The sequence below is a fragment of the Solanum lycopersicum genome, chromosome 3 (assembly GCF_036512215.1).
Source record: "Solanum lycopersicum chromosome 3, SLM_r2.1".
Lineage (NCBI taxonomy): Eukaryota > Viridiplantae > Streptophyta > Magnoliopsida > Solanales > Solanaceae > Solanum > Solanum lycopersicum.
Window position 1 is genome coordinate 52,933,643 of NC_090802.1, and position 58,174 is coordinate 52,991,816.

General features: G+C 34.3%; 5 protein-coding genes across 6 annotated transcripts; 2 read left to right on the forward strand and 3 right to left on the reverse strand.

Annotated features, from left to right (window-relative positions):
• The first annotated feature begins 1,350 nt into the window (after positions 1-1,350).
• On the forward strand, positions 1,351-4,418 carry LOC101248277 (superoxide dismutase [Fe], chloroplastic). Its single transcript, XM_004235158.5, has 9 exons — positions 1,351-1,628; positions 1,706-1,749; positions 1,933-2,007; positions 2,610-2,798; positions 3,193-3,364; positions 3,448-3,566; positions 3,674-3,700; positions 3,829-3,852; positions 3,952-4,418. Exons 1-9 carry the CDS (start codon positions 1,574-1,576, stop codon positions 4,156-4,158), a joined length of 912 nt encoding a protein of 303 aa, XP_004235206.1. The 5' UTR covers positions 1,351-1,573; the 3' UTR covers positions 4,159-4,418.
• LOC101248556 (ATP synthase subunit delta', mitochondrial) lies at positions 4,410-8,174 on the reverse strand. The gene is made up of 2 exons (XM_004235159.5): positions 7,713-8,174; positions 4,410-5,038 (listed from the first exon to the last, which is right to left on the reverse strand). The coding sequence occupies exons 1-2, from the start codon at positions 7,968-7,970 to the stop codon at positions 4,694-4,696; spliced, it is 603 nt and encodes a 200-aa protein (XP_004235207.1). The 5' UTR covers positions 7,971-8,174; the 3' UTR covers positions 4,410-4,693.
• A 15,613-nt stretch (positions 8,175-23,787) lies between these two features.
• Positions 23,788-26,572, forward strand: LOC101250782 (pentatricopeptide repeat-containing protein At1g02060, chloroplastic). The gene has a single exon (XM_004235395.5). It carries the CDS (start codon positions 23,788-23,790, stop codon positions 25,918-25,920), a length of 2,133 nt encoding a protein of 710 aa, XP_004235443.1. The 3' UTR covers positions 25,921-26,572.
• Positions 26,573-26,699: 127 nt separating this feature from the next.
• Positions 26,700-28,890, reverse strand: LOC101251072 (cell division cycle 20.2, cofactor of APC complex-like). Its single transcript, XM_010319907.4, has 8 exons — positions 28,677-28,890; positions 28,467-28,568; positions 28,181-28,372; positions 27,833-28,102; positions 27,644-27,746; positions 27,247-27,563; positions 26,969-27,136; positions 26,700-26,898 (listed from the first exon to the last, which is right to left on the reverse strand). Exons 1-8 carry the CDS (start codon positions 28,761-28,763, stop codon positions 26,755-26,757), a joined length of 1,383 nt encoding a protein of 460 aa, XP_010318209.2. The 5' UTR covers positions 28,764-28,890; the 3' UTR covers positions 26,700-26,754.
• An 8,070-nt stretch (positions 28,891-36,960) lies between these two features.
• On the reverse strand, positions 36,961-41,855 carry LOC101248855 (translocase of chloroplast 34). Of its 2 annotated transcripts, XM_004235160.5 has the most exons (8): positions 41,464-41,855; positions 41,014-41,114; positions 40,016-40,123; positions 39,797-39,921; positions 39,005-39,269; positions 37,695-37,763; positions 37,436-37,597; positions 36,961-37,351 (listed from the first exon to the last, which is right to left on the reverse strand). In XM_004235160.5, the coding sequence occupies exons 2-8, from the start codon at positions 41,110-41,112 to the stop codon at positions 37,274-37,276; spliced, it is 906 nt and encodes a 301-aa protein (XP_004235208.1). In that variant the 5' UTR covers positions 41,113-41,114; positions 41,464-41,855; the 3' UTR covers positions 36,961-37,273. The 2 variants fall into 2 exon arrangements, with proteins under 2 accessions (XP_004235208.1, XP_025885764.1); XM_026029979.2 differs by lacking the exon at positions 41,014-41,114 and having other exon boundaries at positions 41,464-41,604.
• Between the last annotated feature and the right edge of the window lie 16,319 nt (positions 41,856-58,174).

Below are 58,174 nucleotides of genomic sequence, written 5' to 3' on the forward strand. Positions count from 1 at the left end.
CACGTAATTCTCATGAGATGAGACTGTCCGGCTTGCCGGGTATGGGTCTCCACACATCTCCTAGTCTTTGAACCTATATTGCCACTATAGGGATCTGGCGGGGTTAAATTCCCATATACGCTAGCATGTTATTTGAATCGCTTTGGCCGGTGATTCCACCTCTTTTCGGTGTGGGGAAGACACTGGATTTCATGATGCTCACATGATCTATGTCGGTTAAAGTTAAAGTTCCCAATGAATGAATGAGGCCAGCCTCAAATGAATCATATAAAGAAATGAATGATACCGAAGGTGTTAGGATAGGATAATCAAGAGGTGAGCTAGATTCAGGTAATGACATTAGGTCATTCCTGATCATTGCACAGCAAACACGATGAAAGTCTTAAACTACATCCTAGGTATAGCTGGTGTTCGCACTGGCCTATGAATGAATTGAAATGAAATACGAATGAATGAGTGAAGCAGACTCTGTGTTTGCTAAAGAAGGCTCCCTAGTTGAGGTCCCATATGTTGAGCCCTCATTTTGGAAAGTCTTAAAGTTAAGTCTATGATAATAAGGTCTCATAGTATACGAATGAATAATATGAAAGAAAGTATGTGTTATATGTTATGTGTTATATGAATATGTTATGTTTTGTGTGCTATACGATAATTATAATGATGCATGTCACTCTCATGGCATAACTTTCCCAATCTCAATTTGGCAAGTCCACTTACTTGACTTCCAAAAATCATGTTGTTAGGAAAGAGCTATTCTTCCTCATGCATGTCCCTGGTGTGTACTTGCATATACTCATACTTAGTACAAGTGTGTACTAATTCCATACGAACATCTATTTTTAGGTGCAGGCACAGGTGGACGCTAGAGCTACAGGTTCGTTGTTGCAGCTATCCGGACATCAGTATTCATCCGGAGTTTTGTAGGTCCTCATGCTTTCGAGGATGCTACCGTTTTACATTCTAGCGTAGTTTTAGAGTTGAGCTAGCGGAACATGTTCCACTAGCGTTTCTTTCCTGTTTTGGTTCAAACTTTGTATTGGTGCTATTTTGGCCGATATACAATTAATACTTAATGAATTATTTCTTTCAGTTGCTTATCTCTTAAATGTTAGATGGTTGATGATGAACGATTACGAAATGTTAAGAATGTTCAGCAAGTATGATTAAAGAATCAAAAATTTCAAATTTTCCGCTAAAATTAATCTATGTAAAGTAAGAATGACGTAAGCAGGCTTGTCTGCGACCTCTGAGAGGTCAACGACGCCGGTCTCGTCTGGGGTCTAGATTCCGATCGTGACAATATAAATTTTATTATAACGTACAAATATAAATTTTATATTTGATATATGTGAAAGTTGCGCTACTAAGTTTTGTTGTTCATTCTCTTTTTTATTTTCTTTCTAATTTCATTCTATTCCATAACACAATAGAATTTGAATTATTGGAGGGTTAATTATCCTTGCATCTCCAACTTCACCTTTTTGAAATTTTGGCGACTATCACAGATAGCTTTTACGGTTTTCCCTTAAGCAAAGCAACCAAATTCAGCACACTCACAATTCAAGAACTAGTGATGGCTGCCGCCACAGCTTCTGCTACACTATTCTCTCCATTTCTTCCTTCCCCAGGTTCGGCTTTTCCTACATTTCACTCCAAATCTTCCCTTTTTCTGTATTTTTATGCTTAATTTGTATTGGTAATGTAGGATTTCATGAGTCATGTCGAAGCCTAAATTGGAGAACCCACAAGGTATTTCTGCTTTCTTGACGTTTTTTTGGGTGATAGATTTTGATAAGATAGACAAAAAGGAGTTGATTATCTACTTGAGTTTATGTAGTACACATGGTGTTCGACGAAATGCTTCACTGAGAACGAAGGCTCTGTCTTTATTTTGTTTTTTTTTTTATTGCTGAAAAGACTTTTTGGTTGCAGAAACAGATAGCGAGTAAAGCTGGTACTGTTAAAGTTACAGCTAAATTTGAGCTGAATCCTCCACCTTATCCTATGGTATTTATTGTTCCAACTTTCAAACAACATCGAATTTTTTTGTCATCGTCTGTTTCTTGAATTTAAATTGATCACACTATTTTGTGTTCTTGTTCCTTTCTTGTAGGATTTGCATTGCTTCGCTTTCAGTTGTTCTGTTTTTTTTTTCTTTTTGTATTGGGATTTGCTACACTTGAGCTGGGGTCTTTCGGGATTTGGTGTAAAATTTGGTGTTGGGTTTGAGATGGTCTCAAGTGGGATTCCTTTGGGTATGTTGTTGTTGTTAACTACATCCTGACAGTGTTTTTATTATCGGAGTGTTTTGACGGTGAGCTTTGGTTAGTAATCTGATTCAGTTCCAAAATTGCTGAAGTTTATGGATTGGGAAAATCAAGTCTTGGAATGATAGACTCCAATCGTGAGACCACAAAATAGTGCCCCTTACTCCGGCTCTTCTCACCCTTCTCATTTCCCCATCTGAAGAATGATAATGCTTCCGCATGTGTTTTTCAAATGAATGATAGACATTTGTCCAAAGAAGAAGAAAACATGACCCTTTGCCTGTTAGCTTAGTTCTCTTTTAATATGCTTTAGACATTTTACATGTTTATATCATGATGTAGAATGCTCTGGAGCCTCATATGAGCCGGACTACATTTGAATATCACTGGGGGAAGCATCACAGAGCCTATGTTGACAACTTAAACAAGCAAATAGTCGGAACAGAACTGGATGAACTGACGCTAGAGGACATAATACTTGTTACATATAACCAAGGCAATCTCCTTCCACCATTCAACAATGCTGCACAGGTGAGAAACAGACAAGTAGATCCCCCATCCTCACCGTTTGTTACCTTCTTGATGGGAGTGCAATGTCTATTTTGGAGAACATAACTGGAATACCTCTAGTCTTTTTTTATCATTCAGCTTATCAATTTATTCTTCATCAAGACTACACATTTTTAATTTACAATTGATCCAAGTGCATTCCAATTAAACCTTATGGTTGTGAATTATAATGTTATTTATAATACATATTTTGGTTAAGATCACAGTTAGGTGTTGAGAATTGCATAAAAGTTCTACCAATAAGTGAAAAGATATCATAGAGAAGTTCAATGGATCGATAGTTTCATGTGTTTTGGATGATATTCTCCATCTAACTCCACGCCTTTTACATCCCCCTTGCCCTCTCTCTATACAGGCTTGGAACCATCAATTCTTCTGGGAGTCTATGAAACCTGGTGGAGGAGGACAGCCATCTGGTGAACTATTAAAATTAATCAACAGAGACTTCGGCTCCTTTGAAGCATTTGTTAAAGAATTTAAGGCAGCTGCTGCAACACAATTTGGTTCTGGGTGGGCTTGGCTTGCATGTGAGAAATTATTTACCTTTTATCTACATACTTGTCCTGTAATCCTGACTGTAATCTTAATACTTCTTCTACTCACTTTGCAGACAAAGCAAATAGACTTGATGTAGGAAACGCGTCAAATCCCCATCCTTCCGATGAGGACAAAAAGCTTGTGATTGTGAAAACACCTAATGCTATAAACCCCCTCGTTTGGGATTACTCGGTGAGTAGAACTGCATTCTTTTCTGTTGCCTTGGTGGAGGTTTCAAATTCTAGTATGGTAGTTAAAACCATTAGGTGAATCTCACAACTATGTCTTATTGGATGCAGCCACTCCTAACTATAGATGTTTGGGAGGTAAGCAGAACGTGCTCTTTTGTCAATATATTTGATTCATTTTGGTCCACATCTTTTTGCATTTTTGGTGATTGTAATGGTTATTGATACCAAATCTAATTTTCTTAATCTTTTATTTGAAATTGCAGCATGCTTACTATCTGGACTTCCGGGTAAGCCTAGCTGATAAAATTACTTAAATATGTCCTGGATTTTCCTATAGAAAAGATTGTGCTGGTCTAATGGTTGCACTTTCATCTCTTTTCCTCTAGAATCGGCGCCCCGACTACATATCAATCTTTATGGAGAAGCTTGTATCATGGGAGGCAGTGAGTTCTAGGCTTGAAGCAGCTCAAGCTCAAGCTGCTGAGCGGGAAAAAGAAGAAGAGAGGAAGAAGAGAGAGGAGGAAGAGGAGTATCAAGATGGTAATGAAGTTAGAGAGATGTATGTGGAAACTACAGATTCTGAGGCAGACTAAGTTGTGTTCTTCCTCAAGTTCAGTGTTGGAAATGGTATCAAGTCAATTTTGCAAAAGCAGAATAAAACGGAGTTAGGATGTTAGAAGTGTAACGAATGTAATAGCAAGATGAAGTTGGGTTTTGATGTTAGAAGTGGATGTACTATCTGAGAAGTACATGTATAGTGAAATTCATCTGACTTTGATTCTTTATAATTGCTCAGTACATCATACTAATTTCGAATGATACAGAAAGATTTAGATGTTGCAGGTGCTAGAAAGAGGTTCTTTTATTAGATAGCATTAAGGTTCAGCTACTACTGAAAAAATAGTCTTTGGAGCAATATAATTCTCATCACTGAAGTTTGGCGGTAACAGATGAAATGGCATGTATACATTGGGAGAGTTTGTTCCCTGCATTTATTCATGTGATGCAGGACTAGAAACAGGCAACACCATGCATGCACAGGGATAAATCTGTTGAAAATCAGGAAGAATTTGTGGTTTCCAACAGATACAGAAGAAAAAGAAGAGTGAACAGGTACAAAGACAATATTTAACCAGTCAGAGCAGCATTAAGGGCGCTGTGTACATCAACTCCAATCTGGGCCTCGGCTTTCTCTTCGTCAGTTGATGCAGTGTTTAGCTTCTGTGTGAACTCTGTGAGGCCTTTTTGAACCAAATTGGGATCGATTTGGTCAAGTGGCACAGCTTCAACAGCAACTATATCTGCGAAAGAATTTGCATGAACAAATGCAAACCCACCGCTCACAAAGTACTTGGTTACATCGTTGCCTTCGTGAACTGATAAGACGCCAGGCTTCAGCTCTGCAATTGTCGCAACATGCCCAGGCAAGACACCCATTTGTCCTGTAGTAGCGGGGATGATAACCATATCAACCTGCAATATGTTTGACGAGAAGGAATAAACATCTTGGGGTTCGATTTTCAGATGATGTAATCCATGCACATTCTTCATATCGACAAGTTCTCTCGTATCACACGATACCAAATATGACATCCAGCCACAGCATTAAAATTGAATAACAAAATTATAGATTGATTCAGGCAACATTTATAGTTGCTAATCCAAAACATAATAAACGTGACAGTCAGATACTGGAATGTGTATTTAAGATTTCTGAAAATAACTAACCATTCACAATTAAAAGTAAACTTAGAAACTTCCAGACAGCAATTAACACCCAAGCTGATAAACTGTTGAGAAGTCTTATACAGCTAAAAAAGGCTGTAAGAACAGCTACTGTCAAAAAGCTTTAGATTTATCTTTTCCCTTCACTTGTAAACAGCTGGAATTTTTTGTTTTTTTTTTGTGTGTGTGGGGTGGTGGGGAAGCAATACAAGGTACAGTTTCGACCGCACCCAGTAGCTTTGGCGCAGCCTAGTATATAAGTTAAGAAGTGTATGTGTGAAAGAAATCTACTAAATTTCAAATCCAGTGACTCAAATGGTCGTTGAGTTCAGCTGCATCTGGATTCATCAAGTTCGAATCCTGAACGCGTTTTTGACTTTTAAGTACCGAACAAACATCCCACAAAAAAAAAAAAAAAAACTGTTCACTATTTCTTTGCAGCATAAGCAAGTAAAAAGATATGTATCATTCATTCCTTTTGGAGGCCAATGTTGCAAGTACAGCTTCTTGACTAGAATGCCGAAGACTTCTCTTTAATAAGGTACCTAAGCCAGCTGCTCATGGAATCAACAGACTACCAAATTGTCTTGACCAAAAAAAAAATAATAGAAAAAGACTACCAAATTGTATTAAAATGAAAGTGCATATCATCAGTAATTTTTTTCTTGTCAATACACAATCACCAAATCTATTCATCCCTAGAAAGTGACAAAGGAGCAGAGCTGCTATTTTGAAAATTTCAGATATGAGAAAGCTACTATTATTTTTATCAGTATCATAAGAAATTTCCTTGATCCAATTGATCTCTCAAAAATATCAATTTATGTGACAGCTGCTACCTCCTCTTTGGTCATGACTCATGATTTGCTTGACCCCTTTTCCATTTTAGGATGTCCAAGTCACTTTAGCCATCTACTAGAATGACAAAAATTCCATCTTTCCAAAGCCAAAATAAAAAATGACTTGTGCTACTTATGGATTTGATATAGTGTTCACTCGATACTACCATACTTTCACATATTTCAACTACTATTATCTTAAACATGTCCCAAGAGAGTCCTTACATCAAAATTCTTAAACTCCAGATGCTCAAAAAATGGATCAGTTGGAAAGGAAATATACTAAGATAAAAAAATGAGGGTAGCTTGCCTAGCAGAAGAAATATATTACTTAAGCCTCATGATTCCAATTGATTGGTTGAGGTAATGCCTTTTCAAAAAATTAATTACCTGTACTTGACACGTTGAATGCACATAATATTGATGGTAGAGGACAAGCATCACTGGACATTTAAAAAACAGGAAAAGAAAAGATTGCAGAGCAGAAACCAAATTTTGTGCACTTAATAATTCTGTAGTCAATGCCCACAGAAAGTTATTGTCCAATAATGTATGGTTAAAGCAACGGGGAGGGCCATATTGCTTACAAATAAGCCATTTAGCAAGAGCAGGAAAAGAGCAAGACATAGTCTCTGCATCAAGCACTTGACTACCTGGTCTAAATATATCTCCCTTCAATAACAAGTCTTAGCACCAAAACAATTGTAAGCTACTTGACTGATACAATTCTCCAATTTAGTAATTTTCCAGCTTTCATTTCCATGTCATTGTCAGTTAACAAAATGTGAATTTGGTATCATCCAAGTTCAAGCAACAAAACTAGAGCTTATCTGATGCAAAATAAAATTTCTTTAAAATACTCTGCGGTTTATTGCAACTCAACCATTTCAAACTTTAAACACGAGAAAATTGACTAGCATGACATCTGCAAATCATGAGCTGATTGATCTTCAACATATCTCATGCGTTTTAAGAATTAAGCAGCAACAACAACAAAAGTAATGGCTGTTTACAGTTGGTTGTTAGACTTGAAACTAAGCAACTACCAAACTGAAATAGGAAAAACAACAGTAGTTTACAGTTGGTTGTGATACTTGAAACTAGCAACCACCATCAATTCAACCCAGTCATTAGCATGGTAAAATTGGAATTATATAAATTCGTCTATAACACGCACACAAAGATCATTACTAGTCCAACAAATTCTCATTTTTCTCTGCATCATTAGCTTGTTAATTGTCAACAATTAGTTTGAAAGAGAACATTTGAAAAACAAACAACTTCCCAAAACTTCTTCAAATGAAAATGACCCTTTATACCAAAAAAAGTCAAAATAGAGAAAGCAACCAGAAAGAAGATAAGAGATGATAGCATAAGGAAAAAATGAAAGATGTGAACTGCCAAGCAATCTAAAGTAACATGAAGAGTCATCCATATATCCCTAAGAAAAGGTACAAAATTAGAGAGTGGTGGAAAACCAAATCAAAATTCTCCTGATTTCACCAAATCATTTCCAGACTTCCATCACAGAAATAAGTAGGAAAATTTAGAAATGTAATAAAAAAAAAATGTTTGTACATTACCTCTTTACCGGAGAGTTCAGATGAATAAGGAAGGACAAAGTTGACACTGAGCTTAGAAGGGATAGATGACGGAGTTGCGGGCCTAGGTTTCATGAAGGCAGATGGAGTCATAGGAGGTTCCGTGTTGGGTATTACTTTCTTCCAAGCGTCCGAAAAAGTGGAATCAACGCTGTTCGCCGCTGGCAGGTCAGTTGAAAAAGGGCGGCGCCACTTCATCGTGGTGGCTCTAGTTAGAAGTCTAGAACTTTGTCGGAGCATGATTGTTGATGGTTCAGGGGGCGGAGGTCGGCGGCGATCGATCGGAAATGGTAGGGCAGGCGAGATAAGTGAAATTTGGGCTGTTGCAAAGAGGTTCAGGTTATTCCGGATCAAATTTACTGGCCCAAAGAAGGACCGCTAATACTCACGAATTTAGGGGGGGAGAGAGGGAAATTATCACTATTTAGAATTTAAATTTATATAATTAAATTTTGGACATGGTTATGGTTAAAAATTAAATTAAATCGTAATTCGAATCAAATCGATTGAGAAATTTGATATATGGTGTGATTTGATTAAGTTTGATTTTAAATTTTGTAAACCGATACTATTTGATTTAGTTTTAATTTTACTCAAATAATTACAAAAACAACCAAATCAGACTGAGAAATTATATGTATATATCTTATACAATTGTTTATATATTATTCATAAATAAAATAAAAATATTTTGTTAGATTTTAATTAACTGAAGTCTCAACTTTATCATTTATTTCAAGCTCAATATTTAAATTTTAGTCCAATTATTAAAACCTTAAGACCAAGTCCATCGAAAAATATTATTTCAATCTTACCCTACGTCATGCTAGATAGTCACACTTTCTCTTAATTGAGTCACTTTCTTCATGTAATAGTAATTCTATTATTGCTCAATGGAATCCACAATAACTTTGTTGTGGATTATTCCTGTATTAGGTGTTTGTCCAACAAATTTAATTTATTACTTTCAAATCAAAAACTTTGAATTTACCCGACAACATGGTTAATTTTTTTTTCTTTTGGTTTGATTTGATTTTATGAATTTAAAAGAATTAAATAATTGATTTGATTTTAATTTAACCAAATAATCAATTCAAATCTAATGATGAATCTCGTGTGTGTGTGTGTGTGTGTGTGTATATATATATATATATATATGTATATATATATTTATTTATTTATTTTTATTTTAACATCTAGGGTGTGTTTGGTATGAAGGAAAATGTTTTCCTGGAAAATAAGTAGATTTTGGACTTATTTTCTCATGTTTGGTTGGTGAAATAGAAAATATTTTTCAGAAATGATTTTGTGTTTGATTTATGAATGAAAAATATTTTTAAGAAACATCTTTTATTTTTACTAGAGTAGAAAATAATTTGTGAAATTGAAAATATTTTTTAAAAATATTTTTTTTGGGGGGGGGGGGGTTGGTATATGGGGTGGGGTGGGGTGGGGGCAGGGGGGAGGGGGGAGGAGCGAAAAAATAAAAATATGAAGTTTATAGTACTTTTAAAAAATATAATTAATTTTTTTGGAAGTTGAGGGTGGCCGGGAGTTGGCTGAGAGATGGGGGTAGGAGTTTAAAAATAAAACTTTGAAGTTGAAAATATTTTTAAAAAGCAAAATTAATTTTTTGGGGAGGGGTGCGGTTGGGGGGTGGCCGGTGGGGGTCAGTGATCAGGTAAAAAAGTTAAAATTGCTAAATTGGAAATATTTTTTTGAAATTGTTGTTTTTCCCAAAAAAAATGTAATTTGAAATTGGAGGAGAGAGTTTTGGAAAATGTTTTCCTTAATTTTTGAAGGGAAGTCATTTTCCTTATTTTGAGAAAAATGAGTTAATTTGAAAAATATTTTCCAAATCTTTTATCCCAACCAAACATAAAAAAATTGTCATACCAAACACACTCCTAAGCTCAAATTTGTGTCTATTGAGTTGCACATCAATTGAATATAAAATTTACTATTTCAAATGAATTAAAGAATGTGAATACTACTAACTAGCAATGTGACAAAAGTCAATAGAAGAATGTCACGATTTACCTGACAGTAGTATTAACAGATTTTGAAATAGAGTTTGTTAATTCATACGAGAGTGAAGACGGTGGAGAAATTTTATTTGAATGCTTATATTTATAGGTTAATATACATGAAAAATTAATGAATTTGTATAAAAAAAATTAAAAAATTGTAAATATGAAAATGAATGTAAAAAATAATTTGAGTATACGCATTTCTTACGCAACTCAATACAGAGGTCCTCGTGAAGTTTTTTAAAAAGAAAAATTGGGCGATGCTCAGAGCAAGTTATTCATGGAAAGTAGTGCTCATGTTAAGAAAGGCAGGAAAGAGTTGGCTAAGGAAGTTCACAGATTTGCCCATTTGGGAGTTCGTGTGTTCGATTCCCGTGAAAGTGGAGTTGCGGTGATGAATAAGGCTAAATCATCACTATCATCCAAAGTGAAGGAGAAAACAAGATAAAACCCGTCTTTTACTTGAGCTAAAGGGGAATGTTTCATAAGCAAAAGGTGATGACTTTTGAATAAGAAAGAGATAATGTGTTGAGGTATAAGGTAGATTGTATGTACCAAAAAGAATGAACTCTTAGAGAGGATCGCGATGAAGGCTCATAGTTTCATACTCAATCCATAATGCACACATTAATTTTGTATATTAATGGTGTTTTATTTACACTTTGTTTAGATCATTGTTACGCACTATTCATAATGTATTATATTGTATTGTACTATATTGTATGGAGATACAATGTTTGGTTAGATTGTATTGTTGTTGTTTGAAAACATTTTAACTATTTGGTTAAATTGTATCGTACTGTATTGTAATTTACAAATTTACTTAAATATCCTTAATTATTCTAGGGTAGGAGGTTTGACTAGATTTAAATATTTATGGTAAAGGGTAAAATAGTATTTTCAAATATTATGTAAAGATATAATTAAAAAAAGAAATTAAGTTTCAATGGGAACACACCAAATTAGTTGTTCCATAATATAGGGGTTTTCATTGTTACATAACAACGAAATTTAACTATACAGTGTTGACACCCAATTTTGACCGACCTTTAACCATTTTTAGGAATACTATTCGATTAAATACGTATTTAAAGTTTAAAATTTTAGTCGATTTTTTCTTGAAAATTATATATTTTAGTATCGTTCACTTTATAAAATTATCGTAAATATTATTATAATATTTTAAAATTATTAATGAATTTCAAATGTTTTAAAAATTTAAATGATTTTCAATTACATAAAAATATTTTAATATATGTAGTATTTTAATTAAATAATAATTCCTACACTTTCCTTAAAATTATTTAAATTCTAGCCTATTCTATTATAATTTCTTTCAATTTTAGCCACTTCAATTAAATTATATTCTAATCATAGCCACTCTTTCATTTCAATTTTAGTCAATTTAATTGCAATTGTAGACATTCCATATTCAATTCAACCCGATTTCAATACATCTCATCTTTTAATCTCATCCATCTATTTTATTAATCGAATTTTAACCCTTCATCTCTTATTAAATCAATGGTTGAAATCAAATCCTTCTTTTTCTCTATTTTGAACTATCAAAGATCTAAACCTAAGAAGATTTTCAATTTTCACTCTCTTCTCCCTCCCTCTCCTTGGCAGTATCACCCGCCTCCCTCTTCCCCTCTCCTCCCCTCTCACACCCTCTCTCTACTCACCATTTTTCGGCGAAGGCAGCCAAACGTCACGGTGCCTCGTCTTTCCCCGCTCTCTTCTCCTCTCTTCTCCCTCGCCCCATCTCCTCTGCCTCTCTTTTTTCTCTGATGGACCAGCAGTAGCTCAAGAAAATAGAAGCCGCCGGCGAAGGCAGCGACCAGCACCCCGGCGCCATCCTTTCCTCTCTTCTCTTCTCCGATAAACAGCAACGCGAGGACTGCCGAAGCAGCAGCAACGCGAGAAAACAACTCCAACCGGCGATGTCACGACTCGGATTCTGGGATCTGGATCGCAACCGGCGTCATTGACTTCTCAGAGGTCGTAGACAAGCCTCATCTTGCATTCATCACATTCATCTATTTAAATTTGCGGAAAATTTAAAACTTTTTATTTGTATGAAGTATACATAGACTTCATATAATTATTAACTAGATACATCATTTTCTAAAGTCAACATAAGAGAACAACCATCTAACACAAAAAAATCAATTCGAAACTGAAGATGAATATATCATAAATAGTTTGCCAAACACGGCCATATTACAAAGCTTCAAAATGAAAGTACAAAAGAAACGTTAGGGATAACATCCACTAGATTTGTCTAACACTAAGGCTAGACTAAAACAGTAGCATCCTCGAAATTAAGAGGGTCTACCAAATGGTCTGGAGAAATAGTGGTGTCCAAACTGGTTCAAGAGTCGTCAATATGTCCCTTAATCTGCATCTATAAAATAGTAAATAGTAGGGATTAGTACACCACTTGTACTAAGTATGGGTGTATGCACACATACACATAAGGCTATGCATGATCAAGAAAGCTCTTCCTAAACAACATGCTATTTCTTGAAAGCCTAGTGACTAGACTTTCCTAAATCGTTAGATGTGAATTGTGGTATGAATATGATGTATTTTAATGCATTCAAAGAACACAACTCATTTTCTGTATGATTACAAAATATTAGTATCATCCACATAATTTTAGAACAACTCAAGCGAAGATTTAAAAATTTGATAGTCCAAACCCGAGAGCCCTATTTTTGACACTTAGATTATTTTTCACTCTGTTTCTCCTTCTTGTTATGTAGTTCAATGATCTCCTTTAATCTTATGTTTCACTTACAAGTGCAATGGTTCATTATAGTCCCATACCTACAATGAATCGAGTAAGCAATTCACATGACGAAGGAAATGATTTGGCTACTCTACTTTAGATTCTTCATTCTTATTTCCTTTGGGTATGATTATATATATATGCCAATATTTATTGGCTATGCCCATTTTTTAGTTGATTTATAATCCATTCTCCATTATTGTCTACCTTACTTTCAAGCTAATTATTTCATTCTTAAATTGGGTATGAATATATTTATAAGCCAGTTTTTATTGGCTATGCCCATTGATTGGTTATTAACCCTGTTTATATACCTTGAGGCATCTATTCATACTCCAATATTGGTACAAGCCTTAGTTTATTTTTCAGTCTTTTTCTTCTTCTTGTTGAGTATTTCAATAATTCTTTTGATCCTATGTTTTACCTACAAGTGCAATGATTCATTATAGTCTCATACTCAAAATGAATCAATGTAAGTAATCCAAGGACTAAGGAATGATTTCCCTACCTTATAGTGAGTCATTCTTTACACTATATATTCATTATCTTTCATAAGCAATTCTCGATTGATCATGCCACTGATTTCATTACTTTCATGTTTTATATATTATACATTTCAAATAGATAAGACATCTCAAGTGAAGACCCAACATATGGGACCTCAACCCGAGGGTCTTCTTTAGCAAACACAGAGTCTGCTTCATTCATTCATTCGTACTTCACATTATTCATTTCATTCATTCGTAGGCTGATGTAAACACCAACTATACCTAGGATGAAGTTTAAAACTCTCATCGGGATCATGAAGTGTAATGACCAAGAATGACCTAATGTCATTACTTGAATCTGATTTCACCTCCTGATTGTCTTGCACAAACACCTTTGGTATCGTTCATTTCACTATCTTTCATACTTTGAGGAACTCCAACCTTAAACGACATAGATCATGTGAGCATCATCAAATCCAGTGTCTACCTCACACCGAAAAGAGGTGGAATCACCAGCCAAAGTGACCCAAAACATGCTAGCGTACATGGGAATTGAACCCCGCCAGATCCCTATATTGGCTGTATAGGTTCGAAGACTAGGAGATATAAGGAGACCCATACCCGGCATGCCGGACAGTCTCATCTCATGAGAGTTACGTGAACCTCTGCCCTTCCCGAAAGAAGGCATCGCCGCTCATAGCTAGCCTATCAGTGCTCAGTATAAAGTTCCATTACATTCAACTCATACGTCATGGAAGCTGGCTTCTAGTATGAGGACATCATAGCTGAATAGATAATTTCTCATCTCATCATTAGTATTAAGTATACATTAATCTCAATACTTTCGTTAGAATGTTCATAGAGACTAGTCTCTTCTTTAGCTTTACACTCTCATAGGTAAGTACGTTTTGGTAACATTTACTTAGGCTCATTTGAGATTGCTCTCATCTTTCACATTAGCCTCTTATCATATTGTCACCACAATCATTAACATTAGCATATTTGTATTTCATAGTTACTCACCCCTTTACGTGAATGTTCATTTCTCATTATCTTCTAGTATTGACTCAAGCATTATGGGGGTTTGCTTCTAGATTGAGATTTACTTACTCTATTGATGACGGTCATCCTTACTTTAAATTGATGAAATGTGAATTTCCCTTACATATCATCCTTTCTTGTCAATGAGATTGGTTCACACCTTCTAACACCTTCATAGGCGAGTTTTCTTTTAACATAGTAGCTTAGGTGTAAGTGAGGCTTGTCTCACTTCATTTAACACCCCATTCTGGTCACTTACATACTTTATACCCCTTTAATTATGTTATAACTCATGTTACTTTACTTAATTTAGTGTAGTAGATTAATATCATCGTTTATGGACGATGAACACTTCTTTCAATGAGTTTCATGAGTACATATGTCATTCTTTTAGAGCATGTTGGGAAATGTCCCAATGAGTGGCATGCCCTTGATTATGGGTCGATTGAATTAGTTTAGAAGTTCTTATATTATCATTTGATACTCTAACTACACAAGGTTGGCATATGATTAGCATTGGCCTCAACCTTTGAATATTTAAACTACATAACCATTTTTATTGGCATGTGTCAATCCTACGTATATTCATATTTAAATTCAATATGTATAAACCATTAGTCAATATTTTAATTATTTAACATAACATTATAGTCATTTACATATATCACTTTTTGACAATGTATTGTTAGCCATTTTATTGGCATACGATTAATATTGGCATAAACAACGGGGCATAGATTTCATAACCATATTTGTTGGCATAAGCCAATTTTCATGTGCAACATGCTTAAGTTTTTATATATTATACATTAGTCAATCTTTTGATTATTTAACATAATATTATAGTCATTTACATACATCACTTTTAGACAATATATTGTTAGCCATTTTATTGGCATACGATTAGTATTGGCATAAACAATTGGGCATAGATTTCATAACCATATTTGTTGGCATAAGCCAATTTCCATGTGTAACATGCTTAAGTTTTTATACGTTATACATTATTTCATCAAAAAACCATACACATAAAGATCATCCAGCACCACATACCAACAACATGATTGCTAACCTATTCAATATTGAAATGGTAACAAGGATACTAGGGAAAGGAGTTCGACAAGAACAACGGGAAACAACCCTAGTTTTCAAGATCTTTAAATCATTCGAAAGAAAGTTCTCTTGGAGAAAGAAGTCCAGGAGATAAACCCATACTTTATGTAGAACATGATAGACGAAGACCATCTTTAACAAAACCTTGAAGAAACCTTGAAATCGCCCTAGAGAAATCGATAAATTTTTCTGTTTTTCTTTCATTCGTTGCTTGTTGTTTTTGCATCGCCTTTTCTATGAGTTTGAACGTGATTTTTTGGTTTAAAAAATGATATTGAATAATAAAATTTAGGTTTAATAAGTTAATTTAATAAACTAATTAATCAATTATCAAAAATCCCCTCGTAAGTTGATTAAACATAGGAGAACATAATACTTAGTCAAATCTGGAAATTGGTGTTGACTACGGTTTTGGTCAACATTTTGACTTTATATTAAGTAATTAAATCCTTAATTTAATTAATTTAGGTACCTAGGGTAAGTACTAAAGTATCCCTAAGTCATTGGAACCAAAATTAAGCTTTTTGGACCATCCTAAGTTAAGTACTAGGATGTTTCTTGAGTTGTACTAGGTTAGTGTAAGAATTTCGTTGATCATTTAAACTAATTAATTAAATTGATAATTTAATTAACTAGGTGACCTAAGGTAATTACTAAAGTACCCTTAAGTCATTAGGACCATAGCCAATCCTTTGAACCATCCTAGGTTAGGTACTAGGTTGTCTTTTTCTTATTTTAACCGAAATCTGGATATTGCTTGGTGATTTCAGTTTTTCCCCTTTAAATTAATTAATTGAGTTGCTAAATTAATTAATTAATTATCCTAGGGTAATTACTAAAGTACCCTTAAGTCGTTAGGACCATAACTAACCTTTTGGACCATCCTATGTTAGGTACTAGGTTGTCTCTTTAACTAGTACTAGGTTAGTGTCAACCCGGTTTTGGTCCTAGGTTGTCGGGTGCACTAATGGGTCCAATTCGGTTAGTCCTAGGTTATTTAGTTATTTAGGGCAATAGGTTAGAGTCTAGAATTTTTAGGGAGGTTAGGCCCCACATGGAGTGGTCCCTTGTGCACGTTTTCCCTTTAACTACCCTAACCGAATTCGGTTAGGGTGGTCCCCTCTTCACATGTCTTGCACATGGGTTGGTTGCACTTTCCTAACTAACTATTATTTATGGATCATTTGGGAATGTTTACTTATTGTCCCAAGGATCCTCGCTATGTCCTTGGACACTACTTACTCTACATGATCATTTTAATTGATCATATGACATGGTATCTAGGCTTGACACTTGGATGCCTCATTCCTTTTTTGTGAGTTGAGGAAAAAGAATTTTAATTTAGGGGATTCTTTGCAGGTACATTTCTAAATAAGCTTGGACTATATTTTGCTTATTTGGGTATATATGGAAATTGGCTAACACCCCTTAGCCATTTTCTATACTATGCCCAATATTTCTCAATATTGGGAACTGGAATGCCTATGTATCCCCAATACGCATTCTAACGGACTTACTGGTTCTTCACTAGACATATGATTTTTCAAAATGTTACATGCGAGCTGCTTTCCTCTCCGAACAGCAGCTCCGGTCAACGAACCCCATCAAGCGCCTTTGAAGTTTTCTTCCAAGTTTTAAGACGGATCTATGACAGATCCGTCCGGGTTAGTTCTCTTGTTTGATTTGATTTATCTTCTTCATTTGTTTGTTAGTGATTAATTGATTCTTGAAATGTGCCCCCAAGCTTGTTGAAAAAAAAAACTTTATTTCATTTTGATTTCTACAAAAAATTTTGGTTCCACCACAAGTTAGAAATTGATTTTGCTGCCCTTGTATCTTGGTAAGCTTGATTTGAGAAACTAGTTGAAATAATTGGTTGATTATTTAAAATGGCTTAATTGTGGTTAAGTTTATTGATTATTGAATTTGTTTAATTAGTTGTTATAGTAATATAATTGGTTTTGATTCTCCTAGCTTACGATAAGGTTATTACTTCAGTTCTTAGGATGAATGCAAGGTTAATTTAAGGGAAGTGTTTACTTGTTTTAGTTGGTGAGTGATGATTCCCCTTTTCCATTAGAAATTTGTTATATCCTTGTGTTACTTTGTCATGCCAATTGCTTGAGAATTAGTATGTAAACCGTAAGTTTGACACTTGACTTTGGTAATATTCATGTGCTTCCTTCACATATTGTCTCTTTTGCTTGATTATTTTTATATTTTAATATATATATTCTATGTCTGATTTTTCATTTTATTTTGTCGGAAAAAATATATACATGTATTTACTCATTTAGAAAATAATTGTTTACCGATTTCATGCTCTCTTATTTAGGAAAACAGTATCCCCCTTCCCTTACTTGAAGATTGACTGATTCCCTTGTGTGTTTTTTATATATGGTAAAATAATAATCATAATTTTAAAAAAAATCAATTTTGGCTCTTCTCATTTAAGGAAAATAATATTACTCTTCCTAATCTGTTTCCTTACTTCTTTATATATATTAAAAGAATTTTGTTTGGCTCTTCATTATTTAAGGTAAAAGAATATTGTCTTTCTAACTTTATTATTACTTATTTATTTTTGGTAGTGAGCATTTTAAATATTTTTCTGATTTTGGCTCCTCTTTATTTAAAGAAATATATATTACTCTTCTTATTTTATTACTTGCTTATATTTGGTAAAAAAATATTTAACTAATTTGACTGATTTGACTTCCTTCAAAATAAGGAAATGGTATTATAGTTAATCCCTTAAAAATATTTATTTTCCTTATGTGTTCTCCCCCTCTTTACTATATAAATAAGACCCCTCCCTTCATTATATCATCAACTCATTCACTCTCTCTCAAAACAAGAGCTCTCATCCTCTTAGCACTCATACTATTACTACTTTTAAACAAATTAAGATTTCGGTGTTCTTCTTTGCTACTACTTGGCTACTTTGCTTTGTTGAAATAGAAGTTGGATCAACTCGTTCTCATTGCTACCATCCCTTTCTGCTCAACCGTTAGAATTCCTTTCGCATTCATACGTTTACGAAATTTTATTGTTCTATTCCCCTATATATATAACTTCTTGTTAAACAATTGCATATGTGTCTAATCTTGTCTAAATAAATGTGCTTACTTGTGTAGCCATTTGATTGCTTTGGCAGTTTTCAAACTTGAAGTTCAAGTTGAAGATTAGCTATGAAGAGAGATTAATTCATTTAATACATATATTTGAATCTATATTTTTTTTATTCAAATTTTTGTAATATTTATGTAACTCTAAAGCTCTCGCATATGAAATATTTAGGGACCGCTTAAAGGGAGGGGAAGTTGTATGTTAATCATTTTTTTTATTTGTAAAGTTATTTGTATTAGAAAGCATGCCTATAGGTTCGTAATTTATTTGACAATTTTTTTTTGATAAAGTAATTTCAGATCTAACCATAAAAATAAAATAAAATAAAATCATATGTTGCATTTAACAAATTACTTGACTTTTGAATATATTTCATAGTTTGCATTTAATAAATTTACTACATAAATGTTCTACTAGTTTTTCTTTTTTTTTTACAAAGTTTTGCAACATGTTTTTTTTTTTAAAAAAGTCATTGTTCAATCCTCCTTTAAAGCTTTGGATTGATTATGACATTTGTTTTTTTAAAAAAAAAATTATAAGCATTATCTCCTAATCTATCGTTAGTGGAAAAGTCAAAGAAATTACGAGATTTAGTTCCAATTTTTAAATTAAATCGACGCATCCCCGAAAGTACCACCTACCCATGATTTTCAAAAGGAATTATGTGCATTTATATGTAAATATTTATGTGCCTATATGCAAACTGAATCTCTTAAATCATTTTTCAAAAATATAAACTATTGTTATTTCTCTAAGACCGACCTCAAATCAAAATTGTTTATATGGTGGAGGAGCGCGATTAACAATATCGTGACATCACTCCTATAAAGAAACAAACATTTTTTATAAATAAAAATTTCTATTCAAAACTTGCACAATTTTTCAAAACTTTACTTTCGCACATATTATTCTTGTTTGGTGTAGCATAATAAATTAAATCGAGTTATTTTCTATATCTTTCGTGCATATTATGTCTTCTTGTTTATCTCTTTGTTAATTGCTTAATATTTGCAATATTTGTTTATCACATACATCGTATGCTCAAATAATAAATAATTGAAGTAATTTTAATTGTTTAGTAATTTATTTGGGATATAAAATAAAAATAATAAATTGTTTGCTTATTTATCTGCCTCTTTTCTATCCCCTCGCCTATCTTTTTATTTAATGTTTATTTATTGTTATCACTTAGTTTTGCATGCTTAAATAACTAATAAAATATAATTATAATTTTTTTCTCAATTCTTTGATATTTTATCACTTAGACTCGCATATTTAAATATTAATTATAATAATAATATGAGCTATTTGTTTGATTTTTGTAACACATAGTCTCGTATGTTTAAATAAATAAAAATAAACTTGATTGTTTATTTATTACTATCACCTAGCCTTGCATGTTTAAAATAATAAAAATAATTAAATAGTCTTAATTGTTTTATATTCTTTATCACTTAGCAAGCTCAAATAAAATAATAAATGAAGTGACCTTATTTGCTACTTGTAACCCCCACATAGATTGCATGAGATACGGTCGGGACCCACATTTGTGGACCTCGAGGGATGCCTAGTACCTTCCTCTCGAGGTAATTTGAACCCTTACCCTGATTTCTGGCTTGTTGACATTAGCTAGACTTAGTTAGGTTAGATAGGTGCCTTAACGCGCCTTAATTCGTTAGGTGGCGACTCCAAACTCAAAATCTCAAAAGAGTTGTTAGGTCGTGCACAAAGCCCGTTTTTACGTAAAATGGGGCGTGACATACAGTATAATACATTTTAAGTAACAATCAAAATAAACATTGTAGATATAGTAACGATAAAATACAATACAATGAATAACAATGATCCAAACATAGTGTTAGAATACTTTGCATGTTATGTATTGCTAATGCATTAGTTATATTTTTTATTGCATATTGAAGAGTGAATTACTAACATAATGGATTTCTAGGTATCAATAATGTAAATGGATTTAGTATATGTATACGGTTAAAGATCATATTACATTTCAAAACCACTTTCATCTTTCCATCATAATTATAAAAGAATATTTTTGTAAATAAATATTTTAATATAATGCATGTTTTTTTCAATATATCAAATCAATAATGTATGAGAAATAATCTATATATAATTAATGTAAGTATAACTAATAAAAACATCACTAGTAAATTATATTTAATTTTACACACTCTATCAAACGACTGAGTGATGAAGTGAATTATTAATATACGGAACCTATTAAGAAGTATAATCGAAATAAAAGTGTAAGCTATTTGTTATTATTATTAGGGATAATACTCAATTACCCCCCTAGCCTATACCCAAAATCCTTGAGACACACCTTATCTTTGATGAGGTCTTATTACACCCTCCAACTTTTTTTTAAGTAATTGTTTACCACTTTCGTATCCTACGTGTCGAAAGTTTGATCGGTTTGTTCAACGCGCGTCAGGCTCCACTTTTGCAGCTTTCTAAAAAGTGACTATTAACTACTTTTACACTTTCCAAATTCGAAAAAGCTGGCCATTTACGTTTTCAAAATTACTTTACCAAAAAGAAGATAAAGGAACAAGGAAAGAAAGATGGAAAGTTTAGCTTGGTTTCAAAAAATCAACAAAGGTTAGAAATTTGATTTCAAACTGATAGTTCATTTTTTATGTTGGATTTTGATAGTTAGCTTTTGTTTCAGTGCTGCATGTGTGGATCGATTTCAATCGTGAAAGTGTGGGTCGATTTCATTCAGAAAGAATCGTGATTAAGTTGAGTTCAAAGGTTAGTTTTTCTTCATTTATTTTGTTTTTTGTTATTGTTATGCTTAGATTTTGCAGGGGTTATAATATGTTGTTAAATATTGGTTTCGATTTTGAGTGAAATATAACTTTAAGCTTATTTTTAGGGTTTATGTTATGGTTCTTTTAGATATCAAATTTCGTATTTTTAGATAGATGTTATTAATATATTCATACTTTCACCTTTATTGTTATGGGGTATGTAACTTGTTATTCTTACATTTATATGAAACGTGTTTTGAGAGTGGGTTGATTGGGTGGTATTATAGTTGAGTGAGTTATGTTGTTATAATATGAACCATGCAAGAAGATAAAGACGAGTTGGGTGTTGTGTTGAGTTGTCTTATATTCTGGGTTACAATAAAGTAACTTCATGTTGGATGTTGTGTTGTGTCTGTGTGGGTGTGGGGTTAAAGTTAAATAACATTATCCTAAAAAGAAAATATATATTGGGTGTTGTGTTGTGTCTGTGTGGGGTTACATACCTAATTGTAAGAAGATAAAGATATGTCGTGTATTGTGTTGTTTTTGTGGGGTATTGTGTTCTGTATGTGTGGGATTGGGTATGTTTTTTCTTCAACTTGAATTGTTTTTATAACTATTTGGGTATGTGTTTCTTTAGTCATATTATTACATTCTATTAGCAACTTTTACTTAATTATTGTTATGTTTATGCATATAGGTATGAGTGGGTTTACATTCATCACTTTAAAGTTGTATCATGGTAGGGCCTTATTGTATGAAGGTGATAAAGCAAGATATGTGGGTGGGTTAGTGAGTGAATATTATGATATTGATGTGGATACAATATCATATTTTGAGATTAAAGACTACATTAAAGAACTAGGTTATAGCCCAAATTACAAATTTAGTGTCAATATCTCCTAAGATGCAACTATTAGGTGGCCGGACACTAAATTTGCAATTTGGGCTATACCCTAGTTTTTTAATGTAGTCTTTAATCTCAAAATATTTGTATCCACATCAATATCATAATATTCACTCACTAACTCACCCACATATCTTGCTTTATCACCTTCATACAATAAGGCCCCACCATGATACAACTTTAAAGTAATGAATGTAAACCCGCTCATACCTATATGCATAAACATAACAATAATTAAGTAAAAATTGCTAATAGATTATAATAATATGACTAAAGAAAACACATACCCAAATAGTTATAAAAACAATTCAAGTTGAAGAAAAAACATATCCAATCCCACACATACAGAACACAATACCCCACATAAACAACACAATACACGGCATATTTTTATCTTCTTACAATTAGGTACAACACAACACCAAACATATATTTTCTTCTTAGGATAATGTTATTTAACTTTAACCCCACACCTACACAGACACAGCACAACACCGAACATGAAGTTACTTTATTGTAACCCAGAATAAAGACAACTCAACACAACACCCAACTCGTCTTTATCTTCTTGCATGGTTCATATTATAACAACATAACTCACACAACTATAATACCACCCAACCAACCCACACTCAAAACACGTTTCATATAAATGTATAAATAACAAGTTACATACCCCATAACAACAAAGGTCACAGTATGAATATATGAATAACATCAATCCTAAAAATACGAAATTTGATATCTAACAGAACCATAACATAAACCCTACAAATAAGCTTAAAGTTATATTTCACTCAAAATCGAAACCAATATTTAACACATATTATAACCCCTACAAAATCTAAGCATAACAATAACAAAAAACAAAATAAATGAAGAAAAAAAACTAACATTTGAACTCAACTCAACCACGATTCTTGCTGAATGAAATCGACCCACACTTTCACGATTGAAATCGATGCACACATGCAGCACTAAAACAAAAACTAACTATCAAAATCCAACATCGAAAATGAACTATAAGTTTGAAATCAAATTTCTAACCTTTGTTGATTTTTTGAAACCAAGCTAAACTTTCCATCTTTCTTTCCTTGTTCCTTTATCTTCTTTTTGGTAAAGTAATTTTGAAAACGTAAATGGCCAGCTTTTTCGAATTTGGAATGTGTAAAAGTAGTTAATAGTCACTTTTTAGAAAGCTGCAAAAGTGGAGTCCGGCTCGTGTTGAACAAACCGATCAACCTTTCTGATTATTATTGTCACGTAGGTACGAAAGTGGTAAACAATTACTTAAAAAAAAGTTGGAGAGGGTAATAGGACCTCATCAAAAATAAGGTGTGTTTCAGGTATTTTGGGTATAGGCTAGGGGGTTAATTGAGTATTATCCCTTATTATTATTATTATTATTATTATTGTTATCAAATTATTTTTCAAAAAAAGGAAAAATACATAATAAAGAAAATCAATTATTCTCTTATTAAACTTTGAAAAAAAATAATTTATATTTTTTTTAAAAAAAAAAATCCCTCTTCCCCAAGCCCCAACTCCTTGTTTGTCCCCTACACACACACCCTACCTCTCTCCGGGAAAATCCCCGGTGTTCCCGCCGCATATCTTCTCCACAAGATCAAATAAACTTTCTCATGATTTTTTGCTTCACAATACACAAAAAGATTAACTTTTGGTCAGCATAATTTCAAATTGGAGAAGGTTGTAGCAAACATCAAAAGGGTAAAAATAATTTGTAGAATTCTTGTTTAACTGTCAAATGGATTAGCAAGATGGCGATTGTTCCTTTTTCTTCAGTAACAGCCATCTTAAGATACCGCTTTTTCTCTACTCTTGTTCAGATTTTCTCCGAACCCACCACCAAGACCAAAAATGGCAAAAATACCAAGCCGAAATCATCTTCTTCGAAATCCAAGAAAGCTAGAAAAATTGCCACTATCATCAATACAAACCCATGGTCATCTCATCTTGAATCTTCTCTTTCCTCTATCACTCAACCCTCCCTCTCTCACACCACTGTCCTTCACACACTCCGATTCATCAAAATACCTTCCAAAGCTCTGTACTTCTTCAACTGGACTCAAAAAATGGGTTTTCAACACACCCATCAGTCCTATTTGCTCATGTTGCAACTCCTCGGGAGTTCCCGCAGCTTAAATTCAGCAAGGAACTTTCTTTTATCTATACCCAGAAGGTCGAATGGTGCTGTACCGCTTCAAGATAGGTACTTTAACACTTTGATTCAAAGTTATGGTAAAGCTGGGCTTTTTCAAGAATCATTGAAGGTGTTTAAAGTGATGAAGTCACTTGGAATTTCACCCTCTGTTGTTACGTTCAATAGTTTGTTTACAATTTTGCTCAAGAGGGGTCGAACTGGTATGGTTTACGAACTGTTTGATGAAATGCTTAAGACATTTGGTGCCAAGCCTGATGTGTATACTTTTAACATTTTGATTAGAGGATTTTGTATAAACTCCATGGTTGATAAAGGATTTAGGTTTTTTAAGGAGATGGAAAGGCATGAATGTGAACCAAATGTCATTACATACAATACCATCGTTGATGGTTTGTGTAGGGCAGGGAAAGTGGAGATTGCACATAACGTGTTAAAGGGTATGGCCAAGAGGGGTCATCAATTGAGTCCTAATGTTGTAAGCTACACCACTTTGGTTAGAGGGTATTGTGAGAAGCAAGAGGTTGAACGGGCTCTTGATGTTTTTGAGGAAATGATAGATCGTGGTCTTAAACCGACCAGTATAACTTATAATACTCTTGTACAAGGTCTTTGTGAGGCTAAAAGATTTGACAGAATAAAGGAGATCTTGGAGGGTACTCTAGGAAGTGGAGGACTTATTCCAGATACATGTACTTTCAATACATTGATTACCTATCACTGTAATGTGGGAAATCTGGATGAAGCAGTGAAAGTTTTTGAGAATATGTTATACTTAAAGGTGAAACCTGATTCAGCAACATATAGCATCCTAATACGGAGCTTTTGTCAAAAGGGATACTTTGATAGGGCAGAGAAATTATTTGATGATCTAATGAAGAAGGAGGTATTGCTCCGTGATGATGGCTGTACACCTCTCATTGCAGCATACAATCCCATGTTTGAGTATTTCTGCAAGATTGGCAAGACAAAGAAGGCTGAGAAAGTATTTAGGCAACTAATGAGGAGAGGAACTCAGGATCCTTTTGCTTATGAACTCCTGATCAGGGGGCATTGTAAAGAAGGCACATTTAATGATGCACATGGACTCTTAGTTTTGATGTTGAGGAGAGATTATGTACCTAATATTGTGATTTATGAGTCCCTAATTGAAGGTTTGCTGCAAAAGAATGATCCTAAAGTTGCTTACGATACTCTAGAGAAGATGTTGAAAAGCTCCCATCTTCCAAGATCTTCGATTTATCATCAAATCCTTACAGAACTTATCAAGAAAAATTGTGCAAGTGAGTGTGCTTCCTTGGTGACACTAATGTTAGATAACAAAGTTAGACAAAACATCAATCTTTCAACTGATACTGTGAAGATACTCTTCCAAACAGGATTAAGGGAGAGAGCTTTTGAGATTGTAAGGTGCCTTTATGAAAATGAATACGTGGTAGATATGGAAGGTTTAGTTGCTTTCCTTTGCCAGCGTAGAAAGTTATTGGAGGCATGCAAATTATTGTTATTTAGCTTAAGTAAGGGTCATATTCTGAATGTAGATACATGCAGTACTCTTTTATCTGCTCTCTGCAAAGCACGTAGAGCTTCAGAAGCATTTGAGATTTACTATGAGTTGCTTGAGAAAGGAGTCCAACAACCTTTAGAATGCATAGAAGAGTTGGGGCTTGCTCTTGAAACTGAAGGAAGAATTAAGGAAGCTGAATTTGTTAAAAAGAGAATCCCAGGCTAATCTTAGTCAGATAGATTGGTTCAAGCTTGTGCGTCTGAACAGAGATATCTGTAGTCTGTAGCATGCAGGAGTGTTCTACTGATGTCAACCACATTTGTTCTGAGGTTTGCATATGGTGGTTGACTTACATGACGATGCTATCTGGGGCTGGATGCCTCTGAAATGTGATTATGAGTGATATCAGGTTCATGATTCCTGTTTCTCTTGACAATGGAGAAGTCTGATTTGGACAGACTTGAAAAACATTGAAGAGCAAAAACAACTTAATAGTCCCTGAGCTCTCTGGTTCACCGTCTGGAGCAAATCTGTTGCTTAGTAATGTTACCTTGCAGGTACGGTTATTTAAGAGAAATATGGTGCAAGTACATGCGCGCAGGGGACAGGTTCTACGCGTAATTACAAGAGCGTTGGACATGTTAAACAGTCAAAAACTCCATATTTTCTTTCTCCAATTTTAAGTCGTCATCTGATCTTCTTCCTACCAAGCATTATCAGTGATTACAATTTTATTAAAGCTCTTGCTATAAACACACGGCTTCAACCAAGGGCCTGATAGACTTGTACCGTGAAGTTTATACATTATTTATTAATTTTTGGCTTTTGTAAAAGAAACCTTCCAAAACCATTTTTATTTGAGCAACATTCTTCATAATATTCTTCTGAGTCTCATGGCAAATGCCTGTTTTTCTGGAATTGAACTGGATGTACTATAGCTTTCTTTACCACGAGATTAGAAATCTATGATATATATCACGCATGCTGAGAATTGACACAGAGGATGGTAGAATACATATTTCAAACAACATCTTCATTTCAAAGTTCAATATCATCTTACTATCTCACTGCTGATGCCTTAAAGGACAAGAGATTATCCAAATGTGTTACATTTTCACTGCTCTCCTGTGGGGGACCAAATATCTCCCAGAACCTAAGAGTCTCATCTGCTCCAGCCGATACCACAGTCAAACCATCAGGGCTCTGCATGAAGAGAAGAATCTCAATTTTGATAGAACTGTTACTCCTACTTTATTTGATGTCCGAGTCTCACCTGAGAGAGATGCAGAATTCTTGATGAAGAAGCATGACGCAATGGCTCTCCTATTCTAGCCATGGAAGGATAACTCCATAAACACAACTGACAATGAGATTCACCTCTTCCAAACCCATGGCCACTTAATATCTCTTTGTGATGCCTGTTCCATTGAAGTCCACAAATCTGCCAATTTCATTCACAACAATACAATGCATATGAGGAAAATTTGTGATTAATCTATAAACTGAAATGTCATTGCTCAGAAAGATTGCGAAAGTGATGTTAAAACGTACCTGAGCTCCAGTTTCATTGGTGCTGATGCATGTCCCCTTCTGTGTGTTCCAAATCTTAAGACATCCGTCATCTATGCCCCCTCCAGAGGCTAATACATCACTGCTATATGGACACCAAGCTAGGGCCTTGACTGCAGCTTGATGTTCATTGAACCTGTGCGTATAATGCCTTGAGCTCATCTTGAAACTATCCCATATGTACACCAGATTGTCATTTCCACCACTGGCAAGTGCATTCCCTGTACTAGACCACTTCACCCCACAAACTTCCCCTCTATGTGCTCTTGTTACAGAGACCAAATTGCTTCTTGCTCGCACTGCCAATGAGACTTAAGTAAGTAGGTTGCTGTTACAATAGAAATTAATCAAATACATCAATGGAATAGCTTAGTACTACCATCATGATTAATAATAGCTCTGTCTTTACTTCCTGAGGTTAAAACATGACCCTTCCATGCAACACAACCCACTCTGCTCTGATGGCCTTGCAGGTCTCTCACCTGTTTATGTGAACGAAAGAAATCGATCACTTAAATGTAAACAACACTATTTCTACTACAATGTAACCAACATTAACAAGTCTTACAAGCCTGGAAGTCTCAGCATCCCAGAGCTGGAGTTTAGAGGAATCACAACCAACTGCTACTATTTTCCCATCATCAGACCATGCTACACTAGTAGGACAATCGTCTTCACGCTTCACTTCCATCAGTACCGCAGCTTTTTGCACTTGAGCATTCCATATGTATAGAATTGACCCCAGAACAACAGCAAGTATGTTGGATTTTCCCCAATCCATAACATTCGAGTAATAGTCATCCGATAAAAGAGGAGCATCTAAAGCTCGAATTGCTTTCTGCATATAATATATCCCAACATATTACGTAACACAATCAATAGTGTCTCATAAACTTCATCTAAATTCAAATCTTACCAAAGGAAACTTTCGATATCTCCTATTCTCATTAATTTGCAGGGGAATTTCTTTGTCACTACGCCTCATTTCATCAATTAGACGCGTAGAGTTTCTACTCCATTTAGGACTTCCTCTAAAAACCAGCATTCTGAATGGTCTTCCTTCTACATCCAACTTTAGACTTTCCTCCATTTTCCTTCTATATTCATCCTATCAAAATCATACAAGAAAACAACTAAAATGGGTGTCCAGATACAGAATTTCTTTCCACAATCAGAAAACGTGAAACAAGAAAGAAACTAACATTGAAGTTGGGTTTTTGGAGTTTGTTATTCGTTCTGTTGGTGAGTAATGTATGTGCTTGATGAAGATCCATCAGGCTTCTATTGGGTATAAATCTATCACCCTGCATCACAAATACACTCAAAATCACACATCAAAATGCAGAAAAACAGAAATAAACAAAGGCGAAAAAAAGAAAGAAGAAAACGCATAGTATGGATTGATTAATTACAGGAAAATCATAGTCGAGCGGAGTATCGTGAAGTCGAGTTGGAGAATACCAATCTGGTTGAATTTTTGTTAATGAATTGTCATTCATTTTCGTACATTTCAAATCTTGTTTTGTTAAATTTCAGAGTTTCGATCTCGCTATTGAACAAAGCTTATTGATAATGGTAGTTAAACTTAATGGCTATTTCGCGCCAAATTAGTTTGTTCACTAAAGGAGACGTCGGTTTGTTTCCCCTCAACGGTAATTATTTCTTTTATTTATTTTAAATATAAAATAAAAGAGGAAATTGTAAAATAAACATATTTGTATTATAATGAATGTCTATTACGTAGAGTCCTTCAAGAAAAAAATTAAAAATTTTACTTAGAGACCAAGTCAGATTTCCTATAAATAAAGGGTTTCTTCCTTGTTAATCAGATCAAATTAGTTTGGATGTAATTTTTTTTTTTCAATTTTTTTTCTCAAAACAAGTCTATTCATCAAGATGATGACGAGCTAAGAATATCATAGCTTTAGCACAATCTTGCGTTGATGTTTTATTTACATCTTTTATGGTGTCTCCAAGACTCATGCATTCAAATCCCATGAAAGATAATTTTTCTCTGAGCTATAAAAGATAACGAACTCAAATTTTTTAAAATTAGTCATATTAAAAAGAATGAAAATAAATAATACCTTAGCCTTCAAATTATCTTCACTCTTGAAAGTCAAGGAAGGTACTACTCTTGAAGGTTCATACCTTGTTTGATATAGCTAAGGTATTATTTATTTTCCTTTCTTTTTAAGATGGCTAATGTTACGAAATTTGAGTTTATTGTCTTTCATAGTTCGGGCAAAAACTATTTTTTATGAATAGCTGAAATCTATTTGGATGTTATAGGTCTTGAAGATATTATTAACGATGAAAATAAAGCATAAAAGATTGTGATAAAACTATTATATTCTTGCGTCATCTATTTGGATGTTATAGGTCTTGAAGACACCATTAACAATGTAAATAAAGCATAAAAGTTTGTGTTAAAACTATTATATTCTTGCGTCATCATCTTATCTTTATGAAATTTTGAAAATTGAATATCTCATAGTCGAGAATCCACTTGTTTTGGGGAAATCCTGAAACAAAGATATGATCACTTGAAGATGGTCATATACATCCAAAAACACAATATGCATGATTGGATGCATATGAGGTTACAAGACTTTCAATCTATTCATGAGTGCATTCTTCTATATTCAGAATTACTTCTCAATTGAAACTATATGGAGAAACGATTAGTGATATTGATATGAGGAAAAAAACGTTTATCCACGTTCCATACCCGAATGTGTTCTTATAGCAGCAATATCGAGAAAAATTTTCAAGAAATATTCCAAACTAATTAATTTCTCATCTTCTCGTAGTTGAACAAAATATGATTTGTTTATAAAAAAAATTATGAGAACCGGCCTACTGGATCTACATAATTTTCTGGTATGAATAAGGTGTACGCCCACCATGTTCGGTTTGGAAAAGGTCATTATGATTGTAGCCAGAGCAAGATTCTTTTGATGTTGTACAAAAGGTCACCATGTACGTAATTGTTGTATTTCCGAGCACTCGATTGAGCTTTTTCAAGCATGATTAGGGCCCGTTTGGATGGGCTTAATAAAAGCAGCTTTAAAAAAGTACTTTTAAAAGTGCTGAAACTTATTTTTAAAATAAGCAGTTATGCGTTTGGATAAAAGTGCTGAAGTTGTTATGTCAAACGTGAAAAGGGATAAATGGAAGAAAGAAATGTTAGGGTTATATGGGTAATTTGGAGATTATATAAAAATATTAAGCACAAAAAGATAAAAATGTGGTCAACTTAAAACAGCTTATAAGCTAAAAATAAAAAAGCACCCCTACCCCAGCTTTTAACTTTTGGTTTAAAATAAGTTTTTTTTAACTTAAAATAAGTTGTTTTGAGTATTGCCAAACAGCTAAATAAGTCAAAAATCAGCTTTTAAGTCAGTTTGACCAGCTTTTAAGCTGAGCCAAACAGGCTCTAAAAAAGAAAGAGAAAAATCATAAAGCAAATCTAATCTCTGAAAAGTATGCTAAAATATTACTTGGACGTAACAAATTTCTTCTCACACCTTGAAGGAAGGAAAGATAGATTACTTGATTGGTGATGGTTCTAAAGCCATAGAAGAATAAACAATTTTACTATTTTTTAATTTTTTTTTTCTTATGGTAGTAATTATTGAATAAATCATGTAAAATTAGTTGTTTACATGAGTATTAATTTTTTTAATTAGTATTAATTTTTTAATTAGTTTAATTATATTATCATAATTCATTATTAAATTGAATTGAATTTGGTTTTGACTTAATTAAATGATTTTTTTTTTGTTTTATTTGCTTACAAGTTACAGCAAAGAAACAAACAAGAACAAGAAGAAAGCTCTGTTGATTTGTTTATTTAGGAACTTTCGACTGATGTAAACCTCTGTCATTTTTTGTCATTGTAACCTTATTCACCATCTTTTATCTCAAGATATTTGAGTTGATTTTTATATACATTTGAAAAAGTTTTGAATGAATTTTATATACATTTAAAATTTGAGAAGTTTAAATTTGTAATTTAAATATTTTAAAGTAATGTAAATTGTAAACTTTAAATTAAGTATTTTAAAGTTAGTTTAGTACTTTAGTATATATTAATTGTATATATTAAAATTAAAATGCAAAACAATAATTATATAAAAAAACTTGAACAAAAGTTAAAACCTTCAAATTTAATTATATATAAAGTGTAATATAAAAATAATAATAACACAAAAATAAAGACAAAAAATAAAATATAAATATTATGAAACGAATGTACCAAACGTCTGCGTTAACAGCAGACGTTAAACCGATTGTTGTTGTTGTAACTTATAATTTGAAACTCCAACCAATACTTGATAACAAATATGAGATAATATACTTATATATATTGATATAATATGAAAATTTCGAATTGAAAATTGAAATATGTGGATTATAATAATATGAGAATTAAAATGGAATAGAAATTAAGATTGACGCTTGAGAGTTGAAAGTTGAAAGGATATAGAAAAATATATGAGAGAAATGAGAATAGCTGATTTTGTAAGAAATAGTATGGATAGGTGTACTTATAATATTAAAAATGGATTAAAGTGTAATTATTATAACTTGAGGGTTTAAAAAAGTTTGAAAAGTAGAGGGGTGGTAGGGGGTGTTTGGGAACACAAAAAGTGGCAAAAATCATTGGGGGGGGGGGGGGGGGGCCTACTAGCCGTTTTCCCAACGGATTAAAACGGTAACTTTTTTAAAAAAAAAGAGGGGATCCCGCGAACCGGCAGGTTCAACCGGGTCGGGTTGACCAGGACGCAGGGGTGTACCGGCCTCTTACCGGTTCCCTCATCCCCCACCCCTTAAACCCCTAAACATAAGGGAATGGGCCGGGCGGGACGTGGGCTGGGGCAGGATAGCCCGGTCCCCCTGCCACCCCTACTTGAATGTAACAAATTTCTTCTCACACCTTGAAGGAACGATAGACATCCAAATTTCTTCTCACACCTTGAAGAAAAAATAGATTACTTGATTGGTGATGGTTCTAAAGCCATGGAAGAATATACATTTTTACTATTTTTTAATTTTTTTTTCTAATGGTAGTAATTATTGAATAAATCATGTAAAATTAGTTGTTTACATGAGTATTAATTTTTAATTAGTATTAATTAGTATAGTCATATTATCATAATTCATTATTGAATTGAATTGAATTTGGTTTTGACTTAATTAAATGATTATTTTTTTGTTTTATTTGCTTAAGACTGGTCAACGGACCGAAATCGGGTCACCGGACCGGAATGAACCGGTACCGTACCGTACCGGAATCCGTTGACCGGAATGTTGACCGGTACCGGGATGAACCGGACCGGAATTATCAGGATGGTTCATCGGTTCCGTTCCGTTCCACTACATACCGGGATGGAATCGGAATGAACCGGAACGGACCGGGATGGAACGGGACGGGATTAACGGGACGATATTTTTTGAAATTACGAAAATATAATTATTTTTTTTATTTTTTAAGTATAACTTAATAGTTTGTAAATTTATACTATAATTTTTAACTTAAGTTTATTTTAAAGATATTTTATTAATTTTTTTGTTATTGTTAAGTTTGCAAGTAATCTAATAAAGTTTTCAAAATTTAAATCTTTTGAAGTTTATACTTTATAAGTTATTAGTTATATTCATTAATATTTATTTTATAAGTTATATTTATAACTTGTATCTTGTAAATATTAAATAAATAAATTTGTAATTTTAAAAAAATTAAATTAAAATAAGGATAAAACAATTACAAAAATTAAAAAATATCAATTTAATTTATTTAAATTTGTAACAAATTACAATTTCAATTTACAACTATTAGTAGAGTACATAGCTTACGCAGCCACCTTCTAGGAAGGGTTCTGTTTCAACTATGTCTCGAATGTAATACTAATAGTTGTATAGTCCCGTAAATCCTCTTTCTAACTCAGCTATGGATTGATTGTGATCAACTTCTGGTCTTGGTAAAGCTCGTTGACGATCTTGAATTTCGACGCCATCATCACTACCACATCCAATAGCTGAATCTATGAAAAGTTCAAATTGACTATCTAACTTTGGAAGTCCTTGATTTCTACGCTCAGCATTTATCTAGTCTCTAAATAACACTGATATCTCCAGGCTGTCTTCTGCTAACGAATATCTGTGGTCTCCAATTTGAAATCTTGCCGCGCTGAAAGCTGCCTCCGAAGCTACTGATGATCCTTGAATTGCAAGCACATCCTTCACCATCCTACTAAGTTTTGGATATTGAGCTCCACGATTCCTCCACCAGTTCAATAGTTTCGGTATACCATTATCGTTTGTAATATCATTTGTACCCTGTTCAAGATATTTAACAAATTCACATTTATTAGAAGAGTCAAGACCAAGTTTATGTTTCACTCGTCCATGAGCACCTACTTGATTCATAGACGTTTGAGGATTTTCAACATTATCTAAGAATGAATATTTATCATACATTTCTTTTGCAAAGTATTTTATACTATTTTGACATGTTACCAAATCAGGTTCTTCTTCAGGTTGAATATCTAAATTCTGATAAATGCATTCAACTAAAGCTTCTGCACCATATTCTTTATATTCGGGGTTGAAAAGAAGTGCAGTTAAATAAATTTGAGGAATAGGAAAAAAATATTTTTTAAATTTTGTATCATAACTTCAATAGCAGAGGTGAATAAAGTATTTGTTTTATATTCAGAAAAAAATAGATGAAATCTCACATATGTGTATTAAAATTTCAGAAATAGTAGGATAATATATTCCAGAAAAAATTTTAGTAGCATCATAAAATGATTTCAAAAATATTCTAAGTTCATTTACTTCATCCCAATCACTATCATTAATTTTAAATTCAGGATAAGCATTATGATTATTAAATAGCATAGTAATAGATTGTCTATATGCATAAGCAACTTCAAGCATATCATAAAAGGAATTCCATCTAGTTTTTACATGCTTCGGAACTTTTCTAAACGGAAGTTTAAATGCATTACAAAGTTCTTTAAATTGATTAATTCTACTACTACTATTCATATGAAAAATGTAAAAACAAGCATTATCGATTTTATCACAACTATTTTCAAATAATTTCACACCGTCACTAACAACCAAATTTAATATATGCGCGGCACATCTAACATGAAAAGCATATTTACTAATAGGACAAAGTCTAGGTTCTAGCATATTAATAGCATTTAAATTAGCAGAGGCATTATCTAAAGTAATACTAACGACTTTATCACAAAGACCAAAAAAATCTAAAATTTCCAACACAGTAGTAGCAATATAAATTTCGATTTTTTTCTTTTGACAAATTTTATAACCAATAATTCTTTTTTGTAAATTCCAATTATAATCGATCCAATGCGCAGTAACAGTTAAATAATCAAAACCATTAGGACTACGACCCATATCAGTAGTAATAGCAACTCTACAATCCATTAGTTCAAAATAGGCACGTAAATATTGACAATGTTTTTTTTGAAATTCGAAAATATCTTTACCATGCTTCTTGATAAACCTTTAAAACTAGGATTATATGTTTCACGAATATAAGCAATAAAACCCGGATGTTCTCCAAAAATAAAAGGTAAACCACAAACAACAACCATTTTAGAAAAGTTTTCACGATCACGATCATTGTTATAGGTTTGATGTGTAAGAGGACCACTTGGGTTTGAAGTATTTAACTCACTTTGAACCATATTTAATCCTCTAACCGATTCTTCAACATTACAATTTCCAACAACTTCAAGAGAAGACATATATGCAAACCACTCTTTACTATGCTTATTAATCAAATATTTTTTTAATCCCCCCGTTGAACCTCTCGTCCCACCAGATGTATATTTAAAATGTTGTTTACAAAGATTACATATACTAAAAGTTTTTTCTTCATTCAAATAACAAAATTTCCACACATGTGATTTTAAAGAACGTTGTACCTTGGTCTTACCTCTAGTTGGAATAATAGGGGGACAAGTAGTTCCAACCGGAGGTGGAGCTTCAATACCTATACTATTGACTGTATTGAGGTCAGCGGCGGGGCTAGTCGGTGTATCATCTAAATCTACTTCTTCATCTAAATTTAATTGTTCATCTGTTTCCACTTCTTCATTTTCTTGATTAATACCATAATGTCTTTCATAGAGTTCATGGGGAATCATAGGACTATCTGAATTAATATTATAGGACCGGGACGGGAAAAACTAATTTCATTCACATGCGTAAATTCATCTGTATTTATTCTAACAAGAGGAATTTTAGATTTAGACGAACTAGCACCTTTATTAGTTTTTTTAACTAATTTTTTTACTAATTCTACTAGACCTTTTTTACTTCCACTTTTTTTAGAAGACTCCATGATATAAAATTATAAATTATAAAATACGAAACTTAACAAGAACAATAATATAACAAGAACAACTTACAAGTTAAATAATGAAAATAAATATAAGATTAGAGAGTGGAACGAAGTTACCAAACGTTTGTGTAAGAACAAACGATTATAATGAAAATTAAAATATTGATGTCGAAACTTGAAATTTGAAGAAGATTCCTCCTCCGAAATACACCAAATGACCAAATGATATAAGTTATAAATATGAATGTAATTTGGAAATATATATTCTCTCAAATACTCAGACTTATATTTGTAAGTTGTAATTTGTATATAAAATTTTTACACACAACTCTAATTTATAAAACAAAAAAATCTAGCCGTTTTAAATTTTTCCGTTTAAAGCCGTTGGTCCGGGTGGTCTCGGGAAAAGGGTAGGGGGCGGGGGGGCTGGGCCTGCAGCTTTATGCAGAGCAGACTGCAGACTGCAGGGGCGGGCAGGGCGGTTAATTTGAAAATTTTGAATTATAAAATATAATTTATAAAAAATATAAATATAAATTATATAAAATATAAAATATAAAAAAAAGTAATATATATTAAATAAACCGGATCGGAACCGAAACCGGAATGAACCGATATCAGTACACCGGTACGAAATTACGGTTCCATCCCGTTCCGTGTATCGATTTAGACTATCCCGACCCGTCCCGTAGGCAACCGAAACGGGACAAATCGGAACGAACCGGAACGGTACCGGTACGTCCCGTTCCGTTGTCCAGTCTTATTTGCTTACAAGTTACAGCAAAGAAACAAACAAGAACAAGAAGAAAGCTCTGTTGATTTGTTTATTTAGGAACTTTCGACTAATATAAACCTCAGTGTCATTTTTTGTCGTTGTAACCTTATTCACCATCGTTTATCTCAAGATATTTGAGTTGATTTTTATATACATTTAAAAAAAATTGAATGAATTTTATATACATTTAAAAAATAGAAAAGTATCTATTCAAATTTAAAATATTTACTGCAAGACCAATGATCAAAGATAACTTGTTTTCGTAGTCAAACGTCCAATACGAGTTATATTGTCATTTTTTAATTGAGTAAACAATCTCTGACGGATCATAAATTTATCCCACCAATGACTAAAAATATAAGAATAAAAAGTGAGTTTGAAAAACATATAACACAAATACACAACATGAAATTGCTCGTTTCTTTTTCTTGGATTTAGATCTACCTTGTTTCTCTATTTAAAACTCTATAATTTTTGTTTTTCCTAGCTTTTCTAAAGCCCCCTTCATGTACGCGTAGTTGCCCTCGTATAATTACGAAAAAGTTCTCAATGCTTAAAAAATTATTTCGTCATATGGAAAAATACAAGTGCAAATAACAACAGTTACATAACTCAGTTACTAATCAAGCATTCAACCACAATAAATCCAAGGCGCTACACCAAGTTCAGCAGAACAAAGTTGAAATCCTACTGCCGCGTATGACTGGTTTCTCTGGCTACTAATAAATATAACTACTTAACCAAGAAAAGTATAAACTGATAAGCTGATGGCAAGGAAATCCAAAATCCTTCAAGGAACCAAAAGGGGAATTAAGTTGACAAACAAGAGCCATTCCAATGAATGTTTATGCCCATGAAGGCCTGGTCTCCCGTGCAATATCATTCTTAATGGACCTCTGGATCCTTTTCACTACAAAGAAATACTGCCAAAGGCATAACAGAAGGGGCTTAGTGAGCCATACGATAAATACTTAATGCACAAAGTGTACGTTAGATTGAGAGTTCACCTGGAATGCTAGTATAAAAGGAATTAGCACTTTGCCCCTATTGTTTGGATTAGGACCTTCAATCAGTTTTTGATCAACCAAAATACCCTTGCTTCCACTTAAAACAGCATCTGTAATAGTTTGGACTAAATTGGGTATCCACGCAATTCCACTTGGAAGAATCTGTAAACAATACAGACCAGTTTAAGCAGTTGGTACACGAAATTTTTTTGTGAAAGGATGACATACTAATAGAAACAAATTGAAGAACCACCCAAACCTTTTCGTCACTTTCATTCTTGTTACATCTGCCACTATTCTCAACCAAGACAACAGGAATTGAAGCAGCCTAACAGCAAAGACAGCAATATAGTTAAGAGAAAATTATCAAACAACGGTATTGCAAAATGCATCACAGTAGCAAACTTGTTATCGCTGGTCCAAGACTCCACATAAACTTGCAATCAAAATGGCAGGTTTGCTAGAAATCTGCTCTACCACAATACTAATTCCATTCTCTTGCTTCACAAAGAAGAAGAAAACAGAAGCAAAAGATTACCTTTCACTATCAAAAAAGACTCAAAAAAATGAAGGGAAAGGCAGCATTTAACTTTCTTGAACTGAAGTTCAAGTAACTTTCGCAAAAGTATAACATATACGATATATGGATATCAGAGAACCCATCCCCACCCCTCTCTTTTTTTTTAAGTATCAGAGACCATTGAAAGTAGATTTCAATATGATCTTTCTATACCTTCCAGTATCTGCAGATGAACAGACTGTCTAACAAAGACGAGTCCTGGAACAAATTAACTTTTGCTTGGAAAGGCTCTTCATTAGCTGATGCTTGATAAAGTACCAGCCATGACCTCGCTCCCCATGCATGTCACGCACATAAATAATGACGTGTGCTAAGTATGTTAAGAGTCAAAGAAAAAGGAGCCATAAATACCGCCTGTCAACCGTGCGGGAAGAACAAAACCATGAACTAGAGCAAAAGATGCCATGTTGTAAGAATGTAAACTAAGACGTTAAGGGATTTCCGGGAGATGATCATGAAGTAGACCAGAAGATGCCATGTTGTAGAATGTAAAATAAGCACGGTAACAGAATTTCAAGGAAAAGAGAGGCTAATTGACCCCTGTTTTACAATCATCATAAACAGGAAGACACTAGACATGGAAAGGAAGCAAAATAAGCACGGTAACAGAATTTCAAGGAAAAGAGAGGCTAATTGACCCCTGTTTTACAATCATCATAAACAGGAAGACACTAGACATGGAAAGGAAGCAAGTGTGGAGGCCATGTGACTTCTTCCTAATAATGGTGATTGGTAACGGAAACAGTTCAACATTAAGTGAAGGACCTCTGGGAGGCACTGCCATGTATGTCCAAGTGTCAAACTCAAGCATCGTTTAAAAAAATAGAATCTCCAACATTGAAAACATGATTCAGGAGAGTACAGCAAAAAAAAGATCCATATCAACATTTGCATAAGAATTTGATTCACGAGAAAGTGAATTCTACAAGATTGTGATCATCCTGAAATATAACTTCAGCAACACAAGGAAGTACAATATTGAGACCAACCTGAATGTCTTGTTTCCTGATTCGAGCACCCATCCGGACGATTTTCAAAAGTGCCTCTGATCTTCGGGACGTGAATTCTTCATAAGTCAATCCATCAGGAGGGGAAAGCTGAGCATGAGTGAGAACCACAATTCCTCGGCACCACATTTCCTTGCCAAAAATATCAGTAATAGCCTTCACAATCTGCTTATCCAAGTTATCCACTCTATATGCATCCAGACGATCCACATATAGCAAAACATCAATTGTCTTGTTCAAGAGGAACCTGTTTGAAGTCAATTACCAGAAGATCATTTATATATGGAAAAAATAAAGGGAAATAGAACACCAGATAGAAAAAACATTAAGGGGTCGTCTGATTTGTGGTATAAAGGATAATAATCCTGGGATAAAATGCAGAATTACTTCATCCTGCATTTGGTTGAATTTTATATGCTGCGATTAGTTTGTATTTGTATACCACCTTCAAAGCGGGATAACAATCCCGGAAACACCAGAATGACCAAGATGGCCTTTTCTAAGACTCTCTCCCGAAGTCCTTTACAAACTCTTAAGGTTAAAATAGGAAAAAAAGGTAACACCTTATACCAACTTATCTAGAGCAAAACCAAACACTGTGTTATATTATACCCCACATATCCCATTTTTAGTCCAATGAACCAAGCATCTAACAAAAAAAGTATATCCACTAAATAATCCGTCATTCTCGTATTATAATCCCGGGATATTTCACCAACCAAACGACCACTAACAGGATTAAACAAAAGTTTATATTATCAGAATAGGCCTTACTTCTTTATGAGATCAAGAGCCTGGTCATTGACGTATCCTCCTTCAACTAGCCCTGGGGTGTCAATTATGTTTAGTGTAAAACCTGCTCGTGAACGCGAAACCATCACCGGTCTGGGAGTTTCTGACTGAACAATCAATAATTTTATTTTAGTATCTATAACAAGAACAAAGGCAATAGACCTTTCACTTCCTCAATTTAATGCTGCAGGCAATACATACCTGAAATGCACTAACAGCAACTGCTCTTTCCCCAATAATTGAGTTCACCGTTGATGATTTTCCAACACCGCCTTTCCCCATTACTAGAATTGTGAGAGTACTGACATTCTACGACAAGTTAAATAAAGAGAGTTGCATTACATCAGACAATACATTATAGCAATAAAAGCAACCATTTTACACAAATGCAGCACAAAGCAAATGAATATCAGCAGCAACGTTCAAAGCACTTACTACTTTGGGGAAACAAATACTAAAGCACTAACTACTCCACTCTTTACAGTTCAACTGAACTACAAACAAGAACAACTTTTCATATTAAGACGTTCCAAAATGTTTGACATAGTTATGTAAATAACATTATTCTGTGACTACCACAACTTTCAAAAAATGTAATTCCTTACTTCCAATAGCAAATTTCAATGCAACAATTCTTATCAAACTAAACTTTTGTCTTATAACCGTGGTGTCCGAGATTCGAAACAGAGACCTCAAAGTTCCCACTTCATTGACCATTAGGCCACACCTTTCGGTGCACTAAACCTTTTTAACAACTACTTTAATTTTAAATCTCCGCCATTAGCACAATATACAAGCTAAACAACAATTTCATAAACAGCTTTCGAAGAAACAACAAACAGATAAGCAAGCCTTATGTTTGGATGTCACTTTGAAAGATCGTCCAATATCTTCCAATGACGGCCCAGTCAAAGGAGTACACTATACGGTTCCAAAAGATTACTTTGCACTGTAAGCCTGGTTAACAGGGGCAATTAGTAGTTAGACAAGTATCTAAAGACTGTATGCCATATGGACTCTGGATACGCTCTACATATAAACAAGCACTAGTGACTGGTCTGAAATGCCTACGCTTGCAATTCCAATTTGAATGTAGAACATATAAGGAACACCATTATATAAAACGAACCAAAAGCCAGTGACAAACAATTCTAATCAGCACGCCATGTAAGGAGAATTGGTCAAAAAGAGATGCACACCTCCTGCTTCAGTTTCCCCAATAATTCAAGCAACTTTGATTGAGTGGCAGCTGGAAACTGCTGTATTCCAGCCCATTCTCTAATTATTTGAGATGCCATAGCTAAGAGGTAAAACAACTCCAGGTTAGAACTAAAACCACAGAGCAATTAGAGTCCAAAAACATAATAATATACTACAAAACCTCAGTACTGATCTAACCCTGAACCAATATAGTAAAAACTCGAGATGAAGTAACGAGAAACATTAGGGTTTTGGTTCAGTAAATAACCCAATCTCAAAACTACATATAAATCAGAGAAATTACGACGATAATCAAACATAAACCATATATCTTGGTGTCAAAGAGAAGAATTTTCGTGGATAGCGTGTACACAGTACACCGACCAGTAAAGCGTAAAAGTGTGATGAAGAAGAAGAAGAATAAAGCATAGAATGGGGAGAAAACTCACCAATTGGACAGAGAAATGCAGTAGAATGGAGGAGCTATTAGCTGAGGAGTAAGAGAAAAGGGTTTAAGAAGGAAAATCCTGGACGGCCTTATCGCCTTCTGTATTTTGGTCCCTTTTCACTCTCTCCTCCCCTTATTTGGTAGTTGGGGACACTATGGTTTTATACAACTTCAATTTCAATCTTCATTTTTATTTTTATGTTTATATTAGTTTCATACTATTATTTATTTTTTATGTTACGAGTTTAAATACAAAGATTGATTAAGCTAGATTGATGTGATTCATAATAATAACTAAAGAACATACGTTGATTATTTAATAGTACATACTAAAGGAAAACTTAGTTTATAAAAATAGTTTTGTGAGACTTATTTATTAGATAAAATTTATGTGCACTGAATGTAAAAATTTGATGTATCTTTATGTTTGAGATCCTTAAATATAAAATTGAGATGTATTGCATAAAGAAGGTTGAGACTAAATTGAATCACAATCACTTAAAATGATTAATAATCAAAATGAATAGAATTATGGTCATTTTCAATCTTAATCTCACCTTCTTTATTACATGTAAGAGATCTCAGTCTTATGGTTAAATATCTCAACCTCAACCTCGATATAAATCAAATTTTATTGTTTTTCTATTATTGGCATCAATTTATCTTACATCATTCACGTTGGGACTAGCTTAATAATATTTAGAGATGCATAGCTAACTGAAATGTAAGTTAACAAAATTTCAACAAATATTAGATAGACAAACTAAACTAAATTAAGTTTAGTAAGTTGGATCTATTTATAAACTAAAACTTGACTTGAACAAAACAAAAAAATATGCCTGAGAAGGCAACAACAACAAAATCTCAATCCAAACTAGTGAAATCATATATGGCCGATAAGTGTTCCAGCATTAATTCCTTCCCTTTCCTATTATCCTGAGGGAAAATTGTTATTTCTTTTTTATTTGTTGGTAAAGTATATTGATAGGAGGAATAAATTTTTGAACTATCTAATCTTTTCACCTCAAATTTGTAGATTCAATAAAGACTTCATTTTTATAGTCCATAAAAAAACCCTATAAATCTAGTAAATTAACTTTTTATACCTAGAAACAGAAGAATTGAACTAGGTATTCGTCTTTCATTAAAAATTATGGAGGATGAATATAAATCTCATAGCAAAAATTGAAAAAATAATGAAAAAGTAAATAAAAATAACAAGAAATTAAAGATAATAACATGTGTACTCATTTACTTGATACAACAACACAACACACGAGGAGGTAGAAAAATTACATTAGCGTTGAGTATTTAGAGAAGAAGAGATCTCATCTCTTCTTGTTCAACATTAAAGAGCAAAATGCTAAAATATAGAGAAATATATATCGATATCTTTGCTACGTGTCTATTTCCAAGCGATATTAAAGACGTACATATACATAGCCCCTAATACTGTAACGACCTGTTTAGTCGTTTTGAGCAGCAGATTTTATTTCTGGAAAAACTGGCTGAGACGACGGATCCCACGACGGACCGTCATGGGCACGACGGACCGTCGAGGGGGTCTCGTTCCAAAACACTTAGAATTCTGAAATTTGGGTACTAAAATCGACTCTCTGAACTTCGCGATGAAATGACAGGACGGACCGTCACAAGCATGACGGGCCGTCACAGACTCTTTAATAAAACGAGTCTCTGAACTCTGTGACGGAAGCAGCAGGACGGAGCGTCGCAGTCACGACGGCCCGTCACAGACTGCATAATCACAGGCTGGGTCGGATTTCTGTTAAATGTTTTAAGGGCGTTTTGGACTATTCCTACTATAATTATAAATTTAGTGGGTTAATGTTAATAATTTAACTACTTGAGAGTTAAAGGAGATAACCTTGAATTAATTAATGGCTTAATTCATCATCTTTTATACTTAATTATATGCTAATTAGGGTAAAAGAAAGAGGGTTTGAATAAGAAAAAAAATAGAAAGAACAGAGGAGAAAGAGAAGAACGATCGAGAGAGAGGAGAAACGAAGAGGAAAACAAAGCCTTGGGGAATTCGCTTGCTTGATCACTAATCTTCGGTGGAGGTAGGTTCTGGTTTTTATGCTATTCGTAGTAAACTCTTAATAGTGAATGATATGTATGGGGTAGTGTTGTAAACCCTTCTATATGTTTAATTGTATGCTTGCATGAATGTGATTATATAATTGTGATAAAGTAAGCATGATGAAGCTATTGAATCCTAAATTTTGAAAAACCCTAATCTAATTTGTTAATGATGATGCCTTGGTATAAAAGAAGGCTTGATGAACGAAAGTAGTGAGATTAGGGGATCGGGTGCCACGTTCCGGTACCAGGATAATATATGAGGATCGGAGTGTCACGTTCCGACACCATGATAGTATATGGATCGGGTGCCACGTTCCGGTACCAGGATAGTATATGAGGATCGGAGTGTCACGTTCCGACACCAGGATAGTATATGGATCGGGTGCCACGTTCCGGTACCAGGATAGTATATGAGGATCGGAGTGTCACGTTCCGACACCAGGATAGAATATGGATCGGGTGTCACGTTCCCGCACCAGGATTAGTAAAGAGAATGAATCTTGAAATATGATAATATACTCAATTTAATGAACCTAATTCCCAAATGAGTTTGATGGGGAGGCGTGAGTCCTCATTGATGTGCTTGGTGTTGTGACCAAGGGTTATGGTAATTGTAAATGCCGCATGTTGAGTATTGTAGTTGATTTTATGATATTATCTGATATATACTGTTTTCTATTTTAAGTTGGCCGATGATATCTACTCAGTACTTGTGTTTTGTACTGACCCCTACTTGTATGTTTCTTTCTTTGTTATTTGTGGAGTACAACAAATGTACCGTCGCCTTCAACTCAACCGCAACTCTAGCCAGTCTTCATTACACCGGATTTCAGGGTGAGCTAATGCTTCTAGCTTGGACTGGATCTTCTTCTTCATGTCTTGATGCCTTGAAGTTCCGGTATGGACTAGCTTTTTATTTATGTTTAGTTTCTTAGATACTCCTAGCTTTAGTAATTTGAGGATAGATGTTCTTGTGATGATGACTTCCAGATTTTGGGAATAATAAGTAATGAGTTTTTAGAAGTTATTTAATCGATTTTCATTAATGAGTTTAAGTCTTCCGCATTATATTATGTTAATTATGGTTGAAAGTTGGGGTTTAGATTGGTTGGTTCGCTCACATAGTAGGATAAATGTGGGTGCCACTCGCGACCCGTTTTGGGTCGTGACAAACTTGATATCAGAGCATTAGGTTCATTGGTCTCATCACACAAGAACGAGTCTAGTAGAGTCTTAAGGAACGGTAGGGGGACGCCTTTACTTTTCTTTGAGAGGCTATAAGACTTTAGGAGAATTCCATTCTTTCTTTCTTTCTTTTGTGCTATTACTTGGGTCCAATTGGTATCTAGGTGATACAAATTGGTATCTGACCATCTTCACTCTATTTCGCAGATGGTTAGAACTAGAGCAACGACTGCGCCAACACCAACACCGGCAAGACAAGAAGCGTCTGAGCCAGCCACTGGGGCTGTAGCTCGAAGAGGAGTAGCGGCAAGAGGCAGTGGAAGAGGTCGTGGGAAGACGTCCTCTAGCGGAAAAGGACAATCACCTAGCCCATCTGATACCAGGGCGGTGACTTCTCCACCGACTGAGGAAGTGGTAAGAGAGGGTGAGGAAGGGGAGAATGAACAAGTACAGAATGAGGGATTGCCACCCCAACCTACCCCAGAGATGATCAATCAGGTTCTTGCTTATCTTAGCGGGTTATCTGATCAGGGCTAGACACCTCCAGTGTTTTCTACACCAGCACCTCAGGTTCTGGAGGTACAACATGCAACTATTGTGGCTCCCCGCATGGATACCTCATTGGAAATAGGCACGTTTCCTCGTCTGACTACAGGGCCTATAATGACAAATGATCAGCATGAACTTTTCAGTAAGTTCTTGAAATTGAAACCTCCAGTCTTCAAGGGTGCTGAATCTGAGGATGCCTACGATTTTCTGGTTGACTGTCATGAGCTATTGCACAAGATGGGCATAGTCGAACGGTTTGGTGTTGAGTTTGTGACTTATCAGTTTCAAGGGAACGCTAAAATGTGGTGGCGGTCACATGTTGAGTGTCAACCAACAGAGGCACCACCTATGACCTGGGCATCATTCTCTAGCTTGTTTATGGAGAAGTATATCCCCGGACTTTGAGGGATAGGAAAAGAGATGAGTTCTTGAGCCTAGAGCAAGGTAGGATGTCGATTACTGCATATGAGGCTAAGTTTTGTGCATTATCCAGGTATGCCACCCAACTTTGTTTCAGTCCACAAGAGCGGATTCGCCGCTTTGTGAAGGGGTTGAGGTCAGAATTGCGTATTTCAGCCTTACAGGTAGCGGCTACGGCAAAATCCTTTTAAGAAGTGGTAGACTTCGTGATACAGGTGGAAGGAGTGAAGCCAGATGACTTCACCATGGCATCGACATCAAAAAGGTTTCGAAAGGGAGGTGAGTTTAATGGTTCTTACTCTAGACGACAGGGTTCAGGAGGTTACTCAGTCCGACCAATTCAGTCTTCACTACAGACTGTAGTTGGGGGTCCACCTCAGGCCGGTCAACACTTCTCTGAGAGACCTATGCTTGAATCCAGAGAATGTTATGGATGTGGGGAGACTGGACACATTAAGAGGTATTGTCCAAAACAGAGTTATAGACCTCCAATAGCTAGAGGTAGAGGTGGTCATGGTAGAGGCCGTTATTCTGGAGGACGTGGTGGCCGAGGTAATGGTGGTCACCAAAACGGCCGGGGTGATGGACAAATGGGAACTACTGCAGCGCAACATGGTAGGGGCAACGGGCAAACAGGTGATAGGGCCCATTGTTACGCTTTTCTTGGGCGGTCGGAAGCAGAGACGTCAGATGCTGTTATCACAGGTAATCTTTTGGTTTGTAATTGTATGGCTTCTGTATTATTTGACCCTGGCTCCATATTTTCATATGTATCTTCTTCATTTGCTACTGGTCTTAATTTACATTGTGAATTGCTAGACATGTCTATTCGTGTTTCTACTCCGGTGGGTGAGTCTATGATAGTTGAAAAGGTGTATAGGTCTTGTCTTGTGACTTTTGTGGGAAGCAATACTTATGTGGACTTGGTTATCTTAGAAATGGTTGACTTTGATGTAATTCTGGGTATGACTTGGCTTTCCCCAAATTTTACAATCTTGGATTGTAATGCTAAAACTGTGACGTTAGCCAAGCCTGCGACAGATCCGTTAGTGTGGGAGGGTGACTACACTTCCAATCCGGTTCGTATCATCTCCTTTCTTTGTGCTAAGAGAATGGTTAGTAAAGGGTGTTTAGCTTTCTTGGCACACCTCAGGGATGACACTACTCAAGTACCTTCAATTGAGTCGGTTTCGGTAGTCCATGAGTTTCTGGATGTGTTCCCTGCAGATCTTCCTGGTATGCCACCAGATAAGGATATTGACTTCTGCATTGATGTTGAACTGGGTACTCGCCCCATTTCTATACCCCCTTATAGAATGGCTCCCGCGGAGTTAAGAGAGTTAAAGGCCCAACTGCAAGAGTTGTTGAACAAAGGCTTCATTAGACCAAGTGCATCCCCTTGGGGTGCTCCGATTTTGTTTGTGAAGAAGAAGGATGGAAGTTTTAGGATGTGCATAGATTACAGACAACTAAATAAGGTAACGGTTAAGAACAAGTATCCTCTCCCTTGCATTGATGATTTGTTCGATTAGTTACAAGGTGCTTGTACCTTCTGAAAAATCGACTTGAGATTTGGTTATCATCAATTGAAAATATGGGCAGCAGATATGCCCAAGACTGCTTTTCGGACCAGGTATGGGCATTATGAGTTCTTAGTAATGTCTTTTGGGCTTACGAATGCCCCTGCTGCTTTCATGAGCTTGATGAACGGGATTTTTAAGCCATATCTGGATCTCTTTGTGATCGTATTTATTGATGATATACTGATATACTCCAAGAGTAAGAAGGAACATGAGGAGCATTTGAGAATTGTATTGGAAATGTTGAGGGAGAAAAAGCTTTATGCCAAATTCTCCAAGTGTGAGTTTTGGCTAGATGCAGTGTCCTTCTTGGGGCATGTGGTTTCTAAGGATGGGCTGATGGTGGATCCTTCTAAGATTGAGACAGTGAAGAATTGGGTAAGACCTACTAATGTGTCAGAAATAAGGAGCTTTGTTGGTTTAGCTAGCTATTACCGTCGATTTGTCAAGGGATTCTCTTCCATTGCTTCCCAATTAACGAACTTGACTAAGCAGAATGTTCCATTTGTATGGTCGGATGAATGTGAAGAAAGCTTTCAGAAGCTCAAGACCTTGTTAACTACTGCACCAATCCTTACCCTGCCAGTGGAAGGTAAGAATTTTATTGTCTATTATGATGCATCCTATTCGGGTTTGGGTGCAGTACTAATGCAAGAGAAGAATGTAATTGCTTATGCTTCGAGGCAATTAAAGGTGCACGAACGTAATTATCCGACCCATGATTTGGAGTTGGCTGCGGTAGAGTTTGCATTAAAGCAATGGAGGCACTATCTATATGGAGTCAAGTGTGAAGTCTATACAGATCATCGTAGTCTACAGTATGTCTTTACTCAGAAAGATTTGAACTTGAGACAGAGGAGATGGATGGAACTACTGAAGGATTATGATGTTACCATCTTGTATCACCCAGGAAAGGCTAATGTTAAGGCAGACGCCTTAAGTAGAAAAGCAGGGAGCATGGGTAGTTTAGCCCACTTACAAGTTTCTAGACGTCCATTGGCTAGAAAGGTTCAGACTCTGGCTAACGACTTTATGAGGTTAGAAGTAAATGAGAAGGGAGGATTTTTGGCCAGTGTGGAGGCGAGATCTTCTTTTCTTGAGAAGATCAAGGGGAAACAGTTTGATGATGAGAAACTAAGCAGAATCCAATATAAGGTATTGCGAGGAGAGGCTAAGGAAGCACAAATCGATGAGGAAGGTGTTTTGAGAATCAAGGGAAGGGTATGTGTACCCCGAGTTGATGATTTGATCAACAGTATTCTGACAGAGGCTCATAGTTCAAGGTATTCTATACATCCTGGCGCAACCAAGATGTATCGTGACCTAAAGCAACACTTTTGGTGGAGTATAATGAAGCGTGATATTGTTGATTTTATTGCCAAATGTCCAAACTGTCAACAAGTAAAGTATGAACGCCAGAGGCCCGGAGGAACACTTCAGAGAATGCCCAATCCTGAATAGAAGTGGGAGAGAATTGCAATGGATTTCGTGGTTGGTCTTCCAAAGACAATGGGTAAGTATGACTCTATTTGGGTGATTGTTGATAGGTTAACTAAGTCTGCTCACTTCATTCCTGTCAAGGTGACTTATAATGCAGAGAAGTTAGCCAAAATTTACATCTCAGAAATTGTTCGATTGCATGGAGTTCCACTTTCCATCATATCAGATAGAGATACGCAGTTTACTTCTAAGTTTTGGAGAACATTGCATGCTGAATTAGGTACTAGGTTGGACCTTAGTACTGCATTTCACCCTCAGACCGATGGTTAGTCTGAGCGAACAATTCAGGTGTTGGAAGATATGCTTCGTGCATGTGTGATAGAATTTGGGGGTCATTGAGATAACTTCTTACCCTTAGCGGAGTTTTCATACAATAATAGCTATCACTCAAGTATAGATATGGCTCCTTTCGAAGCATTGTATGGGAGGAGATGTAGGTCTCCCATTGGTTGGTTTGATGCATTTGAGGTTAGACCTTGGGGTACTGATCTTTTGAGGGATTCATTAGAGAAGGTGAAATCTATTCAAGAAAAGCTCTTAACGGCTCAAAGTAGGCAAAAGGAATATGCAGATCGAAAGGTTAGAGACTTGGAGTTTATGGAGGGTGAGCAAGTCTTGCTGAAGGTTTCGCCCATGAAAGGGGTGATGCAGTTTGGTAAAAGAGGTAAGCTAAGCCCAAGGTATATTGGACCGTTTGAAGTACTTAAGCGAGTAGGGGAGGTGGCTTATGAATTAGCCTTTCCCCCAGTACTGTCAGGAGTGCATCCGGTATTTCATGTGTCTATGTTGAAAAGGTACCATGGGGATGGAAACTACATCATTCGTTGGGATTCAGTTCTTCTTGATGAGAATTTGTCTTATGAGGAGGAGCCTGTTGCTATTTTAGATAGAGAAGTTCGCAAGTTGAGGTCAAGGGAGATTGCATCCATCAAAGTTCAATGGAAGAATCGGCCGATTGAAGAATCCACTTGGGAGAAATAGGCTGATATGCAAGAAAGATACCCACGCCTGTTCACAGATTCAGGTACTCCTTTTCGCCCTTGTTTTTCTTCTCGTGGTCGTTCGGAGACGAACGATGGGTAAATTGGTATCTATTGTAACGACCTGTTAGTCGTTTTGAGCGGCAGATTTTATTTCTGGAAAAATTGGCTGAGACGACGGATCCCACGATAGACCGTCATGGGCACGACGGACCGTCGAGGGGGTCTCGTTCCAAAACACTTAGAATTCTGAAATTTGGGTACTGAAATAGACTCTCTGAACTTCGTGACGAAATGACAGGACGGACCGTCACAAGCATGACGGGTCGTCACAGACTCTTTAATAAAACGAGTCTCTGAACTCTGTGACGGAAGCAGCAGGACGGACCGTCGCAGTCACGACGGCCCTTCACAGACTGCATAATCACAGGCTGGGTCGGATTTCTGTTAAATGTTTTAAGGGGCGTTTTGGACTATTCCTACTATAATTATAAATTTAGTGGGTTAATGTTAATAATTTAACTACTTGAGAGTTAAAGGAGATAACCTTGAATTAATTAATGGCTTAATTCATCATCTTTTATACTTAATTATATGCTAATTAGGGTAAAAGAAAGAGGGTTTGAATAAGAAAAAAATAGAAAGAACAGAGGAGAAAGAGAAGAACGATCGAGAGAGAGGAGAAACGAAGAGGAAAACAAAGCCTTGGGGAATTTGCTTGCTTGATCACTAATCTTCGGTGGAGGTAGGTTATGGTTTTTATGCTATTCGTAGTAAACTCTTAATAGCGAATGATATGTATGGGGTAGTGTTGTAAACCCTTCTATATGCTTAATTGTATGCTTGCATGAATGTGATTATATAATTGTGATAAAGTAAGCATTATGAAGCTATTGAATCCTAAATTTTGAAAAACCCTAATCTACTTTGTTAATGATGATGCCTTGGTATAAAAGAAGGCTTGATGAACGAAAGTAGTGAGATTAGGGGATCGGGTGCCACGTTCCGGTACCAGGATAGTATATGAGGATCGGAGTGTCACGTTTCGACACCAGGATAGTATATGGATCAGGTGCCACGTTCCGATACCAGGATAGTATATGAGGATCGGAGTGTCACGTTCCGACACCATGATAGTATATGGATCGGGTGCCACGTTCCAGTACCAGGATAGTATATGAGGATCGGAGTGTCACGTTCCGACACCAGGATAGTATATGGATCGGGTGCCACGTTCCGGTACCAGGATAGTATATGAGGATCGGAGTGTCACGTTCCGACACCAGGATAGAATATGGATCGGGTGTCACGTTCCCGCACCAGGATTAGTAAAGAGAATGAATCTTGAAATATGATAATATACTCAATTTAATGAACCTAATTCCCAAATGAGTTTGATGGGGAGGCGTGAGTCCTCATTGATGTGCTTGGTGTTGTGACCAAGGGTTATGGTAATTGTAAATGCCGCATGTTGAGTATTGTAGTTGATTTTATGATATTATCTGATATATACTGTTTTCTATTTTGAGTTGGCCGATGATATCTACTCAGTACTTGTGTTTTGTACTGACCCCTACTTGTATGTTTCTTTCTTTGTTATTTGTGGAGTACAGCAAACGTACCGTCGCCTTCAACTCAACCGCAACTCTAGCCAGTCTTCATTACACCGGATTTCAGGGTGAGCTAATGCTTCTAGCTTGGACTGGATCTTCTTCTTCATGTCTTGATGCCTTGAAGTTCCGGCATGGACTAGCTTTTTATTTATGTTTAGTTTCTTAGATACTCCTAGCTTTAGTAATTTGAGGATAGATGTTCTTGTGATGATGACTTCCAGATTTTGGGAATAATAAGTAATGAGTTTTTAGAAGTTATTTAATCTATTTTCATTAATGAGTTTAAGTCTTCCGCATTATATTATGTTAATTATGGTTGAAACTTGGGGTTTGGATTGGTTGGTTCGCTCACATAGTAGGATAAATGTGGGTTCCACTTGCGACCCGTTTTGGGTCGTGACAAATACATATCAATTTGATCGAGAAATGACCAAAATATCCTGACTTTAAAATTATTCGGTAACTAAACTACCATGTCGAGAAAAAGAAATATATTGTAAAACTCTTTTTTTTTTAAAATCATTTTGTCAAATTAATTAGTATTTGATTATTTTATTAATATTTAAAATTTTAAAATTAAATAGCTTTTTTATTGTTTTGGACTATATAAACTGCACAAATTGGACTTATTAAGTAAATCTATTTATATTAGACCTAATCTAATATAAGTATTTAAATTGGACCTACAATTCAAACTACTTATCTGATTGACTCTTCTTGTTCTATTTATCGAATTCCTAATAAGATCGGTATATATTTATACATACATACACTATATCTATTAGAGGTGGCAAAATCAAGCTCAACCCGAACCAATTCATTTTGATTTTAGTTGGTTATTGATCCACTCATTTGTTAGCTCAATCCAACTCATTAAAATTTGGGTTGGTATGTAACTCAAATTGATTTTTTTGAGAAATCTTGTCAAAATATTATTAAATACTTTTTATTTTATTTTGTATGTTATACATAGTTATAATATAGAGAGAAAAAAATTATTAGGTAGTAAAACTTATAAGTAACAAATAAAATCATTAAAACTTAGTAAAAATTTGAACATGTTAAGTTATGACTCGTTACTAGCTCATTACCTAATAGTTTGATCCAAACAAATTTGGATCGGATGAAATCTAGATATATTTATTTCTTGACCATTTTGACATGCCCATATTTATTCCTAACCCGCCAACTGTCACCCGTAGTATCTATTTACTTTGATTTTATCAAATAGTATTTCCACTGAAACACTATCTCTTCTTCTTTGATGTCAAAGTATACTATAACATTGTCAAAGACTAATTAAATAGTGTTTTATGTTTCTTCCTGTTTTATATTATCAGAGTATATATAAAGATATCAAACAGTATATACAAATTAATAGTTAAAAACAGAGAATATGAAAATAAAAAATAATCACTTGTATATAATTTTTCTTTTTAAGTACACCTGTTCTTTGGGTTAAGATTTTAACACGTATAATTTATTTTTCATAATATTTGAGATGACTAATGTATAAAGTACACTGAAATAATAATTCCAGACATCCAATATATTTAGTGTGCATAGCTTCCCAACTCTTAATTCATTTTTTTGATGAAGAAGGACACAATTAGATTTACATTAATTGAACTCCAATTCTAACATAAAAAAAATATATGTATATTGATTATACGGTAACAGTTATATAGCTGTAAAAATTATAATCATATATTTATATAAAAGAGAATAATAGGTCGTCTACGTGGCGTCATCACTAGCTAGAATTTCCTTTTAAATTTATTTATTTTTAAAAATAGTCTTTCTTTTCAAAAACCGAACTACGTATTCGTCTTCCATTAAAAATTATGAAGGATATATATATATATATATATATCAAAGCAAAAATTGAAAAAATAATCAAAAAGTAAATAAAAATAATCAAAAACTAAAGATAATAACATGTACACTCATTTACTTGATACAACAACACAACACACGGGGAGGTAGAAAAATTACAATTTAGTGTTGAATATTTAAAGAAGAAGAAATCTCATCTTGTTAATGATTAAAGAGCAAAATGCTAAAATAGAGAGAAAGAGATATCAAATACATATACATAGCCCCTAATACATATCAATTTGATCGAGAAATGACCAAAATACTTCGATTCTAAAATTATATGATAACTATACTATCATGTCTAAAAAAGAAATATGTTGTAAAACTCTTTTTTTAAAATCATTTTGTCAAAATTATTAGTAATTTTTAATTTATAAATATTTAAAATTTTAATATCAAATAACTTTTTTATTGTTTTGAACTATATAAACTACACAAATTGGGACTTACTAAGTAAATTATTTGTATTAGACTAATTCTAATATAACTATTTTAGCTGAACATATAATTCTAACTATTTATTTTATCGAATTTCTAATAAGACATATATATATATATATATATATATATATATATATATATATATATATATATATATATATATGGGGTATGTATTAGGGGTGACAAAATTAAGCCCAACCAGAACCAATTCATTTTGATTTGGGTTGATTATTGATCCCCCATTTGTTAGCTTAAACCAACTCATTTCAACTCTTTAAAAATTGAGTTGATATGTAAGACGAATTGATTTTTTGAGAATTTTTTTAAAATTATTATTAAATATTTTTTATTTTATTTTGTATGTTATACATAGTTATAATAAAGAAAAGATAATTTTATTAGGTAGTAAAAGCTTATAAGTAACAACAAATAAAACCATTAAAACTCAGTAAAAATTTGAACAGATTAAGTTATGACTCATTACTAATCCATTACCTAATTCATTTTGACCCAAACAAATTTGGATTGGGTCAGATCTAGACACGTTTATTTCTTGATCATTTTTAACCTGCCCATATTTAATCAACCCGTTTTGCCACCCCTAGTAGTATCTATACAGAGTTTTTGATTTTATCAAACAGTCCTTTCACTGAAACATTACCTCTTCTTCTTTGATGTCAGAGTATACTTGTCACGACCCAAATCCGGGCCGCGACTGGCACCCACACTTACCATCCTATGTGAGCGAACTGACCAATCTAACCCTTAACATTTCAATGCAATAACAACAGAAAATAATGCGGAAGACTTAAACTCATTAATAAAAACCAATTCAATAACTATCAATATTCAACATCTATTATTCCCAAAACCTGGAAGTCATCATCACAAGAACATCTACTTTAAACTACTAATTCTATGAGTTTTCTAAAAGCTAAAAATACATAAGAAGCTAGTCCATGCCGGAGGTTCAAGGCATCAAGACATGAAGGAGAAGATCCAGTCCAAGCTAGAAGCGTTAGCTCACCCTGAAGATCCGGTGTGACGAAGACTGACTTGAGTTACTGTTGAGTCGAAGATGACGGCACGTTTGCTGTACTCCACAAATAACAAGAAGAAAAACATAAAAGTAGGGGTCAGTACAAAACACGGGTACTGAGTAGATATCATCGGCCAACTCAAAATAGAAATCAATATATATCAAGTATTATCGTAAATCAACTATAAAACTCAACATGTAGCAACAACAAGTACTATAATCATCAATAAGTACCATCAAGTTCATCCATGAGGGCTCAAGCCTCAACACCATACTCATTTGGGAATTAAGTTTATTAAGTTGAGTATATTATCATCTTTCAATATTCATTATCTTTCCTCCTCTTGTGTCGGTACGTGACACTCCGATCCCCTACCACTATGTGTCGGTACGTGACTCTCCGATCCCCTACATGTGTCGGAACGTGACACTCCGATCCCCTACATGTGTCGGAACGTGACACTCCGATCCCCTACATGTGTCGGAACGTGACACTCCGATCCCCTACATGTGTCGGTACGTGACACTCCGATCCCCTACATGTGTCGGAACGTGACACTCCGATCCACTAAATCTATGTGTCGGAACGTGACACTCCGATCCACTAAATCTATGTGTCGGAACGTGACACTCCGATCCACTAATATCATTCTGTAAATCATCAAGCCTTCTCTATACCAAGCCATCCTCAATCCCAATTACTTTAATTCATCAAGCCTTCTTCTATACCAAGGCATCATCAATCCCATTACTTTAATTCATCAAGCCTTCTTCTATACCAAGGCATCATCATTAATAATGTATATTAAAGTTTCTTTTCAAGATTTGGGATTCAATATTTTCATCATGCTTATCTTATCACAATCACAAAATCATATTCATGCAAACATAAAATTAAGCATATAGTAGGGTTTACAATACTACCAATACATATCATTCTCTATTAAGAGTTTACTATGAAAGCATGAAAACCATAACCTACCTCCACCGAAGAATTGAAATCAAGCAAGTTAATCCTCAAAGCTTGGTGTTTTCCTCTTCTTCTCGATCGCTTCTCTCTACTCGTTCTCTTTCTTTTTCTGTCTCTCTTCGTTCTTTCTATTTTTCTTATTCAAACCCTCTTTCTTTTACCCTAATTAGTATATAATTAAGAATAAAAGATGGCAATAATACCCCACTAATTAACTTAGGATTACCTCTTTTAACCCCCAAGAATTTGAGTTATTAATATAAACCCACGAAATCTATAATTAAGGAAAGAATAGTCCAAAAACGTCCCTTAAAACTTCACCAGAAATCCGACTCTGCCTGGGATTTGCGCAACCTGTGACGGGCCGTCGTGCCTGCGACGGTCCGTCCTGCAGGTCGTCGCAAGGTTCAGAGACCCTTTCCACCAAGGGTCTGTGACGGTCCGTCACACCTGTGACGGTCCGTCCTGCCATTCCGTCACGAAGTTTAGAGAGTCGTTCCCTGTACCAAATTCTCAAGAGTTGAAGTGTTTTGAAACGGTGGATCACGACGGTCCGTCGTGCCTATGACGGTTCGTCCTCGTGTCCGTCACAGAGTTCAGAGAGTCGATTTCAGCACCCAAATTTCAGAATTTCTAAGTGTTTAGAAATGAGACCCTGCGACGGTCCGTCGTGCTCATGACGTTCCGTCGTGGGGGTCCGTCGCTTCTGCCAGTTTTTCCAGAATTGCAGTCTGTTACTCAAAACGACTAAACGGGTCGTTACAATACTATAACAATGTCAAAGTAATTGAATAGTGTTTTATGTTTCTTACTAAGCAATAGTATTAGAGTATATATAAAGATATCAAACAGTAACTACAAATTAATAATTAAAAAATAGAGAATATGAAAATATCCAGACACATTTATTTCTTGGCCATTTTGACCTGCCCATATTTAGTCCAACCCGCCCAATTACCACCCCTAATATCTATAATTTTGATTTTATCAAGAAACACTATCTCTTCTTCTTTGATGTTAGAGTATATTATACTATTGTCAAAGACTAATTGAATAGTGTTTAATGTTTCTTTCTATTTGATACTATTAGATATATATAAAGATTCAAACAGTAAATACAAATTAATAGTTAAAAAATAGAGAATATTGAAAATAAAAGATAATCATTTGTAAATAATTTTTCTTTTTAAGTATACGTGTTTTTTGGGTTATGATTTAGCACGTATAGTTTATTTTTTCATAATATTTGACATAACTAATATATAAAGTGCACTGAATCATAATTCCAGACATTCAATACATTTGTTGTGCATAGTTTCCCAACTATTAATTCATTTCTTAATGAAGAAGGACACAATTAGATTTACTTTAATTGGACTCCAAATTTAACATTAAAAAATAAAAAATCTATATTGAGATTATACGGTAACAATTGTATAGCTGTAAAAATTATAATCATATTATATATCATATATTTATATAAAAGAGAACCATAGGTTCGCCCACGTGGCGACATCACTAGTTAGAATTTTCTTTTAAATTTATTTATTTTCAAAATAGTCTTCCCTTTCATCAAAAGATGAGACTTTTATAAAAAATTTATGACTTTTTATGAAGAGTTGTGACTTTTAAGAAAATTTTTGACTTTTATGAAATTTTGTGACCTTTCCGAAGGGTTGTAACTTTTTCAAAGAATTGTGACATTTTCAATAAAACACAATAAACATTTGTTTACACTATCCTTTGTTGTCTATAAACAAAGGAATTTCCTCTCATTTTAAAACAATAAAAATTCTGAACTTCTTCTTCTTCTTCTACCAATTAAATATTTATGTACTTTACTCTTATTGAGTGACTCACTAACATTATTGTTTTTGTATCAATATATTTGTGAATAGAATTGTTACATTCTGAGAGTATCTATTCTTTTAAACCCCAGATATTAGAGGAAAATAATTTTCTTAAGGGCACATTGTACATAATGGCTCAATTTTTTCTTTCTATTTCATTCTATTATTATAGATCCTAATATATTTTTTACAATCTTTAATTTATGCTTATGATGTTAATTTTTGTGTTTGAGTACATGTGTTTAAACTTTGTAGTTTATGCTTCTACAAAGTTATAAGTATTTATTAGTACAAATATTTTCATTAATTTCTGCTTATGATATTAATATTGTTATTTTTGAGTATATGTTTTAAGCTTTGTTGTTTATATTTCTACAAAGTTATTATAATATTTGTTAGTACAAATAAAGATTATTTATTTATTAGATGAATTTAATATTTAACTTTGATGTTCATCTAATTTTTCAAAAATATCAAATATTATCGGTACTTTTCGGAGGAAAAATGATTAGCTATAAAATCAAATTAAAGATGATCGACTGAAAGATAAATGATAAGATGTTATAATTATCATTTTTCTTTGCATTATTAATATTTGTTA

Coding starts and splice junctions, on each gene's coding strand:
- LOC101251072 (XM_010319907.4), bottom strand. CDS start 28,763: ATGAATGACAATTCATTAACAAAAATTCAACCAGATTGGTATTCTCCA. Junction 27,564..27,643: donor AGCTATTATTAATCATGATG/GTAGTACTAAGC, acceptor TCTCATTGGCAG/TGCGAGCAAGAAGCAATTTG. Junction 26,899..26,968: donor GAATTCTGCATCTCTCTCAG/GTGAGACTCGGA, acceptor CTCTTCATGCAG/AGCCCTGATGGTTTGACTGT.
- LOC101250782 (XM_004235395.5), top strand. CDS start 23,788: ATGGCGATTGTTCCTTTTTCTTCAGTAACAGCCATCTTAAGATACCGC.
- LOC101248855 (XM_004235160.5), bottom strand. CDS start 41,112: ATGGCATCTCAAATAATTAGAGAATGGGCTGGAATACAGCAGTTTCCA. Junction 39,270..39,796: donor GCTCTTGATCTCATAAAGAA/GTAAGGCCTATT, acceptor GACTTCAAACAG/GTTCCTCTTGAACAAGACAA. Junction 37,764..39,004: donor TCAGGAAACAAGACATTCAG/GTTGGTCTCAAT, acceptor CTTTGCTGTTAG/GCTGCTTCAATTCCTGTTGT.
- LOC101248556 (XM_004235159.5), bottom strand. CDS start 7,970: ATGCTCCGACAAAGTTCTAGACTTCTAACTAGAGCCACCACGATGAAG. Junction 5,039..7,712: donor CTGAACTCTCCGGTAAAGAG/GTAATGTACAAA, acceptor AACATATTGCAG/GTTGATATGGTTATCATCCC.
- LOC101248277 (XM_004235158.5), top strand. CDS start 1,574: ATGGCTGCCGCCACAGCTTCTGCTACACTATTCTCTCCATTTCTTCCT. Junction 2,799..3,192: donor CATTCAACAATGCTGCACAG/GTGAGAAACAGA, acceptor CTCTCTATACAG/GCTTGGAACCATCAATTCTT. Junction 3,701..3,828: donor TAACTATAGATGTTTGGGAG/GTAAGCAGAACG, acceptor TTGAAATTGCAG/CATGCTTACTATCTGGACTT.